The sequence below is a fragment of the Haemaphysalis longicornis genome, unplaced genomic scaffold, assembly GCF_048455015.1.
Source record: "Haemaphysalis longicornis isolate Haplotype H1 unplaced genomic scaffold, Haemaphysalis longicornis Haplotype H1 scaffold_11, whole genome shotgun sequence".
In the NCBI taxonomy this organism is placed as follows: domain Eukaryota; kingdom Metazoa; phylum Arthropoda; class Arachnida; order Ixodida; family Ixodidae; genus Haemaphysalis; species Haemaphysalis longicornis.
Window position 1 is genome coordinate 33,140,299 of NW_027526214.1, and position 72,089 is coordinate 33,212,387.

The 72,089-nt window shown below is 47.1% G+C and overlaps 1 long non-coding RNA gene across 2 annotated transcripts; it reads right to left on the minus strand.

Moving 5' to 3' along the window:
* Nucleotides 1-19,002: 19,002 nt before the first annotated feature.
* Nucleotides 19,003-31,405, minus strand: LOC144160836 (uncharacterized). Of its 2 annotated transcripts, none has more exons than XR_013320403.1 (5): nt 31,249-31,405; nt 29,528-29,650; nt 27,689-27,815; nt 23,547-23,736; nt 19,003-19,123 (listed from the first exon to the last, which is right to left on the minus strand). It is a non-coding gene; the product is annotated as an uncharacterized LOC144160836 (long non-coding RNA). The 2 variants fall into 2 exon arrangements; XR_013320402.1 differs by having other exon boundaries at nt 27,689-27,818.
* Nucleotides 31,406-72,089: the final 40,684 nt, after the last annotated feature.

The window sequence follows — 72,089 nt, forward strand, 5'->3', positions numbered from 1 at the left end:
AGAATCACAAAGTTTCGGAGCATAACTCAACAGAAGTACCCACTAATTTATGTGGGCGAAGAGAGTAGGTGCGAGATTAACTTGAAACTGTGGTAAATTCATGAAAACATCTACCCTATTTTACGCAACCAAGTCGTATCCGAAGGTATCCATAAAAAGAGAACAAGACTACAACAAAAACACGTGTTGCACTTGTAGTGTGACATTGGAGGCAGGTTTAACCAGCTCGTTACCTTACAATCATCTTTCCTTGATTGAGGGGGCAAGAGAAGCAGCTTCTGGATCAGGGGCCCTCAACTACAGGTTCCTCCTTTAAGCTGCCTACCATCTCTTTGCCCTCTTTTTTCTCATTCCCAACTACTTCTTCCTAAACAAAGATATTACTCTCAATCTAGCTCTTTTAGAACAACGAAAAAACAAAAGCAATCATGTTAAGTCCGGTCCAACCAGTATAAAGTCAATGCTTTATTCGTGGCGCGCTCTGATCACTGCGACGGCGATATATTCTCCTTCCTCCCACAGGTGGTAAAATAGGCGCCCCGCATGTCTCCGTTTCCTCCTCCCCTATTTCTGCCCGGCCGCCTATCTCTCCCCATAATCGGGCCGCTGCTCCGCTCCCAGCGCTTAGAGAAGAAGGTATAAGTTGACCTCTAGATCTCAAGGTCAAAACGTTCACTGCGCAAAGATCGCCCGAGGTAGCGTAGTGCAGCTTTCGCTACAAAATAGCAAAAATGCCGAGCGCACGTCAACGCGTTCGTGAGAGGCGTCCTCAGTCCAGGATGGCTTGGAGGTGACCAGCTCTCGTTGCCCTTTCTGCCAGCACGCGCTGGGTAGGGATCGGAGCAGGCCGGCTACTCCACCCACTGCTGTATGGTAATATTAGGAACTGGTGGTTGTGTAAGCGTGTTGGAGCAGTCTACGGTCAAGTGGGTTAGAGTCCGCTTGTCTATACAACACTGACATGTGGCTGGGGATTTGGTAGGGAACATGGCGCGGTACTTTATTGTGCGGCAAGGTGTTTGCCTGTTGCTTGCGTGCTCTAACTGCGTCGGTCCTTGAGACAGTATGGTGATGAGGTGGGTATTTCCGTCGTTCTAGCCTATAGTGGCCAAAGGTATAAGCTTATGTGGGAAAAGCCGTGTACAGGGCTGGGGGAAGGGTGAAGGCGAGGGAGTCATTAGGGAAGTCGGCAACGGCCCCGAGAGATGTTCGCAGGCCGTTGCATTAGAACGCTTCGTTGCATGGTAATCCCATCTGACCTGGAGCCCGTACGATGTGTGCGAGAGGCAGATGCCGATTCTGACGTAAAATTCGTACGGGTTTGATGCAAGTTACGGTCGGGAGAAGTAGTCGCGGCAGGCTCATTGGGAATCTGTGAGGATCGTGTTTTATCCTTCTGTGGTTTGTAACGCGAGGGCAATGGCAACGTCTTCGGCTGGGGTTGGTTATGAGGTGAGAATCGTAATGGCAGGGAGTTCCCGTCGTTGGTGATAGATGACGCTGGCAACAAAAGCTTGGGGTTGTATGACATGGCATCTACGTACCGAGCGGTGGTTTCTAGGGCATATGCTGTCGAATGGTGGTGAGCTCTGTCTTGACGGCGGACGGTGTAGTACTCTGGGTGCATATTGCGTGGTGGGGTGATGCGTATTCGCTGGCGCATTTGGAGAGGGAGTCTTTCTTTTGGTCATGGCGGGCTTGAGGTGAATAGCCGAGTTTCCGGCCAGTGTCAGTGACGCTGAGCTGACGTAGTTGCGTGGCTTTGTAGGCTTCGATACGTTCTTGCTATGTATTGTGCCGGCCCAGTTGCAACAATTTCTTGGTGGCTGTAGTAGAAGGAAGTCCGAGGGCTGTTTTGTCGGTTTAGCTTATTAGAGAACCGTAGTTCTGCGTCGCTAGGCTTAGCGGAGCAAGCCACGTGCGGAAAGCTTCTGTCGCTGATTTGAGAGTTTAGGTGACACAATGCTGATGACAATGGTAGTAGTCGATACCGCTTGATTTGCTTATCACGGCGATACACAATTGAGATGGTAGACCTGGCCTGTCATGCAGATGCGGCGGGTTGGTTGGAGAGTCCATACATGGATGACCGACTCGTCTGACCCCCTAGGCACGTCCTCCGTGGTTGGGATACAACTGGTTGTATTGAGAGAAATCATTTTTCGCACTTTCTTACCGAAGACGTGGGGCATGCCACTCCGCTCGCACATTTTCACACATGGTTGACTTTCTGAGAGGATTTGTGCAGGCCACAATATTCTAATGAACACGAAAAGAGAGCGTAAATTTAGAACGTGCGCGTCGTGTAATCAATTACACTAACACAAATTAAGACTTTTAAATGTCAAAAACCTTTTCCGGACATGGCCCAAAATTAAACTTAGGCTGACTGGTTCCTGCTGGCGCTTCGAGTAATGTGTTTTATTGCATACGATGTGGTTTTCAGTATTTCAATGCCGGTGTGAATGAGCGGTATGCAGCGGTTCATAAGATTTAAAGTGAGGGATTCAGCTAATTAAGCGGGCGATCAGTTCAGTTTGCAAAACAAGTTGTTTCATTCGTCGATGCTACAATAGGTTACCGTTTTTAAAACTACTGGACAAACCTTGCCGGAGTTAACTTTTTGATCGCAGTCCTAGTCTATTAACTAGTCATTGTGTTGCGTCACGCTCTCCGTTTCAGGTGTACCTATACCGCCGAATGTGTTGATCTGCACCGTCAACCCTGACACCCAGACGTTCGTGGTACCCGCGGATGATGTCTGCGGTTTTATGTTTTTTGAGTCCCTGTACACTGGGGGCACAAACCAGCTGTTTCAGCAGCCATCGAAATACTTGCAAAAATTTTACAGTTTTGCTCAAGCCGCCCGCAGTACAAAATATGGACTTTCTGTTGACTTCACGTGAGTAGCCAATAAGCCCTCAATCATTGTTTTAATTGCGCGATTTCACAGACTTTAACATGCTTTTGCCGAGGTAGGGCAGCAATAGTTCGAAATCACTCCTTGTGCCAGTATGAGGCTGCGTCAGCAACCTGGTGCTTCTACGAAAGGAACGCTACGCCGAGGTAGTCTCCTGTCGTGTTACTGCATTGGGTTTCATACTCGTGTACATTGCAAAATCTTATTCTCTCTGAAACGCAGCACCAGCTATTGCAAAATAAATCTACCAATTTTTCCAATTGGGTAGGCTATACAGCGGAACGAAGAAATTTTTCGTTGGGGCAGATGCACAAACGCTTGGGAACTAGATTGGCAAGCAATCAATTTCGATTGGGATAATTTTTAACAATTATAATTTCCCCTGTGTAACTCGAACTATTGCGCAATAACATCGGTTTGCGACTGGATTAGCATTTAAAATCCTACTTCGCTTTCATTTCACCACTTCTTTCCACTGATAAAAAAGAAATATAGTGTAAAATTTATTATTGTTTTATCAAGCACGCGACGAGGGTTTGCGTATTTGGAAGGTATAGCTAGATATATTTCCGAAACATGATGCAATTTACGCAGACAAAAGAACAAAATGATGAACTCTTCTCTGTTATTTTTGTCCAGGTATTCTTGCAATATATTATATGTCCTCGTTTCGGACGAGCTAACTCTGAAAATTGCGATTTGATTAGCAGGGGTGGGAACTCTTATTATTGATGGTTGCGTTTGACGCACCGACACCGCGCATGCGATGAGGCGCGCCGTAGTGTAAGGCTCCGGATAGATATTGACAACCTGAGAATCTTTAACGTGTCTAGAAATCTCGTGCACATGGCCGTTTTTGCTTTTCACCTCCATCAGAAGAGCGGCCGCTGTGGCTGGGAATCAAACCAGCGTACTCGTGCTCAGCATCACAACGCCTTAGTCACTGAGCCACTGAAGAACTCTTTTGACATCTTCACGCCAGGCACCAGCGAAGGTCTGAGTAAAGAAAGGGCTGCGGTATCTATGGATATATTTTGGGATTAAGGGCAGTTGTATTGAATACCTCTTCCGGTTAAGTATGTTCTGCAGTCCAATTGTGTTTGGGAATCCAGTGTGGCCGTGAAGCGAAATTCCTGTTGTCTTCGCGGTTTCTGGCCCAAAAGCATTGTTCCCAATGTGCGAGCAAGTGTTCCGTGGTTAACCTCTGGCATAAAAAACACTTTTTGTGCTGTTGTTATCTTTAATTGGTTTAGGGCTTCTTCTCTTTCCCCTGTCCACGTTGGAGTGACTTTATACCGTTCACCTGTTAGGAAGGAAGTCACACATTCATGGGTCCTATACCGCTATCGCGGTCTTACCATTTTTAGAAGCTCATTTTTGTGAGTTTTGTGAGTGTGGTAGTTGCGTCTAGTTGTAGTTACAACAGCGGAAAAACTTACACCGCATCTCGCGCAATGTTAAGAAGGTTGCAGCACATTACAAGGTGAACGTACAGTTTTCTGCCCGCGCAAGTTGTCAAAAATATGCCCTTTGTTGGAAAAGAAAGAATGGGGGGAGAATGCAAAAAGAAACATGCAACCCGTATTCCTGCTTGCATAAGTAACGTGGTTTAAAAGGTACCACTGAATTGCGGTCATGTCTATATCGGTCATGTCTAAATAGCCAGCCAGAGCAAACTTTTAGACATTGAGCAGCGCGACAAAGGATATATCCTCTTCAAAAGTAACAACCAGTGAATCCTAGCGGGTATTGCTGTTGGACGACTGTAGCCTGATATGAACTGAGTCTACGGGGGCCTAGCACATGCTTGTTAGTGGCCAGCAACTGCGTTGGACATTGCCTATAAATTATACTACACGGTAACTACTGAAATTTTGGGACGTTTCGCACGGAACAGTATAAAAATAATGTGAAGATATGTCTTTCGCCACGCCATATGAGGAATATTTTTGTGATATCAGCAGAAACAATTGAACCGTCCACACAAGCAGAAGTGCTAAATGTTCGGAGCCCACGCGAGGGACTGCCCGATCTTTCCCCAGCGGCAACAGCGGCAACAGAAAAAAAGGCAGTGACACGGTACGAGCGCTAGGCGCTCGTACCGTGTCACTGCTTTTTTTTCTGTCTCCGTCTAGTGCGCTTTTTACCATATAAAGGACGGTCCCCGTCCGAAACGTTGATGTAAAGTTATGTTTTCGAAGTAAACTTGTTATGTTTTTTATTGCGCCCCTGTTAAAAGCTACACTCATGAGCGAAAACCACTTCTGTAAGTGAACGGGTGACTGAGCTATTTAGAAATTTAACAAAACACAATTTCGTCCTGTCGCACGGTTAGGACTCAAATTTCCGAAAATCTCGACTTAGTGAGCCCCTACGCTATAACGCAAATGTACTCGCGAAATTTGAAATCTCCGGATCAAGCAGCTTTTAAATGCAGAGCATTTCAGTAACTCACGATGTCACCCGCGTTGGCGTCCGTAGTCCGCACGCTCACTGCGCATGCGCGTCGAGTCGAGGCGATAGCGAGCACTCTCTCGCGAGGGGCATTGGATTGGATTCGAACACTCTCTCGCGAGGGGCATTGGATTGGATTCGATTGGGTTGGTTTGGATTGGCTTGGATTGGATTGGATTGGATTGGATTGGCTTGGCTTGGCTTGGCTTGGCTTGGCTTGGATTGGATTTGGATTGGATTGGATTAAAGTGGATTGTGTTGGATTGTGTTGCGTCATAGCCGCGGCAGACGCGCTGGGGCCGGCGCATGTGCAGTACTCTCTCTTCCGCGGTTTCCTCTCCTTCGGGCGCGCTGCGCATATAACCGGTGTGCCGTTCTCCGGCGAAGCAACATCCGCGCTTGGCTCAAACACCTAGAGTCCACGCCGCTTTACAAGTACGCCAACGTCGTCGACTGGGACCGGCTTACGCAGTCCCCTCAACGTATATAAGCGGCGGAGCGCGCGTTCGGAATTCAGTCAAGGGCGTCTTTGCTTGGCTTTCGCTTGACGTGACGCTTTGCTTGACTCGAGTAGATGCGGCGCATTTACTTGAGTTCCCCCCGTGGGAAGATGCGGGCGGCTTTCTTGTACATTGCCTTCCTTTTGCTGAGGGTTGAAGAGGCAGTCAGTCATTCGTGCACTTCTTTTTGTAGGTGTACATATTTCATCAGCCTGTCTACGCCCACTGCAGGACAAAGGGCTCCCCCATAGATGTCCAGTTATCCCAGTCCTGTGCTAACTTCGGCCAATTTATTGCCGCAAACGTCGTGATGTGATCGGCCCACCTAAATTTCTGCCACCAACTACCAATCTTGCCTTCCCTAGGGATCTGCTTTGTTACCCTTAATGAACAACGCTTATCTTACCTTCGCGTTATATGCGATGCCCGCACACATTTTTAAATTAATTCCTACTAAAATGTCCTTAACACGCGCTTGCTTCATGACCTGCTCCGCTCTGTTCTTATTCGTTGACGTTAGACCTATCATCTTCCCTTGCATTTCTCGATGATTCGTCGTCGATTTAAGTGTAAACCTTTGAGTGAGCTACCAATTTTCGTCCCCATGGGTGTGTACGGGTAAGATACAGCTGTTGTACACTTGTCGTTAGGGGGACAATGGTAGGGTACCATTCATTATCTGAGAATGCCGGCCGAATGCAATCCCCCCATTCTTATACTTCTAATTATCTCCGCCTCATACTTGGCCTACGTAGATTTTTATGCTTACCACTTCCACGGCCTCGCCGCCTATCTCAAACATCTGTGCTCTCCCAAGGATATTGAGGATTACTTTTGTTTATAGCTGATGAATTTTCAGGCCCACGATTCTGCTCTGCTTGTTTAGTGCGGTAATCATGCTGTCCCATTCGTCCGCCGAGTTGTTTAACAAGGCAACATCATCACCAAAAACGCCCAACTGTTCCCAATCCAATGTTCTGTATACCGCTGTAAACATGCTGTGTATAACATTGGAGAGATTTTGTCTGCTTGTCTTACACCCTTCCTTATACGCCTTTTACTGCTCTCCTAATGGAGAACTATAGTGGCTGTCGACCCATTCTAGATATGCTGTAGTATTCTTAATGCTATCGCCACTATCGCCACTACCTGCATCGCCACTACGCTGTGATTTAAACCTAATTCTGCCGTTAAACTAATTGCTTATGCGTAGCGATCCTCAACATTACGCTACAATATTATTTTTTACATGATAAAGCAATAGATGAGGCGTTATTGTTAACAGATAAAATATGCTACCGCTGTCATTTTCCTTGTAGAAAACGATAATATAATTACAAGTTTATGCTCCCGGTTGGTTGTATTTTTCAGGTCTCTTTCAGTTTTTAAGGGTCACATTGCTGACCCAAGAGCAACCGCCTGGATTCAGGCCCGGTGGAAACAACGCGTCTACCACTGGGGCATTTTGAACGTCCATCAGCTAGTATATAAATTAAAGGGCGTTCATGAAGCCTTGAAGACTCTCAAAGTACGTAGCAATTTTAAGTTGGCGGCTCATACTGGTGCGAGTGTATAAAAAAGAATAAGACGTGCGGTCTACCGCAATCTTTTGGTTACAACCGTTGGGAATATTTGGAACAACGAAAGGCCTCCAGCGGATCGAAACGTCATCTGTAATGCTATTACTCTGCTACTTACTCCAATTATTCTGGTTTTAGAATAGCCCACAAGTCTTTAAAAACTACTTCATGCAGGCGTTGATACTCTTGTTTTTGCGGAGCATTTACGAGAGGATAGGACTTTTAACTTCAAATATTTATTGAATGTGCAAATTGAGCACCTGTGCTACAGCTTTAGACATTAGCATGAGAGCATTCGTTAGGCGAATACGCCTGCCCTTAGGCGGACATTTGTGTACTGCAAAAGCTTGTAAAGACATAAACAAAGTCGGTGCTCAAACATCCTTTCGCGTTGATGTTGCAGTCTCAACCTTCGACTCTAACAGCCCACACCTTCATACAGACCGTCGAGATTGTTGGACCCATTTGTATTAGAGTAAAAACACCACGATAAAGAACCAGAATTTGCAAAGGGATAATTTGTTTCTGGCTGCTTCAATCTAAACTACTAGTGACCTTGCATTCAAGGTCATATGCCTGAAGCGAAGCGGTGGCAGTAGCCGTCAACAAGATAGGGTCTGGTAATTGTTCATCACAGTTTTGTGCAGATTTTATGCATAGGAATATTGCAATATCTACCAGAGCCGCCGTCTTACGTGCGGTCAAAGCTTTGGTCGAGAGTTGCTTGAAATCTAACTAAAGCTTCGGTTAATGGGGTGAGTTGCTGAGGGTTATACACCTGTCCATCAAAAAAAGCAATTAAGGTAGCCAAACATTTAAGAAACGTATTCAGTGTTTGAACTATGTCTGGCTATTTGGGTCTCATGGTATTGATAACGTTTGAGTTTTATGTTACGTCTTTGAAATTACTTGATCAAAAAGCTCGCTTCTCTGGCACACAGATGGACCCAAAAATGTCGGCTGAATGGCACATACTAAGAACAAGAAATTGCTTTCAGTGCCGCCTAATTTCTTTAAAAAATTCGCCTACACAAGTTACGTAATAGAGTTCAACATAAAACTGGGGAAGCTCGAGCCTGCGTGTCATTCGACCTAAGAACGCAGAGCCTACACGAGAATAAGGATAGACCTACTGAAATATTTGGGGTCCTAACCTGAAGACGTGTGTGTCAGACGTCCACTGAGCCCTACTTGAGTAATTTTGAGTGCCGCAGTTCCAGAAGTAGTGTTAGGCGAGCACGAAGCAAGAACGCTTGAACGAGGTAAAAAAAAGTTGGATAACGGTGATAGTGAGAGGGCTCGTGGGGAAATTGAACGCATATGCTTTCTATAATACCACATTGGAAGGGCTGCTTAAGGGTGCTCATTATTTTCTGGAATGCCTAAAGTGGGAGGTAATAACGCCAAAGCATCTGTTTCTTCTATTACTTCCGAAGTGTCCAAATGGTTGTCTTAAAATCGAGCTGTCGCCAACTCTCTGTGTGCATACCCACAAATTGGCGCACATTGTCGTCGTCCTTCTCGACGCACGAATAATTCAAGAAACTCATTTTTCTCAGCATCATTCCTTCCTCCATCTGCATCGACGCCTTGGTAGAGAGTGGTGTCGTTCAATACGTTTGACCGTATAAACAAGATTTGGCTGACGAATTAGACGCCCCCTAATGGGAAATGGACCACAGCGCAGCCTGCAGAGCCTTCTCTGCAACGGCCCGTAGCTACTGTTTCGGCGGCGGGCGCCTCTTCAACCTGGCGTGAGGGGCGCTTGGGAATATCTTCCTTCGTCTGAGGAAGTGTCCGCACCATCATCGAACGCACGACGGCCCGCTAGTATGGTGTCTCTCATAGCCTGTCACCGCCACGGAGTGCGTCATGCAAGGCACCGTCAGCATACCACCCTTCCCCTCATAATTTCATCCTACCCCTCATAATTTCGCCATACTTCAATCTTCCGCTTTCTCGCGCGCTGCAGTTTCGCTGTAATACTCGTGCTCTCGGTTACAACGAGGCCGACGGCGACAGATGACGTGAAACTACTGGAGCGGAAGCCTAATAGCGGCTCTCGGAAACTTTACTCAGACCGGAATAATATGTGGTGGATTAATAGCACATTCTAAGGCACAGCGGTCACCGCTCCTCCAATATCTGCTACAGGAGCTACTGCACATGCGCTGGTTCCTTCGCCGCTCATGACGCTACAACCACAGAATCATAAGGAAATTTCATATGCGCGAGCGCTGCACTTCCAAGGCCGTTTTCGCTACCGCACCGCCCCACCCAGTTGGTTCCTCGACCCCTCATTCACAGTCGTCGTTGCACAAATAATGGTCTCTCTTGTGAAAATTAAAGCGGGAAAAAGTGAAATAATAAGTCACTTCAAATTATTACAGGCAGCACTATTTCAAGTCATGGAACTTCGCTGGGGTATGTAATGTCAACATTGTTAGAGCAAAAAAATATTAGACACTTTTGCCGCAGCATGTTAGTATATTGCCGCTGTAACTTTCTCAGTGGCGCATTTGCTTCTTTTGATATGGCATTGATTTGTAGTGCGGCGTTTGTTGGCCACAAATATCGGTCTTTCAACGTAGTAAGGTCTTCCAGTTTGCGTCAACTCAGGCACCAGACTAAATTTCAAGCGAACCGGTGGACAAAATGCAGTTCTGTTCGGTTTTAACGAACTGCCTTATCCAAGCCACTCAAGACATTTTTAACCGATGGAATTCGAAAATATATAAATAGTTCACATTTCGTGTTAGAGTGGCGTGTTATGGGTAGGAATGACATAACACGGGGCATCTGTGAAAACATTTTTACCCGTTTTAACCGCACCCTTGCATTCAAGTGATATAGTAGGAGGGAACTATGGGCTTCGCAATAATGGCGCAGCCATGTTTTTCGGCTTGGATCGGCAGCCCCCAATCACACGAACTGGACTATGTGACAAGAAAAGCAAATTACCTAAAGTGGCTGGGGAGTTACCACTGCTGCATCTATTTCCCTGAACATTTCAATTATTTGTTTTGTGTTTCCTCCGATAAAAATCAGTGCCACGGTTCTCGGGAGATAGCAGCCTTCATAGTGATTCAAACTTGCATCTTCTCGCCTTGGTCCCTTAAAGGTTTTCAAGCGTAATCGGGAGTCGCAACGAGAGGCCTGTCCAGACAGCAGCCGGTAGCCGCCTACTTTTCTACTTGCGTCCTTGCTCAGGTGCTTTTGTTCAGAAAGCTCTCAAAACGTTTCCTTAACTCTGCCGTTCTCTGACTCTCCAGCGGTCTCTGAGCGGTGCCATAATGACCAAACCGCAAAAAAAGTTTGACGTCATACAGTATTTATTTCTCCCGCACGATTATTGCTCTTAATAGCGCTATTGGCGAAAAAAACAGTATTCCCAATTCAGCGTTACAGTGAGCTATTATGGGATGCAAGATTAGGATCCTAAAAGTAAAAGTGGCCGATTGTAGAATTGTGATTGTTAGTCGTTGTTAGACTAAGCCAGCACATGCCTTCATGTTGGCTGCTAGAGCACGGCAATCTTGTGGTAAAGCAAAAATGCAGACATTTAACTTGTACAAATTGTTTCCATTTATTGCTAGCGTATTAGGAATTTGTACGGTATCGTCACATTGCCTGCGCATTAGAGCTCTACCTAACAATACTTCGAAAACAATACCAATTTTTCACGTTCTTCGATCCGCATGGTGTCCAATGACCCCAGTGGGGAGAAGGAGGGATTTGTGGCACAGGGCTGAGCAAACTGGAAAACCCGAAGCTGAGAAATTACAGAGGACGAAAGAAAGAGCTTTCGTGAAGCCACCCTACGATAAACAGCACGTGGGATCACAAACAAAAGTCGCTTTAAAAAGTGAAATTTATATACTGCTCCTAAATGAGTGCCATATTCTTTCGAGGAATTCATATCTATAGAAGTTGGTTAACACTTTACGACGACGTAAGCCTTCAGCCCCTTCGCAAACAGGAAACCCCAATATAATTTTGGCCTTATTCAAGTACTCGTCTGACTTTCTATAGCACATGTGGTAAGGGGCTCGAAACGCTTTCCTGGTGTCTGCATCAGATCCGGCTTTCTGGATGAGGATATTGTACAATTTGGTGTATTTTTCGAAGCAAGGGTGACGCGGTCCACAGATCTGAAATTTGCCAACATGAACAGGCAAATTAAATATAAGAAAGGGGAACCATGGCTGTTGATGGATTAGTCTACCAGTTCTCTGATCAGTATAAACAAGACGACATAGACTATTCCGCTGCAGCCTGGAAATAAAATGTGGGGAGAATGAGTTATGCTCTGAAGTTACTCCGGCAGACATGTGCCCAGCTGGATCGAAGTTTCCATAACCGATCAATTTGTGAGGTACACTATGGTACTCTAAATTAGAGGTCGGCAACCATTTGAAGCGTAGTGCAGACTTGAAGCAATCCGACACGGCAGAGGTTGGACGACAGATGGGGAGGGGAGAGGGCTTTGTAGGCAAAGAGGAGCATTTCGAAAAAATGAAAATAATATACAAAACTAGAATAAAACTTATTATCGTGTTGACAGCATGCCCCAAAATTTGACCCCAAGTTATGTCAAAACTGCCATGTCAACCTTCAGGAAGGAAGCGTCAAGTAGAGGGGGGTGGTGCGGACGGCGTGCCAGGGGCCGCATAATACTGCCCCGAATTCAGCGTACGGCCCGCGTTCCGCCGTTTGCCGATGTCTGCGCTAAACGTCTTTCTGTAATAATGTTCTACGGGAAAATTTGTGCGGTTAAAACATCGTCATTACAGTTCACACGGCTGCGATTGCAGCATTCAAAAGACCAAACAGAGTGCTTCCTGTATTACGTTTTTCCCTATCTTTGGATGGAAACCCCTTTCTCTTGAGGCAAGCGAAATTTTCAGTGCGTGCTTCCCGGCATCAATACCTGACCAAAGACCTCAGAGAAAATGAATGCACTTGTAACCGGTGTCTAAAGTAGTATTCTCATTGTTCTGCTCAGTTTAGCCGAGGCAATGGGCGCGGCGAAAAATGAAGACACACGTGCTAGGTAATAAAAAAATAAATGACATTGAAACGTGGAAAGTGATCCTGAAACTATAGTGCCTCTCAATATTTCTTTTCCAGGAACTGGATAGCATCTCAACATCAAGGCTCAAGACAGCGCAGTCACACATGTTCCTAGGCCTCTTCAAAGATGCTGGCATCGCCACCGAGACTGCCGTTGCCGCAAGGTGCGGTGGGCAAGTTGCGCGTTTGTGATAGTGCCCGTTTACTTCTAGATAACCAGCTAAAAAGTGCGTAGAAGAGTTCCTCCGTTCAGTCATTCAAACTGTGCTTAGGACAGAAGGTGTATTGGTTTTCTACCTTAAAATACTAACCTAAAGAAATAGTTTTCTTGTACCCTCTTTTATCTATTTACGTTTTCGAAGAAACAATTTTCATCAATAACAATGACTGCAACATATTTTAGAACACAGCCTTAATAGTTTTTCATTCAAGGTCACACTTTTAGAATAACTACTTCAACTGTATTAGAGCATTCGAGCAACCCATCTAAGGGAGGATAATAGTATCCACAATCACCTAGGTAGGTTCAATATCTTGCCCCCTACTTGCACTGAAACTGCACACAGACTGAACTCTGGATGATCCACCGATCTTTTTTAACAAGATATACAGTGCGTCTTTGCACTCAAACGTCAAAATCCGCGTACTTTACGCGGAAAAGAGAGCCTTACGCTTCGTCGAACTAGAACTCCTGTTAACAGTCAAGTGATGTTTTTGAAAGGAATGGGTGCAGTTTGGTACTATTAAGAATCGTCGAACGAAATTCTGGATTGCAAGTCAAGCATGCATATCCAACAGCCCATGGCTAGATGACTGAAGACGGTACAATGCAGTGCGTTATTGTCACACACACAATAGTGCTGGATCTGTGTACTGAGGCCAAAATGAGCAATATGAGCATGCTAAACATGAGAAGGGAATGGAGATTTCCAAGCAACGCGCCCACTAAATTGTGTTGCTTTTTACAATGCGCACGTGGGTATTTGCCACATGATTGAAATGGAACAAAAAAGACCAAAGAACACCTTGAAGCGAATTAAATTGCAAACCTTTATTTCTCGTCTGAGAGAAAGGTACAAACGGTTTGACGGAGGCTCTAAATTCTCCGGAGGTCCTGATTTCTACATATTGTGTGAGCAGCATTCCAACGTCACCAAATATTTCAGAAAATCTATATCTCACTACACTTGTCTATGCATACAATCAAACAGAGCAATCGATATCAAAAATAGACAAATAAAAAAATCATAAAGCAACCTGAAGTACGGTACAAAACATGAGGTGAGAAAAGGCTTAGAGAATTCTGAGACATTGATCAATAAACAAAAATGAGTACTTTTCTACGCATACATACATATACGCACACTCATATACAATTGGACGCAAAAAACGCTCTGAAACCCTGACTTGATTACAAAAAACAGAAATATGAAAAAAAGTGTAGGCATCTAGAAAAGTACCTTCTTACAATCAGAGCCAGATGCACAATATCTTAAACTTAGGCACGCAGGGTAAGAAAACATTACGCCCCCCTCACCTCGCGGGAACCCTGGTGTGATGCGACGCTGAAGGGGGTTCCATTGTGCGTTTCCGTTGGGTCGATTACTCGAATTGCCTAGCGCAGCGCACCCGATGGAGAGGAGATCGCTGGAGAGAGAGTACTGCACATGCGCACAGGGCGTAGCGCCGCCCACCGGCGGAGTGAGAGTGCGCTGTGCCACACGCCCGCAGATATTGAGAGAGAGAGTGTTTGCTTTCGGAGAGAGCAGAGGGGGTGAGCTGCGGAGAGACGCAGCTCTGCGGACGCGGACGCCGAAGCACGCAGGGCACGGCCGCGGCAAGACATGCTCCTCTCAGCGTCGCATCTAAAAGCGTAGAAAAAAATGCTCATCAGTTTCTACACGGTGTTGTAAACAGTGAACGAACATACACACACAAAAAAGAAGTCTAAGCTATACAAGCAGCAACATTCTCATTTATTTAACTTGAATTTCGAATGATTTTTTTAAAAACCTTCAAACCTACAACTTTCGGAGTTTTCTTTGATATTTCAGTATAAGACAGTTTGTTTTCCGTGATTAGTCCTTGTTTTTTATGAGTGTCTGGTTTTACAACAAATAGAATAGCAGGAAATAGTGCTGGGCACTGTATTTTGTATTTCACGTTTACGTATAGGTTACTACAGCTTTAAATAACATATCCCATCTGCTCAAAAGATAGTAAAGTCTTCAAACAAGGGAGCCGTTCGTACATGAGCATGGCGTATCGTAACGACAATATAGGCGAGGCATCCGTTTTTGTAGCGGCGCGGGTCCGCCGCCCCGAGACGACGACGACGACGAAGGCGGAACCACGAGGGGCACGCTCACGTGCGCTCGCGCTGGAGCAATAAAAATAAGTTCGAGCCCGAACGCTGACGCGGCGGTTTCTCTCTGCGGCGGTCGCGACATGAATTGGTGACGTAGACCGAACTCGCCTCTTCTGACCGCGCCATGTCGGACCCTTCGGCTTCGCCGGATTCTGCGGGCCAACTACAGCCCGGCGCATCTCCGCCCGCCCGCGAAGCAGCTCCGCCTGCTCACGCTACAGCCGCGGCTGTGCACAGCACTACGTTACCCATGTTTTAGACTAGGAACCCGCGGACATGGTTCACGCAAGTCGAAGCGCGCTTTCGTCTGCATCACATCACTAGCCAGGCGACAAAATACAACAGCGTTGTGACCTCCTTTCCAGGCAGCATCGCGGACGAGCTTGCCGACATCCTCGACACCCCACATCCTGAAGCGCCGTACGACCACCTAAAGGCAGCGATCATCCAACGCAAGTCGGAGTCGGAGCGTAGCAGGCTGCAGCAGGTTCTGAACACCGAAGAGCTCGTGGACAGGCGACCCTCACAGCTGCTACGTCGCATGCGGCAGCTATTGGGCGATCATAGCCAGGACCTCAACGATTCATTCCTTCGAGAGCTGTTCCTTGAACGCCTCCCACAGCACATGGTATTGGTACTTGCGGCAGCCGTTGACATGCCACTCGACCAACTCGCGGAACTGGCTGACCGCATCGCGGGGTATTTCCGGTCCCCAAGCATGCCGCACTCGCCGATACGCCACTCACCTCAAGGGACGACTCCAGGTTTGGTCGGATTGAGAGCCGCATTGATGAACTTAGCCATCAGCTGTCATCCCTAGCACCCCTTTTGACCGACGCCGACGTGAATCCCGCGACCGACGGTACTCGCCATCCCCGTCCCGTTCTCAACATCGCTCCTCCGCAACACGAGGTGAGCCTGGCCCTTCGGGCGTGTGTTGGTATCATCGTGTATTCGGCGCTGCTGCCCGCATGTACAGCCAGCCTTCCTCATGGAAGGGAAACTAGGAGACCGGACACTGGCGCCGACAAGTGAACCCGGTCCCGCAGTCAGCCGCCTCTTCTACGTCACCGACAAGGTTGCCGGCCACCGCTTCTTGGTCGATACGGGAGCAGAGGTCAGCGTCATACCGGCCTCTACGCTAGACCGATAACGCCGGCAACTGACCTGCCCGTGAATCGCCGTCAACAACTCGCCGATCAAGACCTACGGCCAGCGGTCGCTCACAGTCAATTTTGGCCTACGTCGCACCTTCCGGTGGCTTTTCACAATTGCCGACATAAGGCAGCCCATTCTCGGTGCTGATTTTCTGGCTTTCTATCCCTTGGCCGTGGACGTGCACTCTCGATGCCTCGTGGACATGACGACGAGCCTTTCGGTATATGGCGTTCTCTCCTCTGCCACAGCGACCGGACTTCGAGCCTTCGTGCCATCTGCCGTGTACGAGAACATACTTCCAGATTTTCCTGCGATTACAAGACCCCACACGGGAGAGTCCCAAGTGACACCATCACGCACCACATCGTCATAAAGGGAACCCCTGCCTCCGCTCGAGCGCGTCGTCTCGCGTGTTCGCGTTATGCCATTGTTCGTCGAGAGTTCGAGCACAAGCTGGAACTGGGAATCGTCCGTCCATCCTCAAGCAACTACGCGGCAGCCCTGCATATGGTACCCAAAAAGGATCCCTGTGACTGGAGGTCATGCGGTGACTACCGGGTCCTCAATGCGGCCACCGGGCTGGACTGGTACCCGCTCACGCATTTGGAGGACTTCAACGCGAATCTGGCAGGCTGCAAGATATTCAGCAAGATGGACTTGGTCCAAGCCTATCACCAGATACCTGTGGAGCCAGCTGACATTCCGAAGACTGCCATCATCACACCATTCGGTCTCTTCGAATAGGTCCGCATGCCCTTCGGCTTGCGTAACGCCGCCCAGACCATTAAACGTGCCATCGACGAGGTTACCCGCGGTTTAGAATTTGTGTTTGCCTACCTCGACCTCTTGATCGCAATCTCCCCAACAACCGAGCACTACGTGCACTTGCGAGCCCTTTTCACTCGGCTTGACGAATATTGTTTCGTCATAAACCCCCAAAAGTGAGTCTTCGGCATGCAGACCATCGAGGTCCTGGGCCACTTGGTCACTACACAGGGCATCAGACCTCTCGACACGAAGGTGAAAGCTATCCAGGACTTTCCACAGCCTACCTCAATTAAGAAGCTCAGAGAATTGTTGGGCCAGCTGAACTTCTACCGGCGGTTCATTCCCAAATGTGCCGAACTGGTCCAGCCCCTCGCCGATCTACTGGCCACCAAGAAAGGCCATTCGGAGCACTTCGAGTGGAGCGACCAGGCAGCCTCCGCCTTTTCTGCTGCGAAAAAGGCCCTCTTCGACGCTGCAATGCTAATACACTCCGTTGCTGATGCTCCACTTCGCCTTATCACCAAAACCTCCAGCGTGGTGGTTGCTGCTGTGGTTGAGCAGTTCGTCTCCAGTTGGCCGCCACTTGGTTTCTACTCCCAGAGTCCAAAACCTGCCGAGACAAGCTACAGCACCATCGGACGCGAGCTACTTGCTGTGTACCTTGCCATCAAACATTTCCGGCATTTCCTGGTAGGCAGGGAATTCTGTCTCCTTACGGATCACAAGCCCCTGACGTTCGCCTTCCAGTGTAACCACAGCTCGCACTCGTCGCGTTCGTCTCAGAGTTTACTGTCGGTCTCCGCCATGTCAGCGGCCCGACTAACACTACTGCTGACGTGCTGTCTCGCGTCCAAGCCCTTTCGTCTTCACCCAAGCCTATTTCCATGGAAGAGCTTGCTTGTGCACAGCAACAAGACCCTGAGCTCCAGCAAGGCCGCTCTGACTCCTCCACGCTGACTTTCACTGATTTGCCGTTGCCGTTTACAGAAGGCACAATCACATGCGAGACATCAACCGGCGTCTCCCGGCCTTATGTGCCACCGCAGTTTCGTCGAGCCGTTTTCGACACCCTGCATGGCAGGAGTCACTCCGGCATCCGAGAAACTCAACACCTCGTTAAAGTTTAGTGGTTCTGGCCCTCCATGAATGCCGATTTCCGCCGGTTGGCACGCACCTGCCTCCAGTGCCAACGTGTGAAGGTACCCAGGCACACTGTCACTCTTTCCTCGCCATTCCATCCACCGCAAAGCCGTTTCGCGCACGGGCACACTGACCTGGTCGGCCCCCTGCCACCGTCGCGATGCGCTACCTACTTGGTGACTTGCGTGAACCTCTTCACGCGCTGGCCAGAGGCAATCCAGATCCCTGATATCACGGCGGAAACAGTCGCCAAAGCATTTGTTGGTGCTTGGGTGTCCTGTTTCAGGCTGCCCTGCTGTTGTTACCACTGATCGCGGGCGTCAATCCCAATCCGCCGTGTTCAACGCTCTCGCTGCCATCTTGGGAGCACGCCACATACACACCACCTCCTACCATCCGTCTGCCAACGGGATAGTGGAACGTTTACGCCGGTAACTCGAGGCAGCTCTCACCACCTATGAGCCAAGAGAATATTGGACCGACCCCTTCCCCCCCCCCCCCCATTTTGCTTGGACTACGCTCGGCTTTTAAGGCAGACCTGCGTTGCACATCTGCCGAGCTGGTGTATGGCTGCCCTCTTCGTCCCCCGGGCGACTTCCTCACACCTCCGCCTGCCGATAGTCCTTCGGATAGTCCTTCGGATGGTCCTTCGGCTGCAGCCCTGTCCGAAATCCCGCCACGCCGGGCATAGCGGAAGCTGCTGCCGGTCAAAATAGTGGATTATTGTAGTGGAGACCCCGCCATGCCAAATGGCGGGCACTATCGGGCACGCCGCTGGCGGGCATTGGCGGGCACTATCGGGCACTATTGGGGGGCATGGTGGTACAGATGGTGGCATACCCGTCTAGCGGGCTTAGGCGTCACCTGGGGGGCATGGTGGTACAGATGGCGGCATACCCGTCTAGCGGGCATAGGCGTCACAGGGAGAATAGTGGGTCGTGAATTTTTCTGGAATGGCAGCCGTCTTGACAGAATATGCATAGAATGCGTGGCTGCCGGGACACTTTTGCTGCTTAATGTGGAAAAAGTAATGCGAAACCGTGCGCTCACACCACAGCTTCATTTTATTGTGCACAGACCCTCTTTTCACGGCGGCTCGCCTCTGTAAATAACCTCCACAGGTACTTGAGGGCATAGTTGACGCACATTTCACCAGGGGATTCTGAAAGTACAAGGCAGGCCACATATCTGGTCAAGGAAACTCACACAGCCCTTCCATTTTTTGTTTGTTCGCAATAAAACGTCCTCTTTCCTTCTTAACATTTTAAGTCGCCTTATTGTGATATATGAACTCAGCCTGGTTTAAGGATGAACGAGTGAAAACCATTGACAAAAAAAAAACTCCGGGAAATATAGTTCTCACCAAAAATATTTTCTGCCTTTCATTAACATACTGAAACCACAGGGCGTGGAAAGGAATAGTATAACAGTAAGAGGCCTAACACAAGCGTTGACCTGCAACCTGTATTAGCAAAATGGAAAAACACATGCAGGTGCGCGCATGCGCAGAGGGAGAAGAAAATATTGATGCACCTTTGCAAACAATATTGCACTGAAAAACAAGAAAACACAGGATAAAGCGTGTGTAGAGGGGGTTGAGAAATCACTTGAGCATATGGCCAACAATCTTGGCTTCTTTTTTGTGGAGCGTAATCAAGGTGTGGCTTACGCAGTCAGCTTTTTAAATGTTCACGTAAGAGGCTTCTAGTATCTCCCTAACAATTCCATTTCTAAGCTCGAAGTGCCCCTTGCTATCATCGAAACAGGGTTTGCACCCACACTTATTGCAAGTTGCAGGTGAAATTGCGTACGTGCGATCTTTTATCGTCCTCGAGTGCGGTTCTAGTCTTACATTTAAGAAGGGCTCCACCTGCCCCATGTACTCTCCTTCACAAGACAGCGGTATTGGGTAAACGGCACACATTTTACAAGGCAACAAGCACACGTGTGTTTACACCATGTGAATGTTTTTTTGTTGTTCACCAATGAAAAAAATAAAGCCGGCCTATTTTGTTCTTAGCTGAGTATAAGGGTTGCATACTATATAGGGACCCCACATTTTTTGCCTGCGTGCCGTTTTGTGCATGTACGGCAAGACAACTCAGCAAAGGAACTCGTGAAACGTGCGGTCATGCCCTACATGCACAAGATGGCACACAGGCTGAAAAATGTGGGGTCTCGATATGGCGTGCAAATCCTTTTCTCAGCTAAGAACAAAATAGGCAGGCTTTGTTCGTTGGTAAACAAAAAGCGTCCACATAACGCCAGTTTTACAACTTCCAAAGTCAAGCACACGCGTGCTTTTGTGCCTTGTAAAATGCGTGTCGTTTACCAGATACTGCTCTCTTGCATAACAGTGTACGTGGGGCATATGGGAGCTGCTGAAAAGAGCACCCACAGACGATAAAATATCACACGTATGCAAATTTACCCGCACAGTGAAGAAAAGTGTGCATGCAAACCTCGATTCGGTGATAATGAGGGGCTCTTCGAGCATAGAAATCGGATGCTTAGGAATATAGTAGAAGCCTTAAACATTAACCTTTATAAATCAAAATATTCCGGCACTCCTTGGGCTGCATTGTCCGGCTGCTTCCTGTGGGTACTGCGGGCAGACCAGCCGCTGCCCCAGCCGAATGCCACCGCTCACGTTGGAATGCATTTTGTGCGTCTCATATGGCGTGAAAATGTGTAAATGCCTTTTCATTTGATGTGTCATCATGCCACAGCTTACTGCCTGAAAGCACATTCAAGGAAAACGAGAACTAATTCTTATGCCAGGCTTGACCACGCTGCACACAGATGCAGTGTGTCACAGCGTGTCGCATGTCGTGAATGAAGGGTGTTGCGCGTTCTCGTCAAAATCACGAACTGTGTGGTTCGATTTTGTGGGGACCCGTGTTTCCCTACGCCTCGCCTGCACATGCTTTCGCGAACCAGAAGCCGCCATTTTGGGCGGCCGGCGCATCGCGTGAGCCATGACCTCTTCGTGACCCCATATGATGCGCCGAACCGGCTCGCTGTGAATCTGTGCGCGAGGGCGCGGGGGAAGGACTGGGCGATTTGGTTGGAATCGGTTGGCTATGCCCCGATGACGGGAACCTAGCTTGTTCCACGGACTCTGCTGAGATTCTGCCCTGATCGGTTGCACGGTATGCCTCCCCTGCTGCCGCAACCGTGATGACCGTTATCGAGGTCTGGGTCCCGCAGCTTGAGCGAGCAAACGGAGCCAGTCTCCCCACAAGCGACAGTCATGTTGCCTGGTATATGCCCTGTAACTGCCAGGCAATACAGCCTCTGAGAACCCGAACCCGTGCGCGAGTCTTCGGATTCCTCAGGGCTAGTGTACGGCTCGTAGCACTTTCTCTAGCGAAGCTAGCCGGGGTCCTCTGCTATCCCGTACGTTAGCCCACAATTTGTAGTGCCAGTCTTTCTAATGTGCATTGTTATACCCAGGTGTTTACAGCTACTTGCCGTCTTTTTAATTCCCACGTTCAAGTCCCGTGCTCAGACAGAAATTCACATGCAGAGAGGCCATCCGTTCAAGTGTGACAGCGCCGCTGTTGACTGCACTAACAAGCAATGCAAGCACAAAATATTAGTGCAAAAATATCCTGAAGAAATAAGCGTATAGATATACAATGAGACAAACCCACAGAAGCATAATAGAAAGACACACATCGCTTGCGTAATTTTCCCTACTTCACTCCAAGTGTGTCATTCACTGCTTTACTCCTACATGAAGTCCAATCACCCTATAAATTTTCCTGTGGCTCACGGTGCTGTGCAAATGGGTCATCACGCTGAACTGAAAACACTGAATCAAGCAGTTTGGCACAAAGAGCAAAAAAGTGTGGCTGCATGTTTCTTCTAGAAACCTGTTACTGACCCCCTTGACGTCCATTGCTGACTTTGGGTATTTACAAGCGTGCTGTCAATCATTCTCGCTCAAATTGTGGCCTGTGAGGATCTATTTTGCTGCACTACCCTTTTGTGGTCAATTGCTGTAGGTGACTTTGCCATATTCGAGGGATTAGCTGCACACTCGCCCTTCTCACATACCCGTGCTGCAACGCAAGCAAAGGGTTGATTTTCGCAGACCTTGGCCTCGAAAAATAAACACAGCTAACTTCTAGAAAAACTGAGTTTCTGACTGCAACTGCATTTAGGTCACTAAACGGGCTTTCTAAACTGGCGTGCCACACCTTTTCTTTATTGCTGCTCGTGCCAAGCAGCTGGATAGGAAGTACTTTCGGTTCAACATGAAGACCCATTTGCGCAGGTCTGCAAGCCTCCAGAAAAATTTTAGACTTCGCACATGTATACGCTTGAGTAAAGTATTAAATTGGGGGAGTTGGCTTACGTTCATTTCGTGCAACAGTGCAAACACACAAACAGAAGGAAGGAAAAACATGCAAGCTCTGTGTCTTTTCTTCCTTATGCTTCTGTGAGTTTGCACCATCGTACGATATCTATACGCGTATTTCTGTGGGTTAGTTCTTGCATGAAGACTTTGCAGTTGTGTTGGTTGTTAGTGCAGTCAACAGCAGCGCAGTCATGCTTGAACGGGTAGCTTCCATACATAGTGTATTTCACGCAGGGCATGGTGACTTGGAGGTGGGATTTAAAAAGAAAGCAAGCAGCTGTAATAACCTGTGTACAACAGTGGGCATCAAGAAGCCTGGCACTACAAAATAGAGCCACACAAGTCATGATTTTGTCGAAAACAACATGCCACACACTGCATTCACAGTCTGTGCAGCATGGTCAAGCCTCGGATAAGAATTAGTTCTCATTTTTCTTGGATGTGCTCTCTGGTGAACAAGCTAACTGTGGCATGATACATCAAATGGGAAGGCGCTTACCAATTTTCAAGCCACACAAGACGCACGATATGCAGTCCACGATGCGAGCGACGCCACGCTGCGGGGGCGGCAGCTGGCGTGCCCACATTCCCCCACAAAGTGCTTGCATGGCAGCACACTGATCACGGAAAAATGCTGCGCCCAGGGAGAGCCAGGCAATTATGGTCTATAAAGGTGACTGCGTAAGCCAGACCTCGATTACGTCCCACAAAAAAAAAGCCAAGCTAGTTGGCCATATGCTCACGTGACTTGTCAGCCCCTCTCCACACCCCTTTTCTTCCAACTTCTTGTCTTTTTAGCGCATTATCCTATGCAAAGCTGCATCCGTCTTTTCTTCTCCCTCTGTGCAGGTGCGTAGTTGCATGTATATGCGCATTCTTTCTGTTGCCTAATAAACACTAGTTCGAGTCAGGACTAGTGTTCTTCCCCTTTTTGTTGTCCTGTTCTTTTCCAGCGTGTTGTTTCCCACAATCATAAATGTCTGAAGTCCCCTCCCATTTTTTAACTAGAAACTACCCCTCAGCCTGAACTCAAGTTGAAGAGCTGGGACCAGGTTTTTTTTTCTGTAATTAATACCTATTCCCCAGTAAAAATACCAACTCAAAACCGGCGTGTCAGCCAGTTGGAAACATCTTATATGCTCTAAATATTACATGAATTGACAATATAATCTTGACCTATTTTTTTAAAAAGCGCACGATAATATAGATGTTCACATACTTTTTCAAGTTCCACATTGATGAAAGATGCTGTCTTCTCTATCGCCCATGCCATGCTGTAGAAGGTCTGCCCCGTCCATCCTGTACCGCCGCTTCTGTAGGGTTGCCAGATCGAGGCAGAAGTCTCCATAGGATGTGTTCCGCATCAGCCACGTCCATTTTTCGTCAGGCACATCCACATTTGGACCAATCTGCACTTGCAATTAGAAAACAAAGCAATTAATTTTAAAATCCCAACTGATCAACTTGCGCTCTTTGAATCAGGTATAAAGTACTATATCCTGTGTTGAGGTTGTACCTTACTTTATTAGAAAGCTAAATAATGTAACCAAACTTTACTGGTCACATAAATCCAAAGATTTGATCAAATAAATGTTGTCGTGCTCTGCAACATGCTATACGACTGGTTCTTAAATGGGGGTCCGCAGACCCCAAGGTGGTCCGCGAGAGCACTTCAGGGGTCCGTGAAGCCTCTTTCAAAACTTCTCCCCTGCCACTGTTTTCTCGATTTTGCCAGAAATTTCTTGATATGCAAAAAGGTGGCCTCGCTGCATTACATGTATGTTTAGTTTCTCTGCATAGTGCATATTTTAACACCTTCTTTCCGCACAACATGCCAGCTATGACAAGAGATAAAAAGGCCTACCTAAGGCAGCATATAACTGTTCAAAGACTTGTACATACAAGTACAAATTGTTTGACATAATGACACCGATCAACATATGCTCAATCGTGGGGTCCCCACTGTTTCGCAAGCCAAGAAGGGGTCACTGGGGCAGTCATGGCTGCGAACCACTGCGCTGCTATACTATTGAAGTTTTGGTAGGCCAAAAGATAACACACACCCGCCGAGTGGCTCAGTGGCTAAGGCGTTGCGCTGCCGAGCACAAGGGCATGGGTTGGATTCCCGGCCAATTTTACCCTAGTGGCGCGTAGATGGGCAAAGAGCAAAGCCGGCCGCCCCACCTAGCTTATTTTTGGTTCAACTAAGATTATGCCTGGTTATGCTTGGAAACTCGGCCAAGTATTATGTGTAGTTGTTTTGAAATGCGGACAAATTTTAAAGAAAGCTTTCTGCCTCTACCAGCCAACGGTTTCTTTGTGGAGTGCGCAATAAGAAACTCCCAACGTGGCTAAGGAGGAGGAGGAGGGCCCTTTTCACTCATGGAGCACTGTGTAGATGGAGCGGCGAAGGGCGCTATTACCCAGCGTTCCCCGAACGCCGGAGTTGCTTTCGGAGCTGTGCACCCCGGCGGGCATGTTGGCTAAACCATTCCGTTGGCTTTGTCATCTGCTTTAGCGACGGTTGTTTGGGCCTGTTCTTGTGCAGCTTCGCGTACATTGCACGCTTCCTTCACACGACTTTTCTAACTTGCTCTACAGCACCTCCTGGGTAACCCAGATCCGACAGAATTAAGTGACCATACACCAAAGATACGTTTAGGATTAGTTTGGAGGGCAGGAAAACAAAATGTACAGACCCCTTTACAGACATCTGGTCACTAGAGAAACTCTACCTTTTGCGCAGTGCTTGCCACAAATGGGACTCTGTTTTCTAAATTACTGAATACAAATTTGGTTATGTTTTAACAGGCATTACAGAAGGCATAGGAATCAACAGGATCTGATAAATAGCGATTATAAAAGTTCCCTCAGCTTTCTCGCAATTCTCAACCTTACTAAGCTAACTAGTTATCGGTATAAATGGGAATCACTAAGCTCACATGCCGAATTGCTTCGGTGTCTGCACTTGTGTCGTGCGGTGGTGTAGCCCCTAGCTAGCTCATCAGAATGACGAGGTTCCGCTGTCTCACCCTTAGAAAGACGCTCGTCACCGTTTTCTTTTTGCTGACGCACGGCCGGGATACAGCGGCGGCGTCCGGCGCTCTAGCCCGGCCGTGGCCAACACTGCTGCAATCGGGACGCCGCCCCCGTGAATTCCAGATAACGGTTGGCAGAATATGTGGTTTCACTCTTTGCACTGCCACGTTTGTGAATTCAAGTGACGGCATGGAGTTGCTTTTTACAGCTTTACAGCTTTGCCGTTTACAGCTTTGCTTTCCAACCACCTTTAAAGCGTGGATTGGAAGCAATTTTTTTTGCTTGGTGTCGTCGTTAGACCCCAAAAGAGGAATGACCACTCAGTGATGAAAGAATGTACAACGTATGCGTGCCAACCAACTTTGCAATGAAGCCCAATGTGTGCGGTGGCCACTTTTTTAATTGGAGGTGAAAAGCATAAGTGCGTGCATGTTCCAAGATTTTGGCACACATTAAAGACCCCCAGGTGGTCAAAATTAATCTCGAGCCCTCCACTACAGTGTGCCTCATCGCCTTTGTAGTGTCGGCGAATACGCCATACAATCAATTAATGCAGCTCGAAGGGTAATGGAGAGCACAGAGGGACAATCGTTTGCTAAAGAACTTTTTGAACTCCTTTGCTCTCAACCATTTGGCTGTGTGGTCTGGTGTCTGGGATGCTAATTAAGTTGATTAATGTTAATGTTTCACCGACATTTGGCTTCTTTCACTGCACTAAGTCATGCAAGGGTTGAGTCATAGTGAAGCTGCAGGATTTCTTTCTACGCGAACGCTGCAGAACCCAGCAGCACACGTTTGTACAAGTTTGAAATTGTCTGTTTACATGTTCCGTCAATGCTTTGCACTGTGGTAGTAGTAGTCATCATATGCAAAAATATCGTCGTGGTCCTTTTGACGAGCGCTGCATGCGCCACTTGACAACAGCTGGGGCGCAGTGGTGCGCTTACATGCATGACGCATGCGCTGCTTTCCTCGATTTGCGTCGAGGTTTCATGGAGCAGGTGTTTAGCAACTGTGGCGTTGCTGGTCGCTAGGCAACCCGAGGCACTCCTCCAACATTTTGCTTCTTTTTTTTTTGCTAAAGGCACTCTGCATGCAGGGGTCAGTTGGCGGTTACTCGAGGCACACGCTCACGAGCACTCGGCATTTTTTGGGTATTTTAAACGCATTAGCACCACACATTACAGCCAGCTACAACAGTTGCACTGTTCAAACAGCGCGCATGGGAGAAAAATGCTGCATGAAAGCCAGTCCGTAGTCCAGCATTCCAGTGTCTATGAGTATATACTGGCAGATTGACCATAACGTGCTTTCATTTCTATTTATCACACTGCGCACCAGGGGGGAAGTCTTGTACCAGCACCATCATCATCATCAGTGCCATCATCACCACGAGTATGAAATGGCTGATCAAACACGACTGCCCACCTGGGCGGCTGGTCTTCAGCGCTCCCAGTTCTGGCCGGGCCTACGCGTACACAATAATGTAGCAAGCAGCATCCGCAACAACCAAATCTGCTTCTTAAAATAAATTCTAATCTACCCAAAATTTTTGTTTAATGCTTTTGAAGTAAGCCATAACCGAGCACATGCAACTGAGAAAACAGTGTTAATAGAATAGCTTATTGCAGGACAGCTATTGAAATGTGCGACGGTAAAACTCTGGAGTGCTGTATCCCTGCTTCTTGCGGGTTATTTTTATGCGTACACGATTGAAACCAGGTCATTCATCTCTTACAAATAGCTGCTGCAATCAGGCCACTATTTGTAAACTCGAAGCGCCAAGGCTAGTACCCAGGCCACATTGTCTACTGCGACTTGTGTGTTAGGAACACGTTACACTTCTTACTGTACACGTTTTTCACTGCTTTTTCACTGGACATAATTAGCCACGACAAAGTATTGTTCTTCCATAGAAAGAAAAGTGTGAAACAAGCCACTTCCGGCACGTATCTGCAGGCTGTCGGGAGCGGCTGCCGTTCTCAGTATCGGTTACCAAAACCCCAATTTATTGGACCGTCTGTGCTGTGTGCAATCAGGTTTTAAACCAGTTGCTGATGCTACCGTTCTTTTCATGTCGACTATTAGACAGCATTCTTGCATGGCCAAAAATTCAAGTGCAGTTGTACTTTAAGAAACAATATTTTCTAAGAAATAACTGTTCATAGAACTTTGCTCTTGAGTGCTGTGCATGCATCCAGCTGAAGTTGTAAGTTAAAAGAAAAGTGCTGCCGAGATTTAAATTGCAGGCTAAATTCTGTTTTTTTGGCTTCTTATGATTCATTAGTGTGCAGCAACGACAAGGGAAAAAATTCTGCTTACCTGTCCATCTACAGCTGCAAACATTCTCAAAACTGGCTCAAGGAGGAAGGGAAGAGGGGACACCACAGCTTCAGCAACACCTTTCCTCCAGCAAGCGAACCTGGTGGTGGTCGCACCGGCACTGCAACTGCTAAAAGCAGATACAAATGAGGATCAGGCTCAATATACTGAAACAGTTCAAATGCAAACATAAAGGCCCAATGCAATGCATTGAAAGTCCCCGTATGTTCCTAAGAAAAATGGTTAGCCGTGTGGTTAGCTGGCTGCTCCAAGCAAGGCTATTATGGGCAGTAATTGTTGCATTGTGCACCAGAAGGCTATAATTATCAGGACAGAAGTGCAGTGGTTCTTAGTAGCATATTCTATTGTCACCGCACATCTGCCACCAATTTGTTTTACGAGAAAGCCCTGGAAGCAGGTGCACATTCTCGAGACTAGCCTGCAGCCGGCAAAGGTTATTTTCCTCTACTCCCTGATTAGTAACCATTTGCTTGCAGCGTGGTCAGCATCAAATATGTTTGTCCGATTCTTCGCAAGCTTTTTTTTTATGTCCACGTGTACTAATTAACTGGAACTGCCAAACAAGTGGGGAGGAAAAAGTGCAGAGCTGGAAAGCAGCAAAAGCTTTCTAAGCACTGAGATGAGAATAAGCATGTTTGTTTAGATGCCCATGTCACCCTGACATAACGAACCAGCAGAGCACACGTGGAGATCATTAATGAAGAGAGGCCCGGTAGAAAAAAGAAAATATGGTGGGCCATCTGATGTTTTTTTTTTCCTTTTTTACTGTTCATCACCATCACCATGCTTCACCGCACTTCCAGATGTGATGTCTGCTGCTAGACTAACCATTCAATGAGAGGGGGCACACATCCACATTAGTAATTTAAGTTGCCATGGGTGATTATGAAGCCCAAAAGAAGCCTTGGTTTGAAAAAATAAGAAAACGTGCCATGGCCAAGAGCCCCTCAGTTCCCATCAGCTAAAATGTGAAACCTGAAACCTGCAACACTTAATCCAGAATAACCCACTGGCAACTTGTTCTCTATAGTTCAAAGGCTTGCGGTCACTCACATGAAGATTAACGATAACTTCGTTTAGCCATCATTAAGTGCATGCCATCCTAGTCATGCATAAAACTAATTTGCAGTTATAGCTCCATATTAATTACAAGCTAGTTAGGTACGGCAACACCTCTTAGCCTCCCAATTCGGGCTGTGGTATCGTGACGGCTCTCCTCCTCGTTTTTTTGGACAAAGCCAACTATTACAAGACTACCTCCATCTTTTTTTACTTGACACTTGTAACCTCTTATATTTCTGCTTCAAAATGCGGTTAAATTATGTGCATGTTCATGGTGGAACAAAACTGTTCACAGGGTAAGAAAACTAACAATAAATTGAGCACATCAAGCTCACTATTTTGCTCAACCAGTGTTGCAGGCTTAAAAAGCTGTAAGATGTGCCAAAACACAAGAACAAACACCGAAGTAAATAAGCAGACACCATCACGCTAGCCAAAAGCCAACACCAAGCCTCCTTACGTTCAATTACAAACTGAAACAGTTCTAGGCAGCAATATGATGAAAGCAGTGATAACTTATCTAGATGCGTGCAAAGATGGTGCAAGTTTGGAAATTAGACTTCGTTATGTTACCTAGCCATCTGATCGGTCAACCTTATCTGTGTCAAAACATTATAAGCAAAGTAGTAACACTGCTAAGGCTCAAATGCTTTTTAAAACAACCCTTAAACTCAAATAGGCTAAATCAGCTTACTGAAATTGAAGAAGGCACATAATGCACGACAATTCAGAACTGCAGAAAAGCAATGCGGTCACCATTTTTTTACTAGGCCCGAACACACTCGATGTCCCACGAGAAGTCTCGTCCATTGACTGGGAGTACGTCGTGCCCGTTCTTTATCTTCAGAGCAACTTCTCTGCCTGCAAGCGGCCAATGGCCTGCAAAATGCAGATTATTATCAACCAACATGCCAGACGCAGTCATTTTTCCTCGAACCTGGTGCACCCAAAATGCAGAATCGCAGAAATCACCAGGCTGCCTTGCCCACTGTAGGGTAGATTATAAAAATCACTCTTATACAACATTAGGCGGAGCGTAAACATGCTGTAACTGACAAAAACCACGGGGCATGAATATCAGCAATCAATATTTCAAATGATCCTAATTTTTCTCAGAGAATTATTGGTAAGAACAGTAACATTTACCGCAATGATAGCACAAAAAATAAAATGATAAGGCAAACATTTATTTTGAAATATACACGCTCTGCGCATTCAGAAGCTACGCCACTCGAAAGATGTGTAGAGGCATGCGGGAATGTGGTCTGTTCACACAAGTGTTGTAAACAGGGGTGCAAAACTTGGGCTGTACATATCAGCGAAGTTTGTCTGAAGGTAAAACGTTCCCAGATGGAATGCACAAGACATTTAGCAGCTGCTCATTCATTTCCATGAAAAAGAACTGAGAACCCCTTTTTTAGTTTGGGGGTTCCACGCACTGAATCTGCACCTAGACTACGGGATGCGCGAATTTGAGGGATCCTCCCAATTTAAACCACCCTGGTTTCGTAAAATTCACGGAAATATCGACACTACTGTTTTTCTTTTTTGTATCTATCAGAAGAACTGCAATGGCCGCGGATCACTACCGAAAAAGCCAGCGCACATAAAACAGGCATGCTCTTTTGAAGCACTTGCGCTTCTGCAAGGTAACTTTTCACAATTAGGGATGAAATAAAAGGAGTGGCTCGCGGGGAATATGATACTTTGGATGGGCATGGGAGAACCTGAAGGCCATCCCCTTTCGACATGGAGAGTCTAAACGCACATTTTATTGCCACTTACAAAAAGTTTCGACCTTTACAGCACGCGCAAGGCAGCGGCCACCTCGTTACAACAACGCTGTTTATCCGTCCGTAGCACGCCAACGTCTAGACGAGGCACGATACGCGCAATGTTTCAACGTGGTCGCATAAAAATTCGTATAAATGCATATTCCCGAGGGGGCTGACGGACGCACAACACTATTCATGCTCATAATTGGACACATTAATACTGAAACATTCATAGTGCGGAGCGTGCTAGGGGGCCTCTAGACTGAATTCAAGGCACACCCCGCGTTTTACCTTTTTTTTTTTTGTTAGTGTTCAATTCCCCTAAAGAGAGTACTCAGCCGATTACACAGCTACGCATTATTTTTATAACCTGGAGGCTGGAGGGGAGTGGTATTTTTTGGGTGGCTCATAGCGAAGAACAAGGCGGTAGCGTTTTCGGTGCGGTCAGTTTGACTAATGACACATGATTCTACTTCGCACAACCCAAGGCGCAAACTTTGGAGCAAGTGCTGCTAACATACGTGACAAGACGGAAAAGGTCGCTGGTCAAATGCCAAATCTGCGTAACGCCGATATGATAGATATCGCACACCAACGCGAGCGATACGTTGCACACACAGAACGTCAGTCCTAGGGGCCGGCACCGGCTCGACAACAGTGCTCCGTTAAATACACAGGACTAGTAAACGACGTTTCACTTACCTTAACTGACTAGCCGTACTTGTTCGTCCGGTAGATAAATCCATAGTCATCACGTCACCAGAAATTTCACGCCGCTGAGCATTTACCGAATCGTAGAACCACTGCACGCAGCCATGACGGTGGGAGCCGAGCGAGCCGCCGAAACGTCGCCGCCGTCGTCTTGTGTCGCGCTGCCCCCCTGCCGGCGGCCAACTGAGTCGAGTGACGCGCGCCGTTCAAAACGCGTTAAAAATAAATAAAACTCTAGCATTGTCATGGACGCCTAAGCTGTCGGTGAACGGTAAGGTCAGGTGCCACTTACATCCAGCAGGAGTTTAGACCCTGTTCTGTAAGCAAACAGTACGTGTTCCATGAGCTATTTCATGGCGTGACGGGGGCTGCAGGCGACAACGGCTAGGAACGACGGTGGCGGTTCTCTCGCTGGCTTCGTAGTGTTGCATCTTTTCATATACATGCAGAGCCCGGCATATCATCTTGTAGTTCATATATTAGATAAGTTCGCGTTATGCACGCCTGTGCGCACGCAGGTCGGCTTACTCAAGTGAAGCTTCGTTTCTAGGCCTGGAGGTATATCACTGGCTAAGCTTCCAAATACTTTACGTGCGAATATAAACATGCTCCGCTCACAACAAATTGCATGGGCGCTGTCGATGTCTATACCGCTTTTTTCGAACGCTCATGGCGCTATTCACTGTTAGCGCATTTTAACGGCAAACGACGGTGGGCATTGCCAAGGAGAAAAAAGGGCGTCCCCATCGCAGACGATCAGTCAACACTATTAACGCCAGCATGGTTGTGGTGGGTCACGTTGACCAGTAAGGCCACCAGTATTGCCCAGGATAGCCGAGGTGCCCACCTAACCTACCGCCATTATTCCCACCTACTCCCAGCTTTAAAAACGTTGCCCAGGTAAGTTTCCAGTATTGATCACCATGCCCACCTGATTTCCCAGGATGCCCACCTAATTTCCCAGCAGAATTTATGGTGGGATTTGCGATCGGGTGACCTTCGTCGCCTTGTCGAGCCAATTCGGCCCGTGCTTCCTCGACAGCGCAGCGACCACTCCGTCTTTGTGAGCCAGTACCTGTCATCCTGCACTCACGTGTTCGTGCGCCGCGACGCTGCCAGCAGACCCCTTACTCCCGCTTTCGATGGCCCATACCACGTCATCGAGCGGCACGCGATGACTTTCACCCTCTACATCAACAGCCGCCAAGACACCGTCGCCGCTGACTGGGTAAAGCTGCATACCTCGTCTCTCTCCGAACCAGCGAAACATTCCCCGCCCCAACAACCATGCCTAGCACTTTGCACCATCAACCGTCGAGAACTGTCACGTGGGCTTCAACAACAGCCTCCGCCTCTACGGGGGGGAGAACGTTAGGGGCTCGGGTCCGCCGCGCCGAGACCACGACGACGACGAAGGCAAAACCAGGGGGCGCACACTCACGTGTGCTCGCGCTGGAGGAATCAAAATCAGTTCGAGCCCAAACGCTCTCGCGGCTGGTTGTCTCTGCGCCGTTCGCAACATTGTTTTTGTGTTGTGCCCCACATCAGTCTGCCATAGCAGAGTTTCTAATAGAAAAGTTCATTACAAAACTGTTCCTTCACCCAAAGTGGTATCAAGTGTGCAATTCTAAATATCACGCCGACCCATTGATACAATTCATTGTACAGCTCTGTCATGTGCTTAGTCCACGTGTAATTTCCTTCAAACATACCCCTAAACTTTTTGTTCCTTCACTTGCTCTTTGCGACGCCATTATAATCAAGCAAGAGTTCATTTTACCTGTTCTTGTAATTTCACCTAAATACTGTGTACGTGATAATTTTGCGTTTTTTTCTAGTTTAGTTGGCGTAACCATTACGACAAAGCTTTCTTATTGGTTAACCTGCAATTCCAGTTCAGTTATGGCGAAGGGAGACAAAACCATATTGGTATCATCTGCTTACATAACAAGTTGAGGTAATATAAAATATTTGAAGTAAATTATAAACCGCAAAGACCTCATTTCGGCCATTTTAGTATGCCTCATGAAAGGCTCAATACTGGGAAGAAAACTTTTCCTGGCAGCGTATACCGTTTTCTGTTGTATCATAAGCGCAGCACTGTCGGTAAATACGAGCAGATCAAACGCCGCGCCCTGATAAATTCGCCGACGCTCATTGTTTATGCCACTTTGTTGAGTGCTTCTTCGGCACTTCTGTCATGTTGTTCGTTTGTTTTGCACCAAAGGTGCTCTGAAACAACCTAAACGTTACTCGAACCAGAATCGCGTTTTGTCTTTCAATGGTTCTGAGTTATATTCTTTCACGAATCATGGTAGTTATGTTTCATCTTTGAAAGAAATTTATGGGGGAAGGTAATAATTACAATGGGAATCGCTAAACTTTGCCCCTTCTAGAAACAACGGCCATTGCAAATGGGTACTTTAAAAGAGCCATGAAGACAAAATGCAAGTTCTATTCCTTCAAATGGTTTCCTGCTCATAATGCCACTGGCAGCGCTTTCAAGGCAAACTTCACTCGAATCAGCTGTGTAGTGATGAAAACAGGAAACGGACTAGCCTGACCCTAGCTACTTCTCCGCACTGATGCTGGCTGTGACGTATTATGGGGCAGCTCCCTCTTATTTTCTGTAGCCGACAAAATACAGCCCAAATCACACAGAAATGTATAAGCTTGTAGCCCGAGCAATTATTCACCTAACTTTAGCGCACGTTATTTTTGCAGCAGTAATAATGTTGCGGTAAAATTTGAAAGTTACATCGCACGTGTCAACATTGAAACCCCAGGGTGTACTGCGTGCACAATGTTGGTTAAAGTTCCACTGCCGTCCGGAGCACTCATCTCACACTATCTAAGTTCCATTAGAGATACTGCCTTAGGTTGACCTATTCGTAGAGGATTCCCAATATTTTAGGAAACAATTACTATCAACCATAGCAGACGTTTGCCAGGTAAGAAACCTGACAAAAGAGAGCGAGTGCGAATAGCGCGACTCAGTGGTAATGCAGTGTGATCTAGGAAGTCTAACGGTAAACAAGGAAGTTCGCTGCTTGCGGCACCCCTATTCAACAAATTAGGTTTAAGAACTGGCTTTAGATGCGTCATCGCAGACGTGACAAAGCACAACATGTGGCGCGAAAATTGAAATTGCGGCTTAAATTGTTTATAGTCTCAGTTAGATGGTAGACAAGCGATGGGGGTGCTCTAAAAACACCCAGTCTTTCGAAAAGGAAATGTATCTTTTGTATGGCCAACTAGGGTGGCTGCATGGGGGTTACGGCAGCATATCCTGTTGATTGCAATATTTTTGCTGATGTGTAGTAAGCTTGGAGTTTATATCCTTAGTTTTGTTCGCTATGGCCGGTAACCTTGTGTTTCAAGATACATTTCTTACATCAATATTTGTTTCTGGATCTCTAGCCTCTCTTTGAAGTGTACAAGTGTGTTTAAATATGACAAGTTAATTTTGCTTTCATTTCTGTAATTAATTGGTAACAAGGTCGAGGACTGGGCCAGTTGGTATACATTCATTCTGAGGGAGCAGCGCAAACTCGACAGGACAAAGGGTAGGACACAACACGAGCGCTTACTAACAACTGAAGTTTTTATTAGAAAATGGAAGAACATATAAAGAAGCCTGCGTATTAACACACCGTGACATAGGCCATGCGCACATCACTCTTGCTCACACTGATAGTTGTAGCTCATGCGCGGTCAAGGTAATCAACTTCACAATCCAGCAAGCACACCGAGGGGGAACTAATGCAGTCATCACCATTCTTTTTGATAAAGAAGGCTTCAGATGTCTCCCTTGTGCGCGCGTCTTTGTGTGAAAACAAAATACTTGTCCCGTTAAGTTTCGGATAACATCCATGCTTATCACAATGTGACGAGAGCTGGGAAGAAGGCTTGCCCTTTACATCGGAAGGCTTGCCCTTTACATCTGAAGGCTTGCCCTTTACAGCGTTGCGATGTTCCCGCAGACGTTCATTTATACATCTCCCCGTCTGTCCAGTGTATATCTTATTGCACGACAAGGGAATGCAGTACACAACGTTACTTCTGCACTCAAAAAACTGTGATCGGTGATTTACGCCACACCACTTCTCCACAGCCTTGCTTTTTTGTTCCGCCTTCTTGTCAATTGCGGGGCAAAGATTTTCTAGCTTATTTTTGGCGGAGAAAACAACGTCAACATTAAATCTCCCGGCTATCTTTTTAACCCTGTGCGAAAGAGCGTGAATGTACGGAATAACCGCAAACCGCTGGGGCTTTCCCTTTGCCTGAGTGCACCTTCCAGAATTCTTCAGTTTTGAAAGCACCTTCCTAGCAGCACAATCAATAAAATGATCCAGGAAACCAGCCTGCCTTAGTCTATTAACCTGGGACGCAAAACTGGCACCCATACTGTGCACACATGACTTCGTTATGGACGAGTTCAAGCTGTTTACAGCTATTCCCAATTTTACAACCTTGGAGTGGCAAGAAGAAAAACATAATAGAGGTTTTTTTGACCTAGGCAGGTAAGTCCAACACACTCCAGGATAAGCACGTCTTGTTCCAGGATAAGCACGTGTGTTGGACTTACCTGCCTAGGTCAAAAAAACCTCTATTATGTTTTTCTTCCTGCCACTCCAAGGTGGTAAAATTGGGAATAGTTGTAAACAGCTTGAACTCGTCCATAACGAAGTCATGTGTGCACAGTATGGGTGCCAGTTTTGCGTCCCAGGTTAATAGACTAAGGCAGGCTGGTTTCCCGGATCATTTTATTGATTGTGCTGCTAGGAAGGTGCTTTCAAAACTGAAGAATTCTGGAAGGTGCACTCAGGCAAAGGGAAAGCCCCAGCGGTTTGCGGTAATTCCATACATTCACGCTCTTTCGCACAGGGTTAAAAAGATAGCCGGGAGATTTAATGTTGACGTTGTTTTCTCCGCCAAAAATAAGCTAGAAAATATTTGTCCCGCAATTGACAAGAAGGCGGAAAGAAAAAGTAAGGCTGTGCAGAAGGGGTGTGGCGTAAATCACCGATCACAGTTTGTTGAGTGCAGAAGTAACGTTGTGTACTGCATTCCCTTGTCGTGCGATAAGATATACATTGGACAGACGGGGAGATGCATAAATGAACGTCGGCGGGAACATCGCAACGCTGTAAAGGGCAAGCCTTCCGATGTAAAGGGCAAGCCTTCTTCCCAGCTCTCGTCACATTGTTCTAAGCATGGATGTTATCCGAAACCTAACGGGAGAAGTATGTTGTTTTCACTCAAAGACGCGCGCACAAGGGAGATATCCGAAGCCTTCTTTATCAAAAAGAATGGTGATGACTGCATTAGTTCCCCCTCGGTGTGCTTGCTGGATTGTGAAGTTGATTACCTTGACCGCGCATGAGCTACAACTATCAGTGTGAGCAAGAGTGCTGTGCGCATGGCCTATGTCACGATGTGTTAGTACGCAGGCTTCTTTATATGTTCTTCCATTTTCTTATAAAAACTTCAGTTGTTAGTAAGCGCTCGTGTTGTGTCCTACCCTTTGTTCTGTCTAGTTTGCGCTGCTCCCTCAGAATGAATTTATTGGTAACCTTACGAAATGTGGTAACCTTATGAAATTGAGCGTTAAACTATTGTATTGGAACTTCCTGCTTCCGTCTCAGATATGTTTAGAGCAATAGATTTCCTCAATTAGGGCAGAGAAACACATCATACTACGCTGTCTCGTAAAGGAGCTGAAATAGAATGTGATTATATAACTTCAAAATAAAAAGAAAATGTAGTACGGCTAGAATGTTTTTTTTTCTCTATGCAAATGGGTTTGCTCTATTCTACGCCGAATTTAAGAAATTGGTAATAATTAGTTTGTTGCTGTTTTCATTGAACCTTTGTTTATTTCGGGAAACACCTATGACCAACTTAGAGCAAGCAAATTTCCAGTGCCAGAAAATGCAACTTACTGCATTAGCAGCAGTTGCGCTCAACAGCTTACCTTGACACCAAAACCTAACAAGTACTTTACAAAAGTGCCTTTGGTAGTAAAGTTCACCAGCGGGCAATTTTTTTGAGCTTTCCAATACGGAGTAAACGCGTACATATAGATATCGCGTTTTATTGGGATCAATGGGAGACCTTAAAGAGAAGCTCTGAATGCTTCATTGACGGATGCCAGTGCACAACAAAAGGAAATAAATGAAAGCCTATAATAAATAAATGCCTCAAGAAGAAAAACATTTCCCGTGGTCGAAATCAAACCTGAATGCGTGGCTTTATGAAGCCAATGTCTATTCGTTTCTGCCTTTCCGACATTGTCAAAGCAGTTTGGTTTGAATGAGAGTGCGACAGTCCACACCAAAAGACAATGCAAAAAGGCCACTATTTGTGCGAGGATGACGATTGTGGTGAACTGAACAGTGATTGCAAGGTAAATCTTTAGCCTGTCTAAAGCCAATACCTTCTAAGCCCAAATTCAAACTGTTCCGCCCGAAACTGACGGCAGAAAAGCCATCTCACACAATGAGATTCCACAAATGCGCATAAAGCGCCGATGCACAGTCAACACTTTACCTCAGACCAGGTTTCCCTAGTGCGTGCGTGGCCAACACTTTATGCACAATTCTGTAATGTTATCTTCAGTAGAACACGTGAAAAAGTTGGCTTTGTTCAAGGTGTTTCGGCGTTAGACGAAGGTGCACATATTCGTTGCATAGCGACTAGTAGTCGATGCATCCCCGGCTGCCGTCATCGGCAGACAACGAACGATCCCCTCACAAGATTCGCCTTTTATTCGACTCAGTTTGCTGCGGAAGAAGGCTTCCCGTTTCTGCTACCTTTCTCGTTTGACAAAGGTGCTTGGATTTTTTAATGTAGACGGCTGGGTGAACGGGAAATCCATTCAGAGCAAAATCTCGTTGAGTGTGAAGCAATGTATTTGGGGGCAGCCGCAGTAAAAAAACTAACATGGCTGTCCTCTTGATCCTGACAATATGTCGGCACAAAGAAACCATCTCCAATTATGTCGCAAGCTTGTTGTTATCTGATTGCGGAAAGAAATTGTCGTTTTTTTTCAGAACAATCTTCATGCCTGATGCGTTTGTAATTCTTGGTCACATCAGCTACTATGACCACGACCACAAGGACTGCAGGATCCTAGCACCGACAATGCACATTATAGATTCAGACGTTCGAGAAATATTAAAATACGGGCATTCTTTGGTAAGTAGCCGTTGCGGAAAGTGTATCTTTTTGCCTTTGTAGTATGCCATAGCGAACGTTGTTTTTGAATGAGGGCTCAATTCTAACTGTGGCGTAGATTTGTGGCTCGTAATGCCCTACCGACATTCGCCTACAACTTGTGGCATTTACACACATATCTGTCGGGCAGAGCAAAAACCCTCGATACAACGATCATCTACCTCGCGATTTAAAGCTTTGCAATGTGTCAGGAATTCGTTATTTTCTCGTAGCCGCGAGAATGCAATACTACTGTGGGGGCATATCAACCGGAAATATTTACATTGTCAAATCTGCCAACCATCCGTACCTGCCAGATATTACCCCTAAGTGTGGCTCGCAAAAAAACATAGCCCACTAATTCTTCCTATCCCCAGCCCTAGGGTGGCCGCCTCATTCGCCGCATTCATTGGCATTTTAAGAGAGTTTCTAGGAACCTTGAATTCAACAAAAACCGATTGGAAGTGTGTGCATCGCGAGGGGCGCTACGCGACTAGTGCAAAGCGTAGTATTAGGAAACTCAATGCAGTACAAACCAGAGACAGGGGAACATTCATGAGCTATTAAAACCATCTAAATCAGACCAGGAGTAGCCTATTGGATGCCTATTTTAGACCTATAAATCCTGCAGTATTCACCTACTGCCCCGATGGCGCACAGCGGCTGAAGGCGGAAAAAGCGCCACCAACGAAAGGACGCTTCCCTACTTCCTTTTCCCTCCCATAGCGGATTCGGCTTTACAGGGCCCACGAACACAAATTGGATCTTTAAAGGCAGAGACAACCAATCTTTGTCGAGTATGTTTTTATTACATCAAACGCAATGGCATTACTTAAAACACCCTAATGTGAAACGGTTTTGCTGAGAGTGCCCTAGAACGTTTGAAATCGGAATTTTTAGATCTACCAGCCCGTGTCACTCCAAAAGGAATGATGTAAACCAAGACAGGGATTCGTGCGACAGCATACCTTTAACTGCACATGAGATTAAAAGAGGGATTTAAAACTTCTCTGAGTCTAAAACAACAATAATGAGCAACGATTCTTTGGATTCCGCTTTGAAATCAACGGAGTTGTTTGGACATATAACATAATGTCACCTTTACGTGCCGCACGGCGGTACCTTTCAGACTTCTAAAATTTTAGCGCTATTTTCAAATCCTTTCGCCGGTTTATTTGAAAATTCCGTGTGGTTACCCCATCATATAAAATGCTTGCTTCCACAAGAGCTTACAAGAAATGCACTCCACAGAAAATCGGTTGTCCGTCCCATTAAACGATGTGGGCCGAAAAGACAACATACAATCACGAACTTGCGAAACCACTCTGAGAAAAGGAAGCGAGCAGGGTTGGAGGCCCTCAGTATACAATTGTACCACAGTAGAGATGTAAGCACTTGAAAAAAAAAAAGCATGTTTGAAAGAAAAAAAACGTTCTTCTTTATTTTCGGAACCAGGATAAGTTTGAAAAAACAAGAAGAGCTCCTCCGGGAAATTCGTTGCGAAAAGACCAATCTACAGTGATGGAAGCGCATTTTGAAATTAAAACCAATGCGGTGACATAAAATTGTGAGCAGATTTTGAGAGCAGATGCTCTGCTAGGACTTTTGTGATGCAGTAGAATTTTTTTAGGGTGATTTCAGGGCGGAAGCCAGCATTTATGGAAGACTTCTTGGCTGCCGCTTCGAGTTTTGTGTGCCGTCAGATTCACCTGACATGCGGCACACATCCCGATATTTCTTCTTCAATCTCGGTGCCGGGTCACCGCTGTAGTTAACACACTTGGCTGAAGCTAAGGCAGCCCGCGTTCAAATACCATTCTGACCGAACGAAGTTTCTGTCTAAATTTTATTTACTTGTTTGTTTTAAAGCGGCTGTAATTTGGCTTCATTCGCGTAATCTCCAGCAACTGCAGTCACTTTTCTCCTTTAATGAGACATCTGAAGCTTTCACCTTGAGAATATTTCGCGTACTGATATCTGTGTGTGGAATCGTCTTTTTTGTAATGTTTCATATTTTTCCCAAAGAGAGGTTATAAGAACCTGTTTACGTCACTCTCATTATTTCATAAAAACGTACACCTCGTACCCCGCGATCACAGAGCATAGAAAACGTTGTGCACCTGCTTAATTCATTACCTATATTTCTTCTCTTCATTCTGTGGAACAGCAAGCGCACCTCAACCATGGAAAACACGCACCCCGCAGTAGCTGTGAATTGTTCTCGACTGATTAACGCGAGACCAAGTTTAAAGGTTACAAACGCGGCCGGCGATCCTTCGCACATTGAAGCGCCTGTTCATTTTGTATTGTTGGTTAGTTCCACCACACGCGGAATATGCATGCCCGCATTGCGCACATAAAAAGAAATTTGCAAAGAAATATATATCCCTACACGCGATCTTACTACACCGGTGCCGACTACTTTTTATCAATTTGAGAATATTATTCTCGAAAATTACAAAATCGCCCGAAAGCTCTCACACCCTTACAAAAAATGAGGAACCCAAACACAGTTTACGTTTATTAAAACAAGGTGTAGAGCTAATAAGAACCAACTACACTGTATGGGAAAGGTTTGAAGTATGCGTGTCTTATGAGTGCCAAACCATGCGGAGAAAAAAAGAGGATATCCCAATAAAATGACCCAATGGGAACGATGAATTGTACTTGCAATATTCTGTAGTGAACCGGCCAGGCGTCACAAGCTGTTAAGAGGAAGCAGTGAGCATTTATAGCTGCCCACGAGTATTCTGGCTATATAAAATATTGTTTATTTTATTCATTACTGCTTTGCCAACAAACAAAATGGGGATTTAGCGAAACGCTCTCACTTTTTGTAAGTGTTACGACAAATAAATGCATTCGTGTTGTACCTACAGCTCAAAAGTGGGAAATTTATGAGGGCAGAGCTGTAAATACTTGAATGCGAAAACACTCTCGCACTTCTTTGCGATACGTAAGTAGGACTGTGAGCTGTTTTAGGCGACGTAGGTTGAGAGGTGGCACATGTCGAAGTACGGCGCGCTCACGACAGTTTGCTGTATTCGCTGCCCGGTATTCTGCTTCTCGAACCTGGCCTTCTAAATGCACTCGTGTCACAGTTTATCATTCAGTTCACCGCGGATGCTGTTTTGCTTTGTAAGCCTTAAGTGCCTATTCTGCGAACCAGTGTGGTGTTTGTTTTACTGCGAAGCGGTATATGTCTAACACCCACTCCAGCCCCCCTATTCCGGTTACGCCGATTTACTCCGCGCTTCTGTGGGGCTCATCCTCACCACCGCCGACCACCCTATCACAACTGCTATTCAGCTCGCCACCGCTGATGCCTCTTTCACAAGTTGCCCTATCGGCTGACAACGGCGGTAGCGCCGTAATCAGGTGATTGCGGATAACACGCCGAAGTGCGAATGGACGTAAAAATGACCGAGAACCGCCGCCAGTGCGGCCGCATGAAATTTCACCCCGCTGAGTTGGCATGAATTGAAGAACCACTTGCCGGTCTTAACACCGGCTCGAGCCCGATATTCTTCCTCAACTTGAAAGGCTTCCCGCGCAACAATTCCGCCGCTGTGTTTCCAGCCGAAGCATACGCCCATCACCGACTGCGGTTTAGGCGTGCACGAGTTGCGAGGGTGGCAGAAGTAGGGCGTGAACGCAAAGCTGAGCTCCATCCCGCTAGCGATAATGCCCGTTGTTCTGGTTGCAGATATAAACGTGCAAGTCTGATGGCTCAATGGGCCCTGCAGCTGTCCTGCAAAATCGAGCAAATATGGGCTGGGTCGGTGTGTTACACAGATAGTAAAATGCCTATTACGATGGAGTTAAACGGACAGTAGAACGTTCGCCCGCTAGAGAAAGGCTCGAGACCATCCAGCTTTAACTAGTTATTGGATGTTCGAATGGCGTTCGCTTGGATGAGCCGCTGGAAGTGAACAAGCTTCGCCCAGAACAGAAGTGCGAATAGGCGGGAAAAGAATAAAAAGTCGCTGCGGCCGCCGTTGTGTACTGAATTTCCAGCTCGTCGAGTAGCTGCGAATCCCTCCCGGATGAACAGAAACTTGCCCGCTTAGAACGCTGACGTGTGTTCTGCTTAAAGGGCTTAAAAGCGACATTTACAAAGGTTTGTTTCACTTTTAAAACCCCTCACATAAAGGGTGGCCGGGGTGCAAGAATAGGCAGGAGTGCGGTGCACGAAAAACTGTAGGTGGTATGCCCTTACTGATGACACGTCCATCCCGTAGGCGGGAGGTTTAAAGGTGGACGTCAAATTGCCGAATGGGATATGTCCGGTGTCCTCTCACTCACAAAGATATTGGGTTGGTGTGCTACGCAAAGAGTAAGGTGCCTACGACACGGGAGGAAAACATACAGCTCTATGATTTTCCGCGAGATTGAAGATCCGCTCGTTTCAAGTTTCATTCAGCTAATTTGCTAAGGTTGCAAATTCCGAACAAACGCTTCTTCTTTCATGCGCTACGTGGCCTGTGGCCAGATTCGCAGCTCTTTCGTCTTCACAAACTGGAAGGGCACAATTATTTTTTTTTGGTTGTCTTTCATCTCTTTTCCGGCAATAACCCAGTGATTTGCTTTCATGTGCTTGGGCATTGTTTCGACAGGTGGGTCGGGGCTCGCGAACCCTTCCCGCGTAGAACATGTTCCTTCAGTATGTATGCGCGTACGTGTGTATGCATTTTATTTATTTATCACTACTACGATAAACGGCCGACTGAAATGCGCAAGGACAAAAGCATATCGTGGAAGTTTGGAAGTCATTAAAATTGAAGTTCAAAATTATTAGTGGGAGAAGAGAAACGTTTAGAAATTGCGCAAGCATTGATCTATATTCGCGAAGTGAGTTATTGCAAGTTTATAAATGCCAATGAAGTGTAGAGTTATAATTTATTTTGCCGTGAACCCTGCCAGCAGTTTGTATACTTGTTTTTGTTTTACCATCGGCGGCACGCGGCTGGGTTATCAGTGTTTCAAGCAAAGTGCAGATATCCTTTCGTTTCCTCTCAATGCCATACAAGCTATCTTATTTTGATAGGGACTATGCGTGGCCCTGACGTCACTAGCTAGAATATTCTTATTTGTTCTTGTTTTATTTCGACGTTTCGGGAAACAACGGCGCCGCAAAATACTGCCAGAGCAGCCCCTGCAGTATTCGATTCCCTGACATTCACCAGCGCATGTGACTTTGAATGCTGCTTCGCTGCCTGTGTGTTCGTTTAGGTTTTAGTGGAGCACAAGTTCCCTCCAAATATATTGCTTTCCCTTCAAGACAACTGCATTGTCTTTGGCTACGTGACATTTGGTCCCGGGGTAGGGCGACGGCAAATGGTTGAAGCATGCTGGAGCTCGTTTGGTATTTGAAAGGTACTCTTCAATCTCAGGAGCACGATAGCCGGGTAGGGGGCGTGGTGCGTCGACATAGAACACAACGATAGGTGGTGTTGGCCTTTTTCGCTGTGGTCGCACAGTGGAGGATTATTGAGGGTTCGCCATACATCCGTCTTCCTCGGTGCTACCGGAGGTAGGGCGGGAGAGAGTGGACAGTGGCAAAACAAGGCGTCCTGACGAGGAGTTGGAACTCGGCGGGGTCGATGAACAGCTTTGGCATAGGCCATAGCGTGTGGCTCGCGGGGTGCTCCCGACTACGTAGAAGTTCCCATTACGTGTAGTACTGCTCGGATCCCATCGGTCAGGGAGGCGACGATGGAGGGCGGGGTAGTTGGGAAAAGTTTCCCCAGTTCGTGGTGCAAGGTGGTGCGGATTTTGTTCCGTAAGTGTTCCGTTCTAAATCCATGGGTGGTGATGCGGTTCGCCTAAAATGTGCTGAGGGCGCAAGTCGAGGGTCCTCTGGATTATGGAAGCCTTGGCCCCGAACTCAGCGACGGTTTTCGGGGGGTTCCGAATTAGTCCAGCGAAGAGCTCATGTTAACTCCGTGAATCAAAATGCGCAGCTTCTTTTGTTCTGCCATTTTGGGGTCAGCTGGTCGGCACAGCATCATCATCTCCACGATGAACACTGCAACACCTTTGTTAAGGTGATGGATGCGCGTCTGCAGAAACAGCTCAGCTCGTTCTTTACGTACGACAGTTCTGAACGTTTTGAAAATTTCGTTTTTAAAATGCTTGATGATGTTATTAAACCCTCGCGATTTTAAAACCAAAGTCCAGCCGAGTCCCCAAAGTAAAAAAAAAAAACACTTCCCTCAGGGTTTCTCCGTCAGTTCACCCGTTGAAAATCTAGACAAGTTCCAGCTTCTCCAGCCACTCCTCTGGGTCTTCACCAGAAGATTACCGGAATATCTGGGCACCCGCGATCGCTGCACAACCACGGGAGGATTGCCCAGGGTGACCATGTTGCTGGTCGCGATGTCTTCTTTCTTCGCTTTCTCTGGTAGTAGAATGAACTCAGGAGGGAGGCTGCGATGTTATTGATTATCGCTAGTCCTCGAGGCTCGCGTTACACAACTGAGACAGACGCTTAAGAAGGGCGTAGTATAGGAAGACCTGATGACGATCTGATTGTAGGTTCCTGAGACTGCTCTGAGAAAAGCTCCTGAGACTGCTCTCGGGCACCAAAAAATTTAACGAAATTTTGGCCAGTTTAGCTACCAAGTTGTCCCAGGCAGTGATTTCGGTACATCACGACGATGCACATGTTCGCCCCGATTACCTTTTTTTTCTTCAAGACAGTTGCGTCGTCTTTGGCTGCGTGACTACATGCAGACTTGGATAGAGCCGAGCTTGATGTTGTCCCGCGCACAATCGTTGCTTCAGATGTAATAAAAAAGTTACTGCTAAACCACCTTTGAGCGAAAAGTATGATTGATGATGCCACTGAAGAAGGTTTTACAAAACAAAACAATTAGAAAGATTTTGCTGCAGAGTATGAGGAATTTATTATGCAAGGGCGAATTCACAAAATGGGGTACTGATTCGCACAGGGGCGGTATTCTCGAGTTTTGTCCTTTTGTGTCCTTTTTGCCGAGCCCTGATTGGCTAAAAGCCAACAACCGGAAGTGACCTAACGCAAGCGCGGCAAACCAACTGCTAACTCTGTTTCATGCTGCCAACGTCCACTTCTTAACCGGAAGTACGTCACGATGAAAGGGACTCTAAAGGGACGTTTTCAAAAGGGACAGTTACACGAATACCGCCCCAGATCAGTCACAGTAGCATCTCTGGTGAAAAGATTCGAACTGCAAGCCGTAAAATCTGGAATTTTGAGCATGTTTAGAAGAAACCGGAACTGTAATGTAACTGGAAAAAAGACTATAGAAACATGCCATTGGCTGGAAATGACTAATAACACGGTTAATTTTCCAATGCTCAGAATTAAGTAAAAGGGATAGCTTTGTGAAGTTAATACTGTGTATGACAGTGTGGAGTGGCATTCTGCTGCAAAGTTCTGTAACCTCACGACCAAAGCTATTGTGACACATTTCCAAGAGATAATAACACACGAACTACCGTGTATTTTACATGGAAAGATCGGCAATGCATAGTTCAGTATAGCGGGACCTCCAATCGAGGATTGAAGAAGGGTTTCGTTTTAAGCCAAATACTCTTGCGCTGCGTAGTCGCGATAGGAAATGCGCACAAAGTCAGAGAATTGTCTACTAATGAGGCGCATTCTTATGGTGATTGTCTTGTGTGAATGTTGTCAAGCCAAATTTTTTGGTTTTTTCAAATCCTGCCCTACCAATTATCTCAATTTACGCTCTTATAACAGTTGCGGAGGTTACCTTTGCCAAATATGAATTTTTTAATACGAACCGTGTTACAGGCTCCACCATTTCCGCATTTACTGTAATTTTGTTGAACATAGGTTTTAACTATTTTGTTCGATAACTTATCTCTATTTACGGTATTATAACGAGTACAGCTGGATTTTTTGCGAAGAATGCGTTACTGTGGAAATGCAGGGCGTTAAATGGTTGGCCATTTTCCGTACCGTATTTATATTTTCCTATTTTTGAGTTTTGCAAAATTTTCTTCCTCCATGTATCTTTATTTACGCTATTATACCAATTAGTGGCGGAAGTTCCGCGGTGCCTTTTTGTGGAAATGCAGGACGTTTTATGGTCCTGGCTGGGGGGTACTCGCAAAAGAATGCTATGCAATAAAAGAAACTGGAACAAGGTGAGTTGCGGGTCACTCTCTTAGGTAGCACAGAGATGTGTTACAAGACCCCTTCCTCAAACTATGCGCAGACGACATTGTTCTGTTAGCCGGAAATGTGATAGATGTGCAGCTCCTTATAAACATGTCTGAGCAGGAAGTCACACTGTAAGAATAGAATATACAAACAAAAATTCAGAAATTATGGTTCTTTACGAAGCTAACCGCTGACGCAGTGTCGATCTTGCATTCAAAGCACTCGTTAATAAAAATATGGGCAGCATTAAACAAAAAAGGTAATAAAATCGAGCCTAGAGCCTAGAATTAAAAGAAAGCCAACATAGCTTTAAATGGGTATGAAGCTCAGGTGACGGCGGTAAAATTTTAAAGCAGTGTGAGGACTTTCCAAGGTAGCACCACTCCATGCAGTGGTGCAAGGGGTGATGCGCTGATGTTTTCTTGTGATTGATGGTGATGTAGCTTCAGATTTTTTATGTGCTAAGCAGTGAAGGACGTTGTGGTATCTGTGTTTAGTATTTCTGATGCTTCATATCCGAGCTCATCTTGGTGAATGAAGTATACTGGATGACGATTTTGGAAGAATAAATTGAAGAGGATGGATGATACAGCAATGGGCTTCAGAATCCCATCGGGTCCCGTCGAAGCCATTTTAACGCAGGCAATTGCGACAGCTCCGCACGTAGTGAGTGACATCGGATGTCTGTCGGGGCCAATATTATACGTCCTTGATTTTTCTTAGTGGGCGTGCTGTGACGGACTCACTTAAAGACATAGTTGTAACACGCTTCCGTAATTCTGTGGCCTAAATCTGTGGGATGAAGAGAAGCTACTTTGTACTTTTGTAGGGGTTTAGATCTCATTTATTAGGGCAATGCCTTTGAGGAAGAAGACGGGTACGTTATCCGTGAGTGCTCTTGGAACAACTTCGTTGCGTTGTCAAGCAGAACTCCCTCGGCCTTTGGGACGCTTGTAAAAGTAGTTCTCGCAGGCTAAGGTTTATCACGAAGGTGTCGAAGTCCAGACTTAGTTCGCATTATAAGGTTTCCCGAGCACGAGCAGAAATTATGGCCTTTTGACAGAAGAACCTTTAACTGAAAAGAGCACTATATTTGATAATCTCAGGTTAGAACGTGGGAGTTTGTTTTCTGGAGCCGGCTGTCTATTTCAGACGTTCGGCTTTTTAGTCGTATGTAGAGTAAAGTATTCCCGGCAGGCCTTCTAAGCTACCGCCATCAGAGTTAACGCGTTACTGGAAATCGAAATTATAGGATGTTTGTACATTACGGGCCTTATCCCCTCAATCAACGGCGCAGTTACTCGTATCCAAGTTTTATGTCCGCTTTCCGATCCGCACTCTTCCCCCTATTCTTCTCTCTTTGTTATTTTTTTGTTTATCCCCTCCTTGTCAGCACCTGCAGCTGGAGCTGTTGTATGGTTAGCAGATGTTATTGTTATTCTTTCGTCTTTCTTACGCCCCTCGAAGGTTCTTCTCGACGTTAGTAAAACGAAAAGGAGACCCTCGAAAGCAACTTATATATAAGACAAGTGAAACCAGTTTAATCACCCATTGTTGAATCTTTCGGCCCTGTATTAGCGAGTCATGGCCGTTTTCATAATGGCACTTCCCGTCTCATTAAAATTATCGTTTTCGAAACGAGCATCCGCGTCCTCGTTCTCGCTTGCGTCGTGCTTCCGTTGCATTTTGGCGACGTTAAACCCGGGGAGATGGCCGCGGCCCGCGCGGGAGGCCATCGATGTCCCCTCCAGCTTGTGGTTCGTAGAACGTCTGATTTTGACCACTGTTGACCACCGTTGGTGGCCTAGCCCCGCCTCCAGTCGAAGGTAGGCAACGCTGGCTTTGACCATCCAACAATGACAGAACAGAACCAAAGGCTACCCAGACACGTAACACCAACCCTTGGTCGCCCGAGAACCAATCCGGTGATTGCCTGCACGCTCTGCGTTCATTGCGGAAGGTTATCCTCGCTCCCGTTACAAGGTTGCTAAAGGCAGCGACCGAGTTACCGCAAGTACCCTCAGCGCCTGCGTTTGACGTACACAGGACATATAACGAATTGGAAGAAAAAGACGCCGAACTTAACAATTTCAACGAGATGATAGGTGCGCTACTGCAAGAAGACGAGTTTAAACACGAATATCACGGCGTATTGCAATACCAGGAAAGAATATGCGGGCTCTCAGTCGGCTGCGATCGACTTTGAATGACGAGCGGGAATCCGGAAAAAAATTAGGCGGAAATGGCGCTTCACCCAGTCCTGCCGGCCTCCAGCTTCATTTCGCGAATTTCGGCCTCGCGAACTGTTTCAAATTTTCGAAATTGCAAGACAGACCTCTGCTACAATTTTCTCAAACGGACTGAACTGGAACGTTTCAGGGAGCTTCGTCCCCAGTATGGTGCTCGTCCGATTCACATTGGGGCACCAAAGTGCGCTAAAGGATGCACGACGGAGCATGCAGTGTAGTAAAAGCAAAAAGTGGCGAATTCGATGAATTCTTCACAATGGTTGCCGTTATGGACCGAAATCCAATAGTCTGGGAGTGTATACGTATTGTTCATCGTTGCAGCAATTTCCTCAGGGCGGGAGAAATCAACCGTCTTGATTCGACGAAGAGTTTGAATCTTTTGGGCACCACCATCATCGTATCAGCTACGCCAGCCTGCGCACCCGACACAGGAGCGTACGCTGCTTGTAGATACAGGACGCCGCGAACAGAAGCGTCCCCCTTCCGTTGCATCCCAACCATGAGGAATGCTATGGACTCTGGTGGAAGTTGAAAAAGGTAAATGGAACGAGAGAAGAGACTCTCAACGAAAACCGGGAATTCAAGATAAGTGACAAAGATCGGAGAAAACCAAGACGTTACAGGAGCGGTGCATGAGCGCCTTCTCGTACCAGCTGGCAAAGCAGCCATACGAATGTTAGGATGACCAGCGCGACTCACTGCGCACGCATCGTCTTGAAGCAAGCAAGCTCGACGACTGGCACAACACGACGCAACTCCGATGCCCTGCCCCAGCTTAAATGGATTTTGAACCGCGAGAAAGTTCTTCCAGCGATTCAGCGCTTGTACTTGAGGCCACACGCCAATGTTGCGGGAGCGGAACGTTGTTGAATCTCCTTCTGGGTACTCCCGAAGTATGGCTAGTATACTCATATATGTTGCCCTGTCACAGAAGTAATCATTCTCATCTGGGAGGCATGGCTGCGGTCTACCTTATGTATATGTTTGTATACATACACACACACGCCCCGCACGGAGCACCTTGAGCAATCTTGGTGACGGTGTTGGCGACACCGCGGACCCCGAGCACCCATACATAAGCTGGATCCAAACGTAGCGATGCGTGAAGGGTAGAAGGTGAAGGGTAGAAACCTCAAACGGTGGCCGTCGGAGCCCAGGTCAAGCTCCGGCGGATGGCCTCCCTGTCTGTTTACCAGGCAGGGAGCTCCAGGACCTCTCTCAGTATCAGGGTAACCCGAGGAAGGAAGTACCCCCGTCCCCTCCTTCTATACTATGCTATATGGTATTTTCGAAACCCCAACCCAAACGTGATCGGCCCCCGAAAGGGGCCGCGCCGTAGTTTCTTTTCCACCACTTCCTGACTTGAGTCCTCTGAAAACGAACAACTATCCTCGCTTCATCGTGATGGAATCTGTAGAGCAATCAAAACCCCTTGCTTCATAGTCGGTATTTCTCATTTCAAAGTTTCTTGACGGTATTGTTGGAGGGTCGTATAAGGCCAAAAAGCATCGAACCGGTGAAATTCTTGTCGAGGTCAGTAGCCAGGATCAGGCCAATAAACCTCTTCCTCAAACCAGCATCGCTGATCTGCCAATCCGAGTCACCCCCACCACAGCCTAAACAGCTCCCAGCGCTTGGTTTCCGAGTAAGACCTACCAAATGAGTCTGACGCTGACCTGCTGGAGGGCCTTCATAGTCAGGGCGTAGCAGCGGTCAGGTGCATAACCATCCGCAGAGACGATAAACAAATACCGATAAAACACCTCATCCTAACCTTTGACAAGTCCACCCTTCCAGAATTCATCAACGCAGGTTACATCCGATGTTCAGTCCGGCTGTACATCCCTAACCCGCGACGCTGTTGCAAGTGCCAACGGTTCGGGCATGGCACAAAGTCCTGCCGCGGACGACTTGATTCATTGATTGATTGATTGATTGTAGGATTTAATGCCGACGCAACGCAGGCGATGAGGCGCCACGTAGTGTAGGGCTCCGGATTTAATTTTACCACCTGGGGATCTTTAACGTGCGCCGAAATCTCGCACACACGGGCGTTTTTGCTTTTCGCGTCCATCAGAAAAGCGGCCGCCGCGGCCGGGAATCGAACCCGCGACCTCGTGCTCAGCAGCCCAACGCCTTAGCCAATGAGCCACCGCTGTCACGGCCGACTTACCTGCGCAAAATGCGCCCAGCACGCACGACCACTTGTCCGACAACTGTGACGTTCAACAATTTCTTTGGGTAAACTGCCAGGGTCCAGACGCGGCCTACTCAAGAAAATGTGAAAAGTTTCAATTAGAAAAGAAAATAATCAACATCAAAGTCACTGAAAACATAACCTTCCCAGAGGCGCGAAAGAGGTTCTCCTCTTTGCCCCTGGGGAGGTACGCCGACGGAGCTCGCCGAGGGGCGGAGCGGCGACTTGTTTCGGCGGGGACCCAGTACCGAGAGTCGGACATAGTCCCGCTCCCTCCCGCCCTGGGTTGCTTCTTGCAGCCCAACCCGCCTCCGCACCACTCGCTGAGCCAGCAGCGGCTGTGGTGGCATCCACGTCAATTGGGGATGCTGCCGCACCGACCGTTTCCTCCTCTCCACCGGCCCGAAACACACGCGAGGGCCCGGAAAAAATGGGGACGGAGGAAACCGCAGCAATTCCAACCTCCGCCCCACCGCCTGTGCCACCCGGGGCACTTCTGACTCCCTCGGCGGTCGCGGCCAAAACGAAGGGCACCGCAAAGGGTGCCAAGTTCGGAGGAGGATCCGGTACGCCTGGTACCCCTTCCAAATCTGATGATGAGGTGGATGTGGGCTCTTTCCTGTCTCCTTTGCAGCGGAGGGAGCGTGTCCCTCCATCTAAACCTCTAGAGAAGGTAAAATGCCCCTCCTAAAAGTGCAAGCCCCGAGAGACCTTACGTAAATAGTCACACCCCAGTAGCTCTAACACATCAGAATGGGAAGAAAAAACATAGTTCAATGGAACTGCAGAGGCCTTCTGAATAATCTTGACGACGTGCATGAGATTCCGCATGAAAATAAGCCAAGTTTAATGTGTTTCCAGGAAACACATCTGAATTCCAAGCACACAAATTTCTGGAATAGTTACCTGGTATACAGAAAGGACATGGTTAGCTGTAGACACCCTTCTGGCGGTGTGGCTGTAATCGCCCGCAAATCCTTAGCATTCCACCCTGTCACCTTGAACACCGCCCTTGAGGCTGTAGCCGTCCGCACAATAATATTTAATAGGTTGATAATGGTATGATCCATCAACATCTCTCCTGATCTTGCCCTTCTGAGCTCTCACTTTGAGGCGCTGGTCGACCAGCTGCCCGAACCGTACATCCTAACAGGCGACTTCAAAGCACACAATTCTCTTTGGGGCTCTTCTCGCACGGATGCCCGAGGTCGCCTGATACAGAACTTTTTAACATCCTCTGGAGCATGCCTTTTCAACAAGAAACAGCCTACATACCATAACATAGGACACAATACATACTCAACTCTTGACTTGGCTATTGGTTCTGCAATTCTCTTTCCATGTCTTGAGTAGGGTGTGGGCACGGACACATATCGCAGTGACCACTTCCCCACTTCACTAACATATATAGGTAAAGGCCCAAGAGGTTCATCTTCCCATAATTGGTTCAATGAAGCACGAGCTAACTGGAACACATTTACAGAGACATCAAAACAACACCACACATCTATAAGACACTTACACGTTGAAGAAGCCACCCAACTCCTCATGGCGCGCATCCTCGACGCCGCCGAAAAGTCCATTACCCACAGCTCTGGTGCACCGTGCAACCAGAGGAGGCCGTGGTGGAATGAGGACTGTAGGCGGGCGCGAGAGGCCCAGAACAAGGCGTGGGTTATCCTTCGTCGGTACCCCACGTCGGGTAACCTTATTTTGTTCAAACGGGCCTAGGCGTTCGGAAAACATGTGCGCCGTGAGGCAGAACGAGAGAGTCGGCATACCTTCTTGACATCGATTAATTCACACACAGCCACACACAAAGTCTGGACACGTATACGCAAACTCAAAGGAAAACTGACACACAGCGTTCCCATGGTTAACACAACAGGGGACACACTTGGAGACCAGGCTAACACACTTGCACAACACTTCGAATGCGTGTCCAGTTGAGCACACTACACGAACACTTTCATGAAACACAAAACATCTGCAGAAAAAAAAGCCCTTACAAGACAAAGACAGATCAAAAACGTCTTACAACTCTGAATTCACTCTCTATGAGTTGAGGACTGCCCTGAGCACGTGCGAATCTTCAGCTCCAGGCGCTGATAAGATTACATACTTCATGATACAACACCTACACCCATACACTCTTGAAACACTCTTACACCTATACACTAAAATATGGCTTTCGGGGCACGTTCCACGCTCTTGGAGGGAGGCCATAGTAGTGGCTGCTCTAAAGGAAGGGAAGGACCCTTCCTATCCCGCCAGTTATTGTCCCATTGGCCTGACAAGCTGCCTGTGTAAGCTCTTCGAGAAGATGATAAACAGGAGACTCATCTACTCCTTAGAGTACAATGTTCTTCCCGAGAGCTGCCAGGCAGGCTTTAGGGCGGGGCGATCTACCAACGATCAACTCGTTGCGTTAGAGTCATACGTAAAAGATGCTTTCCTGAACAAACGGTACTGTATGACAGTATTCTTTGATCTTTAAAAGGCGTACGATACTGCCTGGCGTTACGGCATCCTCAGCGATTTGAAGTCCTTTGGCATGTCGGGTAACACGATGAACACGCTTGCCAGTTACCTGTCTGAAAGAACGTTTCGCGTGCGAGTTGGAACTTCACTTTCTAGAGTTCATGTGCATGAAAATGGCGTGCCACAAGGCCGAGTTTTAAGTTGCACCCTTTTCATTGTGAAATTGAATTCCCTTAGGAAGGCGTTGCCACCGTCGATTTCCTGCTCAATTTATGTAGACGACTTACAATTATACTTATTTTTTAGTCTTGTACCCTGTCTGTCTGCGAGCGCCAAGTCCAGCTTGGTCTTAACAAGCTAGCTGGCTGGGCAGATAGCAAGGGTTTTAAATTTAATCAAAGGAAGTGCACTTGTGTTTTGTTTTCCAAGAGGCGTGGCTTCCGGCCGGATCGTGACATTCAACTGAATAGTGTCTCGATTCCTCTCAAAAAGGAACACAAGTTTTTAGGTATAATCTTTGACGAAAAGCTCACATTCATCCCACACATAAAACAACTAAAACATAAATACTTAAAAACAATAAATATCCTGAAGGCTCTCTCGCACATCTCTTTTGGTGCTGACAAACAACTTCTTTTACGTGTTTTTACCAGCTTGATAGGTTCACAATTGGACTATGGTAGCGTTGTCTATGGGTCAGCCACTAAAACCTCCCTCAGAATGCTGGACCCTGTGCTTCATCTAGGGCTCGGCTTGGCGTGTGGTGCCTTCCGAACTACTCCAGTTGAAAGCCTGTATGTAGAGTGCAACAAAATGGAACCTACAACGTCAGCGAGCATACACAGATCTGCTTTATTCTTTTAAAATTTCATCCATGCCTCGCCATCCTTTTGAATCAGTTCTTCATGATACATCGATGACTGAACTTCTTTTAAATTGACCATCGTTATCTGCGACCTTCTCTTACAGAGTTAGGGAGGAAGCGTCAGAGCTTGCTGTCTCCTTTTTAGATACAATCCAAAGTTCTCTAACGGATTTTGTAGCACCATGGCATCTCCGCCCTGTATCATGCGACACATCTTTCACAGATGTAGATAAAAACCGAGCTCCCACATGTGCAATTCTGCAGCACCTATTGTATTTGCAGCAGAAGTATCAGTGTTCTGAGTTTTATACGGATGCCTCTAAAACCTACACCTCGGTGTCCTGCGCGGCGCATGGGCCCGGTCTTAGTGCCACGAGAACTCTTAGCAGTAATAAAAAGTATCTTTACGGCAGAGGCTTATGGTGTACTTCTTGTTGCTGATCATATATTTCAAAGCCACATCACAAAATCCATTATCTATACAGATTCCCTAAGTGTTGTGCGGTCATTGTCGTCAACAAAGTCTTCATAATATCACGTTGTAAATCTGATCATCAAAAGTATTACGTCTGTGTATGTCCACAAATTTGAACTCGTCCTTGGCTGGATCCCTGGCCACTGTTGTATAGCCGATAATGAAGCAGCGGATCGTATGGCTGCTACTGCTACACTCTTGAATGCAGTAGACATAACCAGATTACCCTACACCGACGTTAAACCACACATCAGAAAACGACTTCGCAGAACATGGCAAACACACTGAAGCGAACAAACAGACAACAAGTTACACGTAATAAAACCACAATTAGGGCCATACACCACCGACACACGTAATAGATACACTGAAGTCACCTTGGCTAGATTACGGATAGGGCACACACATGCAACGCACTCGCACCTGCTCACTGGATCTCCAAGACCTCTGTGCAGCAGGTGCGGAGAGGCCCTGTCCGTGATCCACATCCTCATACAATGTAACGCACTCGACATTACACGACGCAAACACTTTCCACAACTACACACACGACATATTCAACCACACCCGTCGTACATCTTAGGAGACGACGCCATGTTTTCTGTTCAGCGCACCCTTCAGTTCCTATCAGAAATTCATTTCTTACAACTCATCTCATACCACCCATAGTTTTACCCCTGGTCCTATACACCGGCCACCTGATTTATCTTTTGACCACTCATGTTCTTCACCCTGGCCCTTTACACCATCCGTGCTCATTGTGATTACCTGATTTTATTCGGTTTCCTTCCTCATCAAATACCTCAGGGTTTAACGCTCTTTGCCAACGTCGCCTTGCGCCATTAAACCTAAACCATTACACACACACACACACAAACACACACACACACACACACACACACACATATATATATATATATATATATATATATATATATATATATATATATATATATATATATATATATATATATATATATATATATATATATATATATATATATATATAGTGAGCACTATCGTATATAGTGCTCGCCTTTCGCGCCGCGCTGATCCAGCCATGTCTGAGCCAAAAAAAATTCCGATACCTTATGCATGGAGTCAAGGAGCAGCTGTTTGCTGGGCTTGTTAGAAACCCACCATGAACGGTGCAGGAGTTTATCAAGGAAGCCACGGCTATCGAGCTGGGTGTGCAGGAGCGTAGCCGGCAATATGCCCGCATTACAACCAGAAGTCGCGCCAATATCGCTAGTATGACCTGTGACGAGAGCTCCTTGCGGGATCCTAATACGGTAAGTTCTTCGCGAAGAGCTAAATAATCTTGGTATTTCGTCCCAGCAGTCGGCTCCTTTTTTGGCCAGGATGGTGCGCGAGGAGACACACCAAGTGCTCTCACCACCCGATCCGCTGACGGAACATTTCCCTACAAGCTACGCCGCGGCTATTCGTCAGCAAGCTCCAACACTGCCGACTCCACCACACCCGCCACGTCGCCAGCCACCCTTGCCGGTACATCCTTGGCCCGCACAGGAACCTGCTCTACGTCAGCCAGTACGAAGACGGACTTGTGGCGCACGGCAGACGGGCGGCCGTTGTGATACTACTGTGGTGAACCTGGCCACATACAGCGACGCTGCCCCTATCGCGACATTGGTCTTCCCGGATTCTCTCCTACAGCTCCTCGTCCACGGTTGGGACAGCGGCCTACCGAAATCGCCGATTATCTCGCCGCACAAAACGCTACATTTCCCGACAGTCGTCGATCACGCTCGCCGCCTCCCGCAGCCCACTTCTCGCGGACCCGTCGGAACCCTCGAGACAGCCGCCCGGGAAGGTTTTCCAGCCCCCGGCGGGAAAACTAGGCGAAGCAACCTCCGGAGGCAAGGTTGCTGAAGATCGCAAATGTAAAGACCTTCAAGCGACGCAGACGACCACACAAGATATAGCGACGAAGATACCGACCAGCGTTGCGGAAATACAAGTCCGGAATTGGAATGACTCCGGAATCATTCCACATTTTCGCGACCCCGGAATGGAATGGGAATGGAATTGCGGCAATATCTGGAGGAATGGAATGGGAATGGAATTCGAAGCATTTTGCCCGGAATGGAATGGGAATGGAATTACATGTATTTTTCCAAAAACAAAGCGCTTTCCCTTCTGCGCGTTGTTGTTTCAAAATATGCAAAAAGACGCGTAAGAACCCACCAGCCCAAGTTCAAACAAAAGGGCGCCCCTCAGGTCTCCCCTTAGGGAACGGCTATACTGTCTAGCGCTGCACATTTTCTTTTTTTTTCCTTTTTCCACACCTCGTGGTGGGTTCGTAAGTGAGCACAATAATGGCTTTCTAAGAAAAGGGGGCAACGACGTTTGAGGCTGACCACACAGCCAGCACATGGCTGCAAGTGAGGGGGTAAGGAAAATGAAACAAAAAACAAAAAGAGGTGCTTTTAACATCGCAGATTAGTCACCAGAATGTGCGCCTGCTACCGTGACATTCATGTGAAAGGTGCGGGTGACGGGTCAGTGCGGGAGGGACTGCAGGAGCAGGATATTTTGTGCACGAGTTCTCCAAAAGCCAAACTTTCTTGGGGGCGTGCCTTACTGCCGATTTTAGTTCGCCGCGGCAGCCACAGGAGGACTGGTACTGGAAAAGGGGCCATTCTAATTTCTGTCCTTAGAGAGCGCTGCTAGGATGTTCGTCGTGATTCTCCGCGTAATAACCCTGCCTCTAAGCCGTTGGTGTCCGTCGTGGGGAACCACGGCTGCGGTATCCTCCCCCCCTATACCACCAACTGCGCCTTGTGATTGTTTACCCCGGCGGCGCCTTGACCCCGGCCCCAAGCTGTCTCCCCACCCTTCACTTTTCTTTTTTGCTTAAATTTCCTTTTTGATTCCTTTCTTTTTTGCGAGATGTCAGCGCGATGCTTTGTGTTCGCAGCAAGCTTTCGCATATCAGCTTACGCGACATCTCACCTCGCGCTCCCCCCTTCTCCCCAGGACCTTTTGCAATCCTATCCCTTCTGTCTAGACACTCGGACGCCTTTGCCCGAAGCAGCGTCGAATAAGGCCTAAAGTATTGATTCGGGAATTCAGCCGAATCAGGAGAGCCCATATAATAGGAACTGCGGCCACGGCTGCACCTCCCAGCTCCGACGCGGGGATTCGTGGACGAAGTTTCCAGATGAAATTTCCAAGAACGAGCAGGTCGGTGCTACCACGTTCCCCAGTACGGGATCACATGGAACCAGATGCCTCTTTGAAAAGTTGTTCTTTCACGAGTGGGCTGTTTCCTTGGAGGCGGCCCATGCCGGTTGAAACAGTGGCAACGGGGGCGCGGGTCTTTGTGGCCAGTTTTCAAGGAACTTTGTTGGGTTACGTCCCTGTCTCACTTTCCTGTATAGGGTTGTTAAACTCTTATTTATATTCTTCTCCAAACACTTCCCCCTACTTGCCCACTCAGGCTTTCATTTTTGCTGGTTTTCCAGATGTACCCCCACCCCCCCCAAAAAATATCTGCTAGGCTTCTCTCGTTAGAGACAAACCGTCCGTTCTACTTCGCGGAGACCAAAACGAGTTTCAAAAAAAAACATTACAACTCTTAAAAACATGCTGAACATGTAAATACTGTAATAACTAGCGCGACAACTGCACCTGTGGGAATTACTAGGGTACTTGCACCGCACGAGATATGCCACAAAGGCATTACCTCTTGGGGAACGAGCCCACTCGTCACAAGCCCACTCGTCACCGGAAAACTCGTCATGGGCCAACTCGTCACACCGGCCCTTTGGTACCGTGCCATCACGAATAGGAAACCTGGTGCAACTGACCTTTTCATGGCATTGCTTTCGTTACACCGCGGCCGTGTGAGCAAAAGCCTAGAAGCCCTGACCGGAAATTGGCGTTGTAAGCCGGTCAGAGGCTGGTTTCTACAATGTTAAATTCGTTACGGCTGTTTAGGGGGCCGTGTGGAGGTCTCTGTGACCAGGAGGTGCGCATAAAGAGCTGTTTTTTTCTTTGTGGGGAAGGAGCAAGGGGAGGAGGAGTTGCAGTAGTCAGCGCGACCTGCACTTCTTCAAGTCCTGATCGTCATGGGTGTTGAGGTGGTGCTCGTCCGCATTTTTCCGCGTATAACTTGCCCTTGCATACAACCCGCACCCCTATTTTCAGTCTGCGAATAAAAAAAAGAATTGGCGAAACTTGCACTAACTTGCGGAAGGCTTGAACCATCGCTAAGCTGGCGGATTTCTTTCTATGTAACACTGAAGGACACACCACCATTCATTGAATTAGGTTTGAAATTGTTTATTTGTTGATTTGATTGATTGTAGAGTTTAGCGCACTGACGCTGCACAGGTGATGAGGCGCGCCGTATACGTGGAGGGCTCTGAATTCATTTTCACCACCTGGGGATGGTTAATGTGCGTCCGCCGAAATCTCTAACACACAGGCGTTTTTCTTTTCGCCTTCATCAGAAAAGCGGCCTCCGTGGCCGGGAATGAACCCGCTTCCTTGGGCTCAACAGCACAACGTCATGTTCACTGCGCCACCGCGGCGGGTAATTGTTTGTTAACACGTTCCGTTGTCGCTTTTTCCGGTGGTAGTAGGAGTAGTCCACGTCGGACAGCACCCCTCCCAGCTCGCACGCAAATACCAAGATGTCAACGATCGCATCGCAAGAATCCTGGCTGATCACGACAGCGGAGCCCCAGTCAACACGCTTCGGAATATTGCCCGCTACACCTGCTTCTGAACTGATGCAGCGAACAACGTCGGAAACCAGCGTTGAAGACGCCTACACAACGATACAGCGAGACAACGTACAAATATTACAATAGTACAAAGTGAGTGCATTAAACATTTTTTTCTTTCATGTACAACCTGCTCACTGCGTCATTTAGAACAATTTTTTTTACTTTTTATACGTGCCATGTAATACAAGTTGGCATATGCGATTATCATTACAATACAATTAACTCGGTATGACGGCATATTTACATAAATTCCAACGTCAAAAACTTTGAAAGAACACTCACTCGCCTACATCATTTTTAAATGGGCGACGTATAGCAGGCGGAAACATCGCTTTAACGTTCAAAAACAAGCTCGTAAGGCCAGTTTTCCATGTGACGAATACTGCGGCGATAAGAGAATTCCTCGTACGAAATGCCCTGTGACGAGGTGGAATTCCTGACCAGTTTACCTGTGATGAGTTGGCCTATGACGAGTGGGCTTAGACCCATCTCTTGACCTTGGTGACGTGTTTTGCGTAGTTTAGCAGTTCTGAACGCTTGTAATAAGATGATCTAATAGTGGGTTTATTGGTAACATTATAATAACCCGATGAAACTTCCAACGCGCCTTTTTTACGTTGAGGAATAAGAGGAATGGAATTTCACTGCCCGTCAATTCCCGGAGTGGGAATGGGGAAAGTTTTGGCATTCCGAGGAATTGAAAGGAATGGAATTAAGACAAGTTGTAATTCCCCGGAATGGAATTGGAGTGGAGTGGGAACACACATTCCGCAACACTGTTACCGACATATTACCACCCCAATGCAAGTACACGACGACGACGCCACTGAATACTGAGAGTCGCGAATGCCGACCTTCCTATTACCATCGACGGGCATGAGGTGACCGCGTTGCTCGACACCGGAGCGGATTATTCAATCATTAGCCAAGAACTTGCCGACGGTTTACTGAAGGTCAAGACTCCGTGGGATGGTCCGCAGTTTCTATCTGCGGGAGGTCACCTCTTGACGCCAGTTGGGAAGTGTACAGCACGGATTGGTTTGGGGGGCGCTGACTTTGTTGGTACTTTCGTCGTTCTTCCGCGGTGCTGCAAGGACCTGATATTGGGTATGAATTTTCTGTGCGAGCACAACGGCATTATAGATCTCGGAGAGCGCCTAGTGAGACTGTCCAGAAGCCTGCCTCGTGAACAGCTTACCGACCAGCGCCGTTTGCCCCTTCGTATCGCCGATGAAGACGTCAGCCTGCCACCGCGATCCTGCGCATTGGTTTCAATAGCGTGCGACGATCCCTGCACTGCCGACGGGGTTGCCGAACTGCATACTGCGCTCTTTCTCGACCAGGGCTCTGCCATCGCAAGAGGCCTTGTGCGCCTGTCAGGCGGCCGCACCAATCTCTTGTTGACTAATTTCTCCAACGAACGCCGGCACATCGCGAGAGGGACTACAGCAGCATTTTCTGAAGTTATCGACAAAGGACAATGCTGTTTTCTGCTTCAAACCAGCCCAACCACAACGGTGAGCGCAAATGCGCAGTCGACGTCAACTCCTACCTCTCGTCGGAAAACCACCGAGCGCTCCTTGACCTCCTTCAGCACTACGAGGACTGCTTTTCGTCCACGTCTGGTGTCCGTCAGACACATTTGACAAACATCGAATAATAACCGAGGAAACGACGAGACCCATACGCCAGAACCCTTACCGTGTGGCCCCCAAGGAGCGCGACGCGATACGGCGACAAGTACAGCAAATGCTGGAAGACGACGTCATTGTGCCGTCAAATAGCCGCTGGTCGTCTCCGGTCGTTTTGGTCAAAAAGAAAGATGGGACATTGCGGTTTTGTTTGGATTATCGCAAGCTCAACCAAGTGACGAAAAAAACGTTTACCCGTTGCCTCGAATTGACGACTCGTTAGACCGACTGCGAAGCGCCCGCTATTTTTCGTCCATGGACTTACAAAGCGGATATTGGCAGATAGAAGTCGACGAGAGGGACCGCGAGAAAACCGTTTTTGTGACGCCGAATGGTCTTTACGAACTCAAGGTTATGCCCTTTGGATTGTGCTCAGCCCCGGCACCTTTTCAAAGACCTATGGAAACCGTGCTGTCGGGACTCAAGTGGCAAACATCCTTGGTATATCTGGATGACGTGATCGTATTTTCGACCACGTTCGAAGAACACCTCGAACGTCTTCAGTCGGTCCTCCAGGCCATAAGATCTACCGGACTTACGCTGAAAGCAGAGAAATGCCACTTTGGTTACGAGGAACTGTTGTTCTTTGGCCATGTGGTCAGCTCTGCCGGAGTTCGTCCTGATCCTCGCAAGGTAGAAGCGATCGCCCAGTTCCCCACGCCCGTCAACAAGAAAGCTGTGAGGCGTTGTTTAGGCCTGTGCTCCTACTACCGGCGATTTATTAAGAATTTCGCCCACATTGCGGCGCCCCTGACTCGTCTTACGCGGGATGATGTCGCATTCCTCTGGAGTGACGGAGAACAGAGAGCGTTCGACGAGCTGCGGCAACGGCTGCAAATGCCACCAGTACTGGGGCATTTTGACGAAAACGCCGCCACCACGCTCCATACGGACGCTAGTAACGTTGGACTTGGAGCTGTCCTTCTGCAACAGCAAGACGGTGCCGAGAGAGTTATAGCGTATGCGAGCAGAACACTCTCACGGACAGAAGCCAACTACTCGGCAACCAAAAAGGAGTGTCTGGCCGTCGTATAGGCGGTGCTGAAATTTCGACCGTACCTATATGGTCGTCCGTTCATGGTGGTCAGCGATCACCACTCACTCTGCTGGCTAATGAGCTTAAAAGACCCGTCCGGACGCCTAGCACACTGGAGCCTTAGGCTTCAAGAGTTTGATGTAACTGTCGTGTACAAGTCCGGTCAAAAACACGCTGACGCCGACTGCCTCTCGCGAGCACCAGCTATTCCAGCGTCGCCAGATGACTACGGCGATGACGACGCATTTCTTGGCATTCTGGACGCATCCTCTCCGTTGGAACATCAACACGCAGATCCGGAGGTGCGGCCACTCATCGAATTCTTGGAAGGACGGACCTCCACCATACCGAAGCTGTTTTCGAGAGGGGTATCATCCTTCGGTTTCCGGAATGGAGTTCTATACAGGACAAACGTTTCCCCACGTGGCAGAAGCAACCTTCTTTTGGTTCCCGCAGCCCTCAGGAACGACATTTTGCGGGCTTGCCACGACGAGCCGAGAGCGGGTCACCTAGGCTACACCCGTACCCTGGCAATGATCCAGCAATCCTATTACTGGCCCAAGCTGGCAGCCACGGTGTGACACTACGTACGCACGTGTCACGAGTGCCAACGTCGTAGAGCACCGCCACTCCGCACAGCAGGTGTACTGCACCCTGTTCAGATTCCAGCAGCTCTTTTTGAGCAGGTCGGAATGGACTTTTCGGGACCATTTCCGCCGTCATTCGCTGGTAACAAGTGGATAATAGTTGCCACGGACTACCTCACTAGGTACGCGGAAACGGAAGCCCTGAAGCGTGGAACAGCTCTCGAGGTCACCCAGTTTTTTGTTATGAAGATTCTTCTCCGCCACGGTGCTCCTTCTATCGTTAATACTGACCGAGGAAAAGCATTCACTGCTGCCCTCGTCGAGGACATCAAGCGGCTCAGCGGTACCACCAATCGTAAGTCAATGGGGTATCACCTGCAGACAAACGGCCTTACTGAGCGCCTAAATAAGACAATAGCGGATATGCTCAGCATGGAGATCGACGTGGAACACAAGACGTAGGATGCTGTGTTGCCATACGTCACGTTCGCCTATAACACGGCTCAATAAGACACGACAAGAATGACGCCGTTCTCTCTTCTTTATGGCCGACCTGTCACCACCATGCTGGATGCAATGTTCCCCATGACAACACCGGCGACAACACGGAACTGCACGAATTCACGGAACGAGCAGAGGACGCGCGGCAGCTGGCGCGCGTTTCAACAAGACGGACAGCTGTACGACTCCACCGCTACAACCTCCGCCACAGGACCGTTGTATACAAACCTGGCGACAGAGTCTGGGTATGGACTGCCGTCCGACGTCGAGGACTCTGTGAAAAACTTCTTAAACGGTTCTTTGGACCATATCGGGTGCTGCGCCAGGTTACAGACGTAACGTACGAAGTTGTCGACGATGGCCTCATGTCTCGACGCCGCCGTAACCGCTGCACTGACGTCGTTCATGTAGTTCGCATGAAGCCATACTTCGATCGTTGACGGACTCATTTTGGACAACACCAAAAGTGCATCTATCATTCTAAATAACTCTGCGGGCATCGGGGCGATGCTATTTCGTCGGGGGGTAAAATGTCGCATGGATTGTGTGTTAAGCAGGGCAATCCCCTGTTTAAGGTATTTAAGGGTTATTGCACTTGGTACAATCTCCAAGTGATGGATACGTGCCGTGTTTCCTGGTAAGCCGGCTAGCACGTAGACGGCGACACAAACGCGTGTCCGGGCCCCGCGCGCTTGACTCGGTCAGCCATTTTTCGCTGATATTTGACGTGTTCTCTCGCCTTTCCATCTTAGGCGCGCCGCCCAAACCACAATATGTATATATATATATATATATATATATATATATATATATATATATATATATATATATATATATATATATATATATATATATAAACGAAGAAGGGTCCTCCTTTCGAAACTGTTGGGTATTAAATCATCTAAAATCATCATCTCCCTCACTATGCGTTATATATATATATATATATATTTATAGTAGTGAAATATAAAAACTCATACAGAGCGCGAAAAAATACTGGAAGTTGAGACAGGGACGCACAGGAAAAACATTAGAAAATAAAAATAATAGTGTACTGACGTTTCAGCACGAAGAAAAGAAGTCCTAGTCCTGAAATGTCAGTAAACATTCTTGTAAAAGTAATCGTGCTTTTACCTTGTTCAAAGTTTTATTTTCTTATATATATATATATATATATATATATATATATATATATATATATATATATATATATATATATATAACAGAAATGGGAAATGAGGGCCTCGGTGAATTAAGACAGAATAACGGTTGGCCGTTAAGAAAACCTCGGTAAGGTAAAGGGGGAATGTGTTAGGTCATAGAAACAGGTGAAGATTTTTGGAGTCAGAAAGAAAGTGGTGGAAAAAATGCTCGCCGGTTGGGATCCGAACCCACGACCTCCAGAATACCGGTCATCACACCAGACCGGTATTCTGGAGGTCGTGGGTTCGTATCCCACCCGGCGGGCATTTTGACACCACTTTCTTTCTGATTCAAAAAATTATTCACCTGTTTCTAGGACCTACCACATTCCGCCATTTGCTTTCCGAGGTTTTCTTTACCGCCAACCCTTATACTGTGTATATATATATATATATATATATATATATATATATATATATATATATATATCAGGGTGTCGAACCGGAACCGAACCGAAGCGAAAACCGGAACTGAACTGGTATTTGTGCCGGAACGGAGCCCGAACCCGAACCGTTATTTTTTGAGCCCGCTGAACCCGAACCGGAACTGAACCGAAAAAAGAATAACGGTTATCGGTACATGCCGAAACGGTTCGATCCTTCGTTGTTAATATTGCAGAGTCAATGCAATGCGGGCGTGTTTTCTTTTCACGTACCATCAACTTCGTGCCCCCTCGAGCACTTTCCCCTCCAGACAATCAGACAATTGAACACTATCACGCTCTATGTAACAACCGGGGAAATGAATGACCACCAATGTAGCAATGGTCTGTAGCTGCTGGAAGCGCGAGCCTAGTGCAAGATGACCAAACGAAATGTCATTCTCGGCAGCTTGCAGGGAATATAAAACGACTTTGCCCTTCTATAGCTGCGACTTTATTGGAGCAATCAGGCTGCAAGAGTGCGCAACAGCGAAAGCCCACACCCGATGTGTGCAAACTTTTTGCATTTCATAATTGGTTTAAAAGGTCCGACACCTGCAAATTGTTAATACTTGACAAGTGTGACCGCAGGGGCTGCTCAGTGGCTAATCCATTTGCTGCTGACCACAAGTGGCCTTGATCTACCTTCCCCATGACATGTTTTTCTGAAGTAGATCGGAATCGAGAACGTCCGTGTATGGAGATTTTGATCCACGTTTAATATCACCAGCTGGTTAAAATAAGTCTGCCGGTCTGCAACATAAGCTGCGCCTCGGAGCACAGATATAGCACGGGGCATCAAATGCTCCATTTTATTCTAAATGTGTTTACACGGAAAACAACAAAAAAGAAAAGGCGAATCACATTGTTTTAAAATATTAAGCAAAAAGTAAGTAAAACTGAATTAGTAAAAAAGCACCAAAACGTCGATATTGCTCTATACTTTTCTTTGCTTTGCCTTTCGCAACCAAAAGTGTCATCAATGCGAAGGAGGTGAGTTACGTGGTCAGTTTTTGAGGACAGTACTATCGAAAAGTTTCGTTTTTTACAGATACAAATAATAACAGATATGTCAGACAATACTGTTAAGGTGCGCACTTAACCTTTGCAAGAAACTGCAGCCCTCGACCTTGCCTTCGAAACAGAAACAGAAATAAAGCAGATGACTCGTGCAGAAAGGCAGGCCGGTACCTCACACTGTCCCATTCGCTCAGCGATCTTCTTTTCTGGTTGTTCTGCAGTTTTGTCTGTTTCAGATCTGCTTCTTTTTTCATAGGTGCATTTTTAGTGACTGCCCAACTCACTGCATTACTTCTACTGCAACTCGTTCCGGAGGGGAGTACTGCTGTGGGCGAATTAAAGGGGGTCTACCCCAAAAAGTCCCATCTCATGCTCCGCGCGCCAAATTTCCCATTCATTTTGTAACAGCATAATCTCTTATAATATTCCGCAATGTAGCACACGGACTGATGGCCGGGGGTCAGGCGGTACGATGAGATACTGATTGCAATGCACACATCCGCTATAGCTACCGCAAAAGGAATTACAGGTGTCAGAGCATAATGCAGTGACTGAGCGTTAGCTAAAGCGCACTTTTAAGAAAAGTGTGGCTAACACATTCGATAAGGTGAGAGCTAACAAATTATTTAAGGTGACCAAATAATCTAATTCATTGATAGTATTTATGTGCCTGTTGCAGGATTTTTCTGTTTTGTTACAAATATAAAAAAATGTGCGCCATTGGCATTAGGCGCTGGTATTTGAACGCGCCATACGCAGGCCTAAAGTTAAGGCTTCAAGGTTAGCGTGATGGGCGATTCCATAGAGACGATTGCGATTTCAACAAAAAAGGAAAGGGAAGAAAATATATCCCACTGTCATATCTCTCGGCGGTGGCTTTATGAATAGTCGCTGGGACAACATAAAGTCTGGGCGAGAAAGTAGGTGGTAAATAGTCGCCACTTCAGCTGTTTGTCTAATATCTCGTGATTGTGTAAAGTTTGCTGTGCCGGACCGTAACTGGACCGGAACTGCCGGACCGGAACCGGACCGGAACTACCCTTGGGGATCAGCAGAATTTTTAATTTTTGTTTGTGTTTTGATTTGACTGTCGTTTTAAAATACTAAAGGTTTTTTCTAATTGCAGTATTGATTCAACTCATCAAACCGGTTCACGCACTGGTTCAAGCTCCCGAACCGGTTCGCGAACCGGTTCGGGACGTGATTTTGTCGAACCGGAACTGAACTGGAAAGAAATTATTTCATCCGAACCCGAAGCGTAACCGAACCGGTATTTTTTTCGGTTCTACCCCGTGATATATATATATATATATATATATATATATATATATATATATATATATATATATATATATATATATATATATATATATGTATATGTATATATACAAGAAAAGAACACTTCGATCAAGGTAGAAACCTCGATGGTTGACAACGCTTCAGCAACGAGACTTGCCTTCGCCAGGGCAGACCCTCGCCTTCCTGGCACTCTTTATATGGTGGTAGGTCCCCAAGTCAAAGGAGAGAAGTGGAACGCAGGAAGCGGATTGGTTTGGGAGTATGCAGGGGGAGATATTTAGGGGGAAAGAAAAGTGTATAGTTTGAGCCACTAATTCGCTTCGAGGGAAATGAGGTTTGTGGATATTGCGGGAAATTCCTGGAGAGAAAGGATGAGAGGGTGTCTGTTGATCCGCCGTGAGGCCTACGGAAGGGTTCTCAGAAACGCCAGAAGCAGAACAGTAGGGGGCGAGGAGTCCTTATCATAAGATATCTGCAAGCCCCAGGTCAAAAAAAAGGTAGAGAAGGGGGAAATAACTATTTCAAGGAAAAAAGAGAGAAAAGAAGTAAAAACCCCGCACACACACGCACAATAGAAAAAGCACTAACCGCACAACTGAAATGGAACGTGTCGCCAACAGCAACATTCCTGGAACAGGTCTTTTCTGAAACTCAAAAACCAAAAGCTAAAGTTACAGGGATGTACATACCTGTAACTTTCGGCTGACTTGGGTGCAAGTAAAAGGCATGCAAGAGAAACCAAACGCGATATTCTCTAGTTTGAGATTGAGCTTTGAAACGTCTCTCCCTTCTCCCCAACACACACCTCACGCCCTTCTCCCCTCTCTCAATTCGCGCGAATACAAACGAGGTTTGATCGATTCAATATTTTAGCGTTGATACAGTTTCACGCCATCTGTTGGGGCAGGCCGTGCCGTCATCTGTGGCAACTGCTCTCACAAGAGTTCAAGCTGTTATACAGCTGCAACTAAATGTTATTTCCGTTTAAGCCACATAGAGCGTAATGAGTGTTTCAGAATAGCTTTTGTAGAACCCCCTTTCTAGCCATGCTGTTTGTCCTCACGCCTCTGGTAGCAGCTCGCTTTTATTAGAGGCGGGTAGGTATTCCTCATTGCATAGATGTGCACCGTGAACTAACCACTTATGGTATCAACAAGTAACCAAACACTTGTTTTTGGGGGTTAGCGAGACCACAGGAGGCGCTGCAATGGTGCCGCTAGGTTGATTTTTGATGCATGTCCGCACTTAATTTTGTCTGTGCGTAACTTTTTATCGCAAGAAAATACTTACAATTGCATACTCTAGCCCAGGGCCTAATTTAAAGTATAGTTTTATACCGCTCCGGGAAATACTTTGCCAGCGTCGCCCCATCCCTTGCAAAGCCGGCCCGGTCCGGAACGCGGAGAGTCGGAGCCATACGTCAGTACCTGTATCCAGCAGTATTTCGAGGAAAGGGAAAAGTCTGCTGCTAATAACCGGCAACAGCGAAAATGCAACACCAAAAGAAACACCCAGGCCTTCGGGCTGTCGGCTTGGCACAAGGCATTACGATTTCCTAACCGTATGTAAGGTAAAACAATTTTTTGCAACCTTGCCAAGCGGTGAGAAGTATTGCATTATGTTATTTTCGTTCCTATGGCATGAAGGTATGCCGAAATGCACTATGGTTCAGTAAAAATGTAGGTTGAGTTCTAAATAACGTACTCTGTGTATAGCCGCATCCTGGTACCAGGCTTCTAACCAGTACAGACTTATTAAGCAAACTTAATCGCGTGTACGGAAAATATACAGTAGCACTATGTATGCATATTATAGAGCTATGTGCATTGCAGAGTAGTAATATAAATTATAAAAAAATATTGACAATATAGCAATACAAAATAAGTAGTATATTTAGGGCGCACTCAAAGGGGGAGAAAAAAAGGACAAATAGAATAACAGGAAACGCAATATTATACATGTTAAACTATAGTAATATTCAAAATAACACTAAGGAATTTTCACGAGATAGAAAACACTAAACCGCGCATCTAGGTGAAATTTCTAAACACCCTACGCCACAAGAAACAAAAGCAGGCATAATTACATTCACTCAGTATGACAAAACACGATGAAGCAAAAAGGAAAAGAAGGAATTAAAGTGAAATGTAACATAAATTAACTAAAACCCAGTGCAGCACTACAAACATACATTCAGCGAGAAAAAACAATACGCAAAAGTGCAACGAATAATACTCGAAAATACACAAAAATTTCACTATGACTTTTATGCACCATTCAGCACTCTAGAAGAAACTTTTTAAGAAGCCTTTTAAATGATGATAAAGATGATAGAGCTTCAATTTCATCGAGCAGGCTGTTGTAGTTTGCAATAACTGGAAAATGCGAATGCATTTTACCGTAGTTAGTGGAATAAAGTAAGCAAATAATTAGAATTAGCCGCGAATCTATATGTTTATTTACACCAGATTTAAACTCCAATAGGCGAAAAAAAGTCAACAATTTTCTTCTGCACAGTACTATGACGTACTGAATGCACAACCACCACCGACCTGATGCTATCGAGGTTCTTGGCATGCTGCGGCGCGAGGGCAGGGAGTGACGAGATATATATCTGTAGCGCGTCAAATGCCGCTATCGCTTCGCGGGTAGTCATAACGCTTGGCTCCTCTGCAAGCTCTTCATCGCTACTCGCCTGGTCATTTGCGGCGTCCCTTTTCTCTATGATGGCCTCAACGACGTCGTCAGTTGTAAGGTCAGAGCAAATTAGGACCTGGTCGTCCACGGAGACGTCATCGTCGGCCGTCACAACCAATGCGGCTTCGCAACACGCACTGTACGTGTTTATGGACTCCTGCAGCTCCGTGGCCGAAATGGGTGACTCACGATCGTCGGCACATTTATCGGCTGTGTCGTCAGCTTCAGTGAAGCCAGCACTGCACCAGCAATTGCGCACAACCTCGGCGGACACCTTCCACCATGCGCCGGCAACCATTTCACTGGCCTGGCGGACGTTGATCCTAGTTGGCCCTTGAATGTTGTGTTGGAGGTTGAGCAGAATTCGCTGCAGCATCATCGTGCGGTAGCGGGCTTTAACGGACCGTATGATCCCTTGGTCCAATGGCTGCAGCACCGACGTGCAATTCGGCGGCAGAAAAATCACTTCCACGTGATTTAGCACCGGGATCTTATTGTGTGCGGCGCAGTTGTCGATGAGAAGAGCAATCTTGCGATTCTGAAGGCGCATTGTTTTCTCCAGTTGCAAAAGCCAGGTTTGGAAAAAGTGCGCCGTCATCCAGGCCTTTTTGTTTGCAACATAATCTGCTCGAAGGCTACGCACGCCCTTAAAGCATCGTGGCTTTTCCGACCACCCAATCACTAGCGGCTTCAGCTTTTCAGTCCCTGCTGCATTGCAGCAGGGCAGCACAGTCAGACGTTGCTTGGACTTTTTTCCCGCTTTACAGCGATCTGTTTTCTCGCACAGGATCTTCTGAGGTAGCAACTCATAAAAAGAGCAGTTTCGTCGGCATTAAATGTGTTTTCCGGCCTGTACTCGTGCAGCACTCTCAGCAGTTCGGACTCACGCCAAATGTCGGCGAGATCGTGCGGTGCGTCGGCCTCTTCGCAGCCACAGTCTTGAAAACAATGCCTTGTCGTTGTTTAAAGCTTCCCATCCAGCCGCTCGTCGCTTTGAAGTCCGCTTCATCCACGCCGAGGGCGAAGGCAAACTGCTTGGCCTTCTGACACAGCAACGGCCCGCTGACAGGAATCTTCCTTGCACCTACATCGGCAAACCACGTGTAGACGGCGGCGTCAACATCCTGAAATGTGTCTGCACGGACCCGCTTCCTTGACGGGTCCGTTTTATGTTGTGCCACTTGCTCCTGTATCTTTTCTTTGTCCTTAAGGAACGTCGACAAGGTCGATGCGCTGATACCGTACTCCTCGGCTACGTCCTTTTTTTTTTCCGGCTGCTCTGCACGGCACTGATGATCGTCATCTTCTCATCGAGGCTAAATTGTCGTCGCTTTTTAGTCTCTGCACCTTCACCTGCACTCATCGCGATTCCAAGACGTTGCAAAACGAACACGGCGCAATCGAATAACCACGCTACAGACCAGATCAGGAATAGACTCGCTTCTCTCCGCAGTCAGGCAGTCCGCGCATGCGCACTTAGCTAACTCTTACGCCGTTTTTCTGCTTCCGCCTCCCCAAGACTAGCCCGAAAACTCTCCTCCAAATCCTTGTTGCCCTTTGTCCCTTCTTTCTCGCAACCACCCTGTCATTCTAAAAAAAATTCTCAAATGTACACGTTTCATACCAAATTTGCACACCGATCGCCCTTTTCCTTCTTTCTTCTCGCTAAAAAGTGCAAGGGATCCGGGAACAGCAGAACAGCCAGTCAGGACTTGGGACCGCGCCGACGTACCATGCCTGTTTTGTGCCATTTCTCATTTTATTTATTACACTGTAGACCCTGCTGCGACGACGAAACTCGGTCCAGACTGCTTTTCCGCCGGTAGGAAAACAGTGGAGGGAGCGGAAAAAAAGGAAGGCCACCCAGCCTGGAAGTTCCGAGGCGACATGGAAATTATTTGTCGATGTCTTCCGCGCTCCTATTTTGTCTATTCGGCGTCTGTCGACAGAAGAAAGGCCGAAGGTACA